This window comes from Synchiropus splendidus, chromosome 4, assembly GCF_027744825.2.
Source record: "Synchiropus splendidus isolate RoL2022-P1 chromosome 4, RoL_Sspl_1.0, whole genome shotgun sequence".
NCBI lineage: Eukaryota > Metazoa > Chordata > Actinopteri > Syngnathiformes > Callionymidae > Synchiropus > Synchiropus splendidus.
Genome location: NC_071337.1, coordinates 30185274 through 30257362, shown reverse-complemented (window position 1 = coordinate 30257362; position 72089 = coordinate 30185274). Strand labels below are relative to the sequence as shown.

Genomic DNA, 72089 nt, shown 5'->3' with positions numbered 1-72089 from the left:
GACACGCATTTGGAACACAGTTGGAAATAAAAAAGAAGAAAAATGTAGTCACTAAAAGAAGTAACACTACTGTATTTACTGCTGTAGGCCTTGGTTTGAGTATTTCATAAACTGCCGATCTTACTGGGATTTTCAGTCGCTCATAGATTTGAAAGAGAATAGAAGAGAAGAGAATGAAGCTGCGCTGCAGTTGTGTGGACAGAAATGCAAACCTTGTGTCATGTCCGCTTGACTGTTCATTTTTGTATTCTTCCGTGATTTGTCTCATGCTTTTATTTTGGTGCTCCTCGGTTGTTCTCCTTTCCTGTTCTTTCCTTCCCTCCAGCTTCACGGGCGACACAGCTGGCGTTCATGTCTTGATTAAGCCTCCCAAGGATATGAACCGTCTACGCCAGCTCTTGTTGCCCGATGGTTGCTTCGCACTCTGTGACGGTAAACTCTTCCAAGATCTCTTGTTCCATTCCCTGACTTTTCTAAATCCTGTGCGCGTTCAAATTCCAATTCAGCTGCTTCCTTCGTTCCTCGTTTTTCCTTGCTCTTTTTCTGTTCCTCCCCTTCGCTATTCAGCCTGCGTGTGAGCAGTTTTCCAGTCTGACTTTTCATTTCTCTTCAACGTAGTTATTTCCTTGTGTGTCTGTGTGTTTTTCCACCACCGAGTGCTTTCCATTTATTGACCCTCATGAGCTTAACTCGGAGTGTGTTTTGTGTTCTCCTAGTTATTCAGGCTTGAATTCTAATTTGCCTCTCTTGTGTTCCAGATTCTTCCCAAGTCCCTGCGTGTAGTTCCCGGTGCGCATTCTGGTTCCGGCGCTTTTTTTCTCTCGTTATTTGTCTGATTTATCTTTCTATCTTTGACCAGCAGCTAGAGATGATAGAAGACTACTGCTTCATATAACCAAGGTACAGGTGCTACGTCTGTCACCACAGAATGGCTCATGACAATTGGAGAATAGAAGATTGGTCTGATGAATCTCAATTTCCTCTCTGGCGTTCAGATGGGAGGGTGAGAGTCCCAAAGGATCTGTCCTGCCTTGTTGCTATAGTTTGGGCTGGTGTAACGGTGTGAGGATGTGTTCTTTCTGGGCCAGATGCTGAAGGCAGTCTTCAGCACTGCATGTTGACACATGTTCCAAACATCACCCCTCTGCCTGGAAGGCTACACAGGAAGGAAAACATTTAGTGTCGCTGAAGGCTGCCTTTGTCGTCAGCATAGGAAGTTAAAGTCAGCTTTCCCAACGTCAATATTAAACACCACGAGAGTGCAGATGTGTTGCTGTATTCTGCCAGCATACATTTTTATGTGGTCCCAGATCTTTACGACATTGGAGATTTCCATTTTCAAGAACTTGGCAACAGAACCACACACTTCACCCTTTCAGATCCTGAACATCCTTTTAAGATGTGTAAGATTCTTTCCGATTGCCCCCCCAAGATTTGCAACACTTGTTATGAAGTGGTGTTTAGTGGCATAGCCAGGCCACCCACGAACTGGTAAGTCACCATGAAGAACAGTCAAACTCATGAGCAAAAAGTCCAGGACTGAACAAAGGAATTTGTCTCCAGGACTACTGAGCTTGAGTGTGATGCAGTCAGGCGTGAAACGTGAATCCCTCTTCACGCAGTTATGAAAAGACACTCTGCATTGTACCGTGAACATTTCCCGCTGGCATTGTGCCATGAGTGATGGCTACACGATCAAAATGTTTAGTTGTTTATAGACTCATTTCCGTTTGACATGGTGTTCCATTAAATTTGCCACACGGCAGTCTTGGTCAAGACTGTGCGACGGGTGCGCGCACTCATCAGGCCACGTGTGACGATGATTTGTTCCCTTCCCCAGCCGCAATTACAGGTTGTCAGCCATGCTTTTACTTAAACTGATTGCTAATTTCACTCTTTGCCATGGTTTACAGCCGACAGCGGCAAACGCACACGTCCAGGCCTCGCAGAAATGCACACATCCTCCAGGACACCCTGGGGTACAGCGTGTCCTCACACACATTGGCTGAGACAAACACGTCAAGTGGCATGAAACTGGCCTCATCAACGAGGCTCGCATGTTCTGTCACAACTCACATAAGGACATTATGGATAATTTGTGTCTATAGCCTTGCATCCAATTACTCCCGCATACATTCCTGGGTGCACAGCGTTTAATGGGCCCAGCTAATTAAATATGGAAATTAATGAGATACAAAGGAAACAGGAAAAGCCCAGTTGCAATGCATTTGAAGGAGCTGCTAAAAGGCTCTTATTACATTAGGGAGTAAGTGGGAAGCTGCCTTTTCTCCGAGGACACCATTAACCAACAGCGCGTAACTCCCCTGCCAAACGTCAACTATTAAACCTGCCACTCTGAGAACAGTCTCGTGCAAAATATAGAAATATAGAAATTGCTTGTTCAAATTTCATTGACAGAGGTGAGATTCCTCCAGTTGTACATGAGCAACACACGTCTCACCACCGTGCTGTTGTCAAGTGATCATTTGTCTCCAGTACTGACATGGAACTCAGCCTTCTGTGTTGCATGGTCAGTTGAAGTAGGCATTTCAATTGATCTAAATGTTTGCAATAGTTGAGGTTTGTATGAGGAGGCAGGAGGTGAAGCTTGCAACCTCATTGTTCCCTTGCTTGTGATGTAACCTACTATATACTACCAGATTCAACACTATGAGTGAACACATATGGAATTATGTAGTAAACCAACTGTGTGAAATAAAATTTTTGATTGTTCAAAATAGCCACGCTTCACTTTGCTAACTGTTTTGCGCAGTTTTGGCAGGGCCTCCGCCAAAACTGCAACACACTACTCACTGACACCTCAGAGACTACTGACAGAGCATCATAATAAAAAAGATGTACCATATTATCACTTTTTATTTAACATGTACATGTATTTAATTATTTGTTTGTGTGTGTTCTTTGCGCTTGAATTACTCACAGCTATTTCCAAATATTTTGCAAAGCATAATTTGCCAAAATCTATACAGCCTGGTGCTTTTTTTAGCGTAAACCCTGTGTTGTGCTCATGTGTTGCTCATGTACAACTGGAGGAATCTCACCTCTGTCTATGAAATTTTCAACAATAAATATATATATTTCCCATAGCTCGAGTGCTGTTGCTGAATGAGTATTGAAGGTTGTCACTTCATTTATGTGAGGTGACAACCATTGGGCCTGAGAAAGACATCATCGATCCACTCTGGTAGTAGTCTATCCACTCTTTTACAGTATTGCATCGAGAGTGTCTGTGGTTAGTTGCTGATTTATCTTCGCCTCACAACAAACAAGACAAGACAACAATGCTACCATCTCGATATGTTCTGCAGGTGATCTTGTTGGTTTGCTTTAAAATAGGATTGAATTTATACTTCAAGCTCTCACTGGCCGCATAAAGTGACATAGCTGGCTGGAATTGGCTCCTGGAGTTTGACACAATCAAAACTTGGAGATCTAGATCTAAATACCACTTGATAAACATTTCCAATTCTATGCTGGCATGAATATACCCTATGCACGGGAGATTTGATGGCTAAAGAAAAGGGTTATTGTCGTTTTGAACATTGAAATGATGCACAGTTGTGTTTTGATTTGAGTCAAAGTTGAACCTTTTGTTAATGAAGCTTGAACACGCTGGACAGCTGACATGAATCACTTTAATTGCGCTGTTTTCCCGCATGTATGACTGCTGCATCCCGCAAATGCATTGGCAATTGCGGAGTGTATCAAAAGCCCATGTGATGTGAATTACTATGATACTCTGTGCTCTTCCTCGCACACGCATATGAATCGAGTTTTTTATGAGCTGAGGGGAAACGTCTAAGTTTCAAAGAGGCTTTTCACTGGCAACGAGCGATGATATCATGCTGGACGCGGCATGTGGCCCACTCAAAGAGACATTGTGAGAGAGGAGGATGGCAACATGAAATGTGGAGAAGAGTCTGCCGGGTCAGACACAGTTTACAGACTTGCCACCGCAGAGACCATACATATAAGAGAGAGGGGAGAATAAACACTTTTCAAAACAATCATGCTGCTCCCACACAGTTCTTAAAAATTCTGAAAATTGATGGCAAAATAAATATGTTTCATCGACTTAGTCTTAGTTCTAAACAGCCCAGTAAAAAGATCAGAAGTGTTTCACTTTTCATGTGGTATGTTTCCTGCTTTTGATTGGCTTTTTTGTATTTTTTAATGTTTCTTTAATTATCATTCAAATGCTTAATCTGTCTGTCTGTCTGTCTGTCTATCTATGCGCAGAGTTATTGAGTTACATTTGTGATGGCTAGATGCCAGTGGAACATTTCTTTTTCTGCAAGCATTTAAATGAGGTGTAGTACCCCAAAACTAAGAACATGAAGCGTAAAAGATTTTTTTCATCCTATTGTGAAGCAGAGGTCAGCCCTTTGCACTGCAGGTGACATGTTGGGCCTAAGACTCAAGTGAGTCAACATCACTATAATAGTAGTTTAGCAGTTATCGTCACCTCCACATTCAAACACCAGTTGCCTTTTTTGACAGCCACAAAATAATGCACTTGAAAAGCAGAACAAGTCAACATGCAATAGGGAAGCCTGATGAAATTGGACAAAAAAGTGCACTTGGCACGCTTCAGTATGCGACGCCTTGGGAGTGAGAATGCGTTGTTACATCAACAGCAAACATGAATGACCAGAGAAACTCTGATGATAATGAGAGGATAGTGTACATTGTTTTATTTAGTATTGTCCATTGTAAAGAACATGGTTATTTAATTCATACTGTTTACTGATTGAGTTTTGGTCAGTAGCTAAATCTGAAAACAGTCAACAAGAATATTATTTTGAAAAAATAAATATAGTAATTAATTGCAACAATGCGTAACAATTGGACATAAATTGATTATTTTCATATTTCCTGATGAATGGTCTCAGTATGAACAGTGAAAAATCCCATTTTCAATGAATTGCTTGCCAGCGAAAATGACTTGTTCCTGTTCTAACACAGTTATGGATGCAGTTTGTCGTATTGCACTGTTGAAGCGTTCAGTGAATTCATAGCTGGCCAATCCGATTAGCCACCATGCTAATGACTGCGCTAGTAACGTTAGTCAATATATTGTCGTGAAAAATTTTTTGTTGGCAATTGTTCTGGACTTTATTGAAGATGAATAGTTTCTAACTCTGCCGTCTGTGTCCACAGTCAATTTGAAATAAACGTGTGAACGGATGTTTTGATGCTCACGCTGTGATCGCTGTTTGTCTGCTCCTTATTGAAACACACTGAGTCATGATGTAATAAAGCCAGAGAGGAAAAACGCTGCACCTTCGTCTTTATTATTCTACAGTGCTGTAAATGATGTTGGTGCATTACGGCTTAAATGAGAGCTTAAGTATGAGATGAACATGTTTTTCGCAAAGGTCCCATAACAAACATCACAATGACTGATGTCTGTTGCTGTAGTGCTTTCCATAGTGCAATCCAGCCGGACATGTGAAGGAGACGGACCCGTGATGACATCTGACAGATTTATTTCTCATATCTAAAAGATAGCGGTTTGCTGTCACCAATACAGAAAATCGTCAAACTTTCCCCTTTGCTTCATTCTGAAGCCCAGCAGTCAAAATAAAGTTTTATTATCTGGGCCCGTCTGTCTTGCAGCTGCTTCCACCTCACGCTGGATCCTGCCTCTCCTCACTGGCTGCATGACGGAGTTCCGTCTCTGATGTTGAATGATCGACGCTTTTAGAGTTGCCTTTGCAGGTATGGATAGTGTATATTGCCATCTGTGATAACATGTTTTGCTGTTTCGCCACAGTCTTTCCTCAAAAACATACAAACGTGGGATGGGGATCAGGACCGGAGACCCATTTTTACGACAGCTTGCAATTGCACTCATTTACCAGCGGCGCCGACTAAAAGCAAATATTCTTAAACTACACATAGCCGCTTTAATTTAAAAAAGAAAGTGAGAGAACAGATCAGCAAAGGATCCTTCTTTTGCATGTGACATCACATTGTGGAGCCTTTGGAACTAAGGTTTGTATCCCTTTGTCAGTTACTTAGCAAAATAATTGACTGTACTGAAAAGGACGAGTTAATAATGGAAGAAGGAATGGGTGATTTCATTTTGGTGGTGTTCTGCATTTCCTTCTCCTTCTACCTCTCGGTGCTACAATCTGAATCATTTCAATCCAAAAAAAAAAGGAGAACTTGACTTTACAAATTACAGCATGCATCAACTCAATAAAACAATATCCATGTAGCTGTGGGAAAAAGACATGTTGCTCTTTCAATGTCATTTTTGGGTCACAAAAGAAGGTTGCTTGAGGCTTGCTTGAGAGAATTCTGATGTTTTAACATGGCTTGCATGCAGACTTGCCTGATATCATTACATAGCGTATGCGATGGGTAACAAAAGGGTCAGCTGTCTTCAGTCTGACTTTGCCCTCTTACTTACAGTATGTCAAGCCTGATGTGAACAAAAGTTAAGCGTCTCAGTTCAGTCAGGGCTGGCCTCTCCCTTCACTCTTACCTCATCCTTCTTTCCGTTCCCATACCACCCACTTCTTTCCCTCTATCTTTGTATTTATCCTCCACATCTTTCCCACCCCACTGCCTCTCCAGTATCTGCTGCCCTTTGGCCGGAGCAGAAAGTTGTGCTGCTTCATTGACGGACAGAAGCAGTTAAAGCGGTCATTAAAAATAAAAAAAAGATCCTCCACATTTACAAGGATCAGAATGCTCAACAGCCACAAAGGCATAAGTAAATCAATAATGGGAGGTCATTTGTACTTCTCTCTCCCATGTTGACATGATTTAGAAGTTGTTAGCTGGGTTTATGGCGGACTCCTGGGTGACACTAATAACAAACCGTTGTGAGGAAAAGCTCTGCTCGGGTAACTTTAGCTGCGGTTGCACTTCTCCGAGGAGCTTCATTATCAGTCTTCAAAGAAAATGTCAACAAAAAAGGCATCATTAGTCTCTTTTTCTTGGTGGTGAAAACAACATAATCATTAGTGTGATTCACTGTCTCCTTGTTTTTCCAACACACTTACTGTCCTCAGCTGCAACTGCATAAGGCGGCGTCAGAATCTTCTCCGGACTTCCCAGGAAACGTGCACACGAAACAAAAACAGGGGAAAAAAATATTGAAAGTTAGTGTGGCCATGGCTTTCAGCCTGACAAAACACTGAGCGCTACAGCGCTAATTATCCATTTAAAATGAGGCTCTACTTAATGCTATGCAAATAAGAGAGCACAGTTATTGAACCCGCTTGGTATGGCGAAGGATGCGGCATTAAAGAACCCAACGGAAAACAGACCTGCGATGCTGCTGCTGCTCAATGCACACGAGAAATCAAATTGGTTAATTGTCAAATATGCAAACATGTAAATTAAAGTCATTCATTTCCACAGTAGCAACACCTCTCCTCGGTCTCCGGAGCATCAGCCTGTGAGGCCATGGACGCCATCGCACAGGCACTCTTATCTCTTCAGCCCTTTTAATGCCGCTGGTATTCAGTGGTCTGTCCTCTGACACTGTGTGTGCCACTAACTATCAATTCCCCTGATAAGTGGTGTGGCTGTTGAATGCATAATGGGAGATGAGAGGTTTGCTTGCTGCGCCGCCACAACCAAGAGTGTCATGAAGAACTTCGTCAACTGGCTTTCTGTCAACACACTGAGCGCCGCTTCCTTTGGTGTCTTTCCAAAATGTCCTCTGTCACAGCTGGCGCCTCATCTACATGGAATGCAGCAGCCTTCACAATGAATGGTGCTCGGTTTGGACAAGAGATGAGCGGCTCAAATTTTGGATCTGTTTTTATGAGGTTACCTTGAGGTTATGAGGTTACCTACTGAAATGACCGCATCACCACATGCCATTTAGACGAGTTATGTTCTGTTTTGCGTGGGCTCACATCCACTGGAGACGCAAATGTTTTTGGGGCACTCTAATTTGCCCTTAACCTCTCAAACTATTTTGTTCCGTCGTAATGAACAAAGAGTCAACTTGGCATGAGTTTCATTTTTAAGGACCTAAACATCGGTCTGACTGAATGTTCTCACCAAACATGACTTAACCAAGGGTGATGAACGCGGATCATCTTACCTCTGACAAGATTATCCTTTAAGATAATCCTGTGTTCTGAGGTAATAGTTCTGATTCCCAACTCTGTGCTGACAATAGTACATGTTAAACATGTTCAATGAACACGACCACAAACCTTCATGTGTGTGAAGAATGCTGATCGCTCCTGACCTGAACTGTGACATTGACATTTTTAAACTGGGAGAAACACCAACTGAGTTCGGAAAGTTAGGATACTGGGTCTATCTGAAGCCTCAATAGCTCATCACTGAGTTCTCCAAGCAACAGCCCTGTTCCTTCCATTCAGTTAACATCAAGCTCCTTTCATTCTTCTGTCAAAGACACACATCATGTGATGCACTTTGAAGTTGCAAGTTGCATTTCACTCATTGTGACCTACCCACTTTGTTTGATCACGTGTGCTCAATGTGAGATTTCTAGCTTGGAGGATGAGCTTCTGGATCAGTGCTGGGACAGTCCTCATGTGCATGTTACTCTCGGTTGTAGTGAGATAGTCAGGTGCACCACAGACATAAAAGTCAACACCAGACTTGTTTTCTTCATGTTTCTGGTGACATCCATCTCAGCTAAAGCCAAAGTTGAAAAAGCTGAACGGTGCATCAACCAGAGCCCAGACTTTGAAGCCAACTCCCATTGTGACCTGCTTTCTGTAATGTATCTTGAGTGGTGGGACAATATTGCTTTTGTGGCTGGAGCCAGTGGCTTCTGGGGTCGATCGAGTGGTCTCTCAATTTCATTTCAAATGTTGTCACTGGCTGTTGCAACCCATCCTCACTCCCATGACGTAACATTACGTGAGGAAAGTGTCCTTTTGAGTCTTTTGGTGACGGAAAAGTCATCCTTCAGTGTTACTTGGTGGCACATTAGGCTTTTCAATGGGGTGCATGTTCCACCGTCAACGGCATATCCACATTCCAAATTCTCACCATGGGTTCTTAATCTCCCCCTCTGGAACGTGTTTACTTTGAAACAGTTATGCATTAACATACAAACAGTTGGGTGACTTTGGCGTCACCACAGGATGCAAAAACGCACTTTCCCAACGTCAATATACTGTACTGTACATAGCCATAGGCATGAGACCACATTCCACTGGCTCATATGACTTTCTCCCCTATTGTAAGACACGCAACTTGCAGTTTCTTTTTCCCGCCCAGCAAAGTGGTGAAATGTAATGTACAGTGTAGTTTCAAGCATTTAATCTTTTGCTGTTCCCAGAAATTCACAAGAAAGCAATATAACGATTGACTAGACAATTAATTGTTTATTTCTCATCAACAATCAAAATAATGGACAGTCGCAGCGCTAAAACAGCTCATTAATCATCTGGGAAAAGACTGGAGCTCAGAAAGTCTCTCCAAAATTATCTACAGGTCACAGCTTTAGAGATAAAAATGCTGAAAAAGAGGACGTCAGACAAAAGATTTGTTTTTTGTTTGGCTGTCTTTTGCGGTTGGAGTTAATTGAATTTGTATGTAAATGTGCGCTTCGCATGGCTGATGAGCGCAGTGTGCGACCCATTAACACGTTGAATGATTGTCGTGCCTCAGGCAGGAATCACCTATAGAAGCTCAAAACACAAAGAGCCAATCCTAATGGATTCATTTGCATGTTCATCTATATTGCATAGGGTTGTGCTGGTTTCCCCTCCAACATGCAATCTTCTGAGGCAGTGGAGTTTGGGAGAGGATAAAGGTGAGAAAGGAAGAGGAGGGGCAAACTCTGTGATCGTGTGACAAGCCTGACTTAAATTTAAGGTGTGTTCCCTCAACTGTGTGTTTCCTCAACTTGAGTTTACTCATTTGGTTCTTAAACTCCTGTGTGCTGGCGTGTGTGTACAGGTTTTATTTTTTCATTCTGTATCATCACTGTATCATCCCACGTGTTATTTCTAGATTATAAAGTGAAGCTGAAGAATCAAACATAACCAACCCGCATTTTACACCAGAATTTACACAAACTGTGTTTTTCTCTACATATTAACTATAGATGAATTTTGTGTTCAACCCAGAAACTCACCAAGGGAGACATAAAAAATAGCTCCTCCGCTTTTCCTCTTACAATCTTCACCCGCAGTTTTTCTATGAGTGGAATGTAGTGCGCCGTGTTACACGTCCTTAAGATGAGAGAACATTGACTGGCCTCCTTCAATCAGCTGCAGACAGAGGAAAAGCAAAGTGATCCAGTAAAACTGCCGACTATACCCAGTACTGCTATTTCCCCAACAATGTTTTTATTGTTTTATCATCTGAAATATTTACTGTACCAGGCTAAGAGCACCACACTGCCTCCCCATTTCCTCATACGGAACCCTTCTTTTAATCTTATTCAAAATCTTTTTCTTTCATCTGCTCAACTCCCCTCATCGTGTGCAGTTCCACTTCCTCATTGAGTTATTTATCTCTAGAACCAGACCTAATCACCTTGCTTGAGTTGAGATAATGGGTGTGATTCACATAGACACACACATGACACCATAACAATGTGTGAAGAACAGTGTGATCTCTGCTGTCATGAAGTCACAAGCAGACTTCCTTAAATAACTCCACACTGCAGATATGAGGGAAAACAAGGCATGTCTCTGGTGTAGCAGAACTCCACGCCCCGACTGAGGTTGTGCACAGAACTCATGATCAAAACAGATTTAGGAGCGTCTCAAAATAATACACTGTTTGCCTCACGACAAAGATGAATACACAAACACACTAACTGTAAGGGGTTAATTCAATGGAGGTTTGCACACGCTAAAACTTCAAATCATGAAATGATCAAGTAAACAAGTGAAGGGAACCATTTACATGACTGTCTCCAACATTATTTACTTTTATTTGATGCTGTCTCCATTATTAATACATTTTTTAAATCGTCATTGGGCTGCTTCAGAGGAGCCGTCCCAGTTGTTGTGTCGTGCACCGAGCAAGAGTCCAGCGCAGATCTCCTGTTGGGATTACTCACATCAAACTTGTGACTTAGATCAGCCTTATATAACGCTTAGATTCTTTGTCAGTGTTGATGAGGACTTGATCGTGCCCTCCGGACGACTTCTTCAGTCATCTTGCAGACTGAATATGATCCTCTTTGCAGAAGATAATAAGGCTCCTCTCTGAGTAAGTCTAGACGTCCTCGCACCCCTGGGGTTTCATTCATGCGCTGAGACGTTGACAGGCTAATCACCACAGGGCATCCGAATGCACACATTCACTGCACATCAAACGGAATGCAGTACATGAAAAGTTTGGATCAACCTGCATGTATCATTCATTCCTCTCTCGCGCTCACACTCCGCCTGCTGTCAGCTCTTATATAAATGTACGGCACATCCCTCAGACTGGCCTCCCTCCCTCCTCTTTCATTCCTTGCTTTCCCCAGTTAATAGCCAAGTGTGTATGTATTGACACAGACTTGCTAAGCTACACTGAAGAATGAAGGTGCTGGTGTCCAGCTGGGGGTCAGCTCCAGGATGGGGTTAATGACGGTGGCTGAGACTCAAGCATGAAGCCAGGGCTGTTACACTGGGAGAGAGAAATGTGGTGGACAAAAAAAATGCTTTTCTGTTCTGATCTTTGGTCGTCTGTAAAGCCACTTTCTGTGACTTTATAGACGACCAGAGATCTCTTTCACTCGCCAGCCATTCGAAGCAGAAATGCCTCAGTGTGTTGTGTCGCCAATGCACAGATGGGTTCTGTACGTAGCCTTCACAAATTGTGCCGGGCAAATTAGCACTAACAAGTCAGCAGATGAGATTGACTAACACCTGCATTGAACCTTCCGCCATGGATGACAGTAAGTGAGGACTAAAAAGTGATGTGAAATCTTTTGTTTTCACGTGTCAGATGCAAACAAAAAAATTTCAGAAAGCTGAGCCTGTCAGTACCAGATGGATCACCTCAAGACCAACGAGCTGGCTATGGACCTCCCCATGTTAATGGTTAACATGATGGAGCCAGAGCCTTACTCAGGTTTTGAAGTCAACAAAAAATGGACAGCATAGACATGGTTGACTCTTTTTGTCTCCTGTGAAGAAGAGGGGGAGGGCATCCAGAGGACAGCTGCCATTTTCAGGGTGGTCTGCTGATGAAGCAACATTCTAGCAGCTGAAAGAAATAAACTTAATATGGTTCTAGTTCTGTTCTGAGACTGGAGCCAGCGGTCACAGAGAAGAGGTTGTTAGCTACGCTATAGTTCACGATGTAGAACCTGTCTCACCTGCAACAGGTGGACATGGCCGAATGAATATGCCCGTGGTGTTAAAGAAGGACTCACGTCTGGAGTCAATTCCTGTATTCCTGAGACCTTGCTATCAGTCTAATTCCCAATGCCCCTATGGTGGGTCGTGTGCCTTCATGTTTTTTCCATTTGACCGTTTTATGATCTTATTTAACTCGTACTTCAATGCATTAAGCAGGATGACATTTTTTAACGGTCTGATGATACTCTGGACCACTCCATTAGTCAGGAACAGATCCAATATCTCAATATGGCATTCAATTGTATCAAAATAAGAGTTGTTTGAGTTATTGCATCGTTCTTGTTCTAGAAATTCTGGGTTTTGTCCAGTATACAAGTAACATCCGACTTATGACCGATGTCCAATCTGACTTACGACCAACCGATTGTAAGTCGGTTTGGACGTAAGTTGAATGCCGTTCAAAATAGCCGACGCGAGGATTATAGGTACAACTGTAGTGGTAGATCCCCGTGTGAGGGTGAGATATTGGGATACTGTGGTGCCCTAAATGTTGTACACTTTGCCGGGCTGCTACGTGCTGCGGTGCCAGACAATGAATAAAAAAAATAAGCATCTGCTGGCCGTGGTTGTAAGTACGGGTGGACGTCAGTCGAGCAGGTCGTAAGTCAGACGTTACTTGTACTGTGAAACGAGTGGCATTTTTTAAGCTGACAATGAACTACCGAATGACTGTTTATTTTTGCCTAAACCGATTATGAAACTGGGGACCAAGAAGAGGTGGATGGTCCGGATAATAATAAAGTTCTAGGGTGTGGTTGTGTAATCGGCGATCTATTTATTCACTTTTGTTTTTTTTACCCACCTTCCTTTGACAGTGCAGCAGTCAAGAGATGCATCCTCAGCTTGTCAAAGAGTTAAACTGACTTGTCTGAAATACTCCTTCATCACCAATGTGCTTCAATTGAAAATTGAAATTTGACAGTATCCAACACTGAAGGCTGCTTTTGGTGTCAGTATTGGACGCAGACGTCACCTTCACAACGTCAATATCTTACACCACGGGAGAGAGGATGGGGTGCAAAAGTGGACCATAATCTGCGATACAATAGTCACCAACAGGTTTGTTGACAAGTTGTCTTTGTTCTCCTAACTCAACCTGCAGTGAGAGGAGAAATAACTGAAGTTCCGTGAAGTATGGGACCATTTCACATCACACCAGGGCACATGAAAGGAAACATCATACCTTTCATACCACATTGGGAGAAATAAAAATGAGAATATACTCTTAAAACAGCATTTAACACTATCCTGATTTTGACAACAATTTATATGTATTTTTTTTTATATGTATTTATATATATTCTATGCACAACACTACAATAAGGTTGGTGTGTTTGTCAACCTGTAGTTGCAGCCCTAGATATAGAGGGATTCTTTAAACAGCAAGGTCCATGACACATTGTGTGTTGTGTTATGCACGTGCGACAAAGCGCATACCAAGCCAGTTATGAGTGAAAAAGTCACACGATTGGAAGATATTGCGATGGTAAATCAGAAACAGAGGATCAACCCCCTCCATCTCCTCTCATACGTGTCTCCCTGTTGTGCGCTTGCGGCTAGTTTTACTGGAGAGACAATAGAAGCAACTTAATGAGCATGTGTCACTTCATCATCAGCCTGGCTGCTGGTAAAACAGCGGTCATGCTTCCAGCAAATCGCTCGCACTTGACCGGCAAGCACAAGCACACGCACACAAACACTTATTTGTTCATATACTTCATGAAGACAGCTCCTCTCCGTTCACACACCACCCCTAACCACACACAGATTTGATGTGTCTAGGCAAGATGAGCCAATTCCCTTGTATGGTTTGGGAAAAAAAAACTGAATCAGCTTTAGAATACTGCTGATGTTCCTCACTTGTAACTTAATCTGCTTAAGGATTCTATCTGAGTGTTTGTGAGTGTCACAGATTAACCCTGAGGTGTGTGCTTCAACTTTTTTTTAAAAAAGTATTACATACCAGCCTGGAGAAGAGATCAGCGCAATACACTTTGGGGATTTTCCTGCTTTTCCTCAATAAATCTCTGCTGTTGAAGAATGGAAAACAACTGAAATCTATTGAAGAATGATTACCGAAGGCTGTGCCACTAAATACACAAGCAAGACCGTAAGCATGATGCAGACTGGTCACGCCGATTTCTTTTCATGACAAACTTGAACACCGATGATGTGTTGACAGGGCCAGCAAGGTAGATGCTGCTCATGGTTTAAAATGATGCGAAGTTTCATTTAAATGATCAAATTCAAATGTTTTAGAGCAGAGAGTGCCATCTAGTGGCCTCTAAAAAGAGTACAGTGTTTCATTAAGTCTTGATAGCCTATCACGACCCGAGGCCTTCGGAATCAACTGAGACGGTGCCCATATGCTCAGTCAGTCATTTTTGATAACCAGTCAGTGCTCCACTCAGACTTGAAGGTCTTTGTACTAATCTTGACTTTTGCGCATCCTGCACAGTATATCCTGCAAGTGCACACACACACACACACACACACATATATATATATATATAGTGCGTATATAGTGTAAAGAAGATGGGAAATTTGAATGATGATCATTAATTAAATAATGATGGATAAATATCAATCACACTGTATTTGATTATTGCCCTCTTAGGAATGAAACATATTCAACTTGACCAAGTTGTTCATGTCATTCTCTATCGCTGCATGCCTTGGGAGCCAGGCGGAAGTCATAGTCATAGGAAGGGATAGTGGGTGAGAAGCTGGCTTGTTTTGGGGTTTTGCTCATGATATGGATGGCACCATGTCAACGGTTTCTTCCCCATCTTCCTTTTTATTTATTTATTTGTTTAATTTTGCCAGGAAAATGTCCTCCAAGATTGGAATGATCCACTACAATGAGCCAGTCTTTGATCTGCTCGAGCTGGGAAAACAAGTGTGCCAGTCATTACGGCATCACACGCTCTCTCTCACCCTCAGACACAACCCACTGACAGTCAGATCAATTCATTTTGTTGCATCAGTTTCTGTTTATATTGCTTTCATAAGTGTTGCACCACCATAGAGCAACTACAACAGAAAAGGCGTGGTCAGGTCAAGACCTCAAAATTTCGCCAGTGTCAAAGCATTACAGCTCCTGACCCTACCATGCTATTTTTTTTAGCACTGTTTGATAATTAGAGCAGGAGTCAGCATCCGATACTATGATGCAATGTGCTAGTTATTAAATGTACCATGATAAAATGTCTTTTTTTTTAAATCCCGAATGAATAGAATTGGGCTTCATGATATAACAATTTATGGAATTACCTTTTAAAAAGCTGGTAAGAAAACAGCTTCCTTTTTTTCTGTCTCTCACGAATAGTAAACAACACCGTAAAAAAAACAAAAGAAAAACTGATCAAAGTTAGTGCCAGCGTTTTTCAAATTGTACTTTTGAGATATTGGCCACGCACAACCCGAATCATTCATTGTGCCGCAGCATGAAATCAGAGAGTAAAGTCAGAGATTATTTCATGCATCCTGTTTAGCTCGGACGCAGCTGTTCGCCTCTGACTGTCAGCAAGAGGAAATGACAACATGAACCTGTTGAAACCTCTGATCCCACCTTGCTGCGCCGCTGCCCAGCAGATGACTGAGCTGGATAAATATTTATGACTCTCTGCCTTGCTCACAGGGAAGAGTCTCATTCAGGGGGACTTAAAAGTGAAAACAATTAGTCTAAATTAAGGACAATGTCTGTAATAGATGCGTCTGAGAGCAGGTGAATCAGTCAATGCTGGGAGCAGACATCTCAAGACAAAGCAAGAAAAATAACAACACTGCAAAAATAATCCAAATACTGAAAGAGAGATAGATGAGTGGAGACCAGGCTAAGGGGAGTAGGAGGTGATGAATGGTGCTGTTTTTCCTCAGCAGGGAGGATAACTGTATCCTCCTCTGGGACCAGCGGAGCTGGAGAATGTCGGGGAGCGCTCTGCCTGTGTCTCAGAGGCAGCCAATAGAAATGAGGGGATTTGGTTCATATGCAAGTTTCCTAGGTCAGAGTCAAAGCAGCAGAAGAGGCAACAGCCAATCGCAACGTGTGGCTGTGTCTGGAGGATAAGCCAATAAGCTGCAAGTCTGGTGTCTGCTACCAGTTGATGTCTGACAGTTAGACAGACTGTATCTAATTACCACCGGCTCAGCATGGGGTTGTGTGTGTGTGAGTTTGTGTGTGTGTGTGTGTGTATGGCTCAGGAAAGAGAGTGAAATTGTGTTAGGAAGGAGGAAGGTGGTTTTGGCAGAAAATGGAAAAAGACATTGAATCTGAAAGGCTGCCAGATAAAAGAAGAGTATTTTTGGCTCTGTAAATGAGTAAGTCATTACATTCAGATGGGAATATTAGGATTAAAACAAATTGTTGTTGAAAAAAAATAGAATAATCATGTAACTTGTTGGTGGAGTGTGTTTATGTGGGTGTAGGCACTGTGTTGTGCTTGACCGTTGCTGTGCCTGCAATCGAGCCGGTGTTGTTCATGCTTGTTTTAACTTCACCATCTTGAAGGACAAATGAATGGCCTCAGAACATTTCCTTTCGAGACACTGTGTCAGACGACTGACTGGGGATTGGATAGCAGATGAATACTGAGATGTTTGAACTTCCCACCGCCTTCCATCATTGGTTTGGAATCATTGTTGTACTTCAGAATCAATTCTTTTCATACATTAGATTTGTCAACATTTACTCTTTCTCTGGATATTACAACATATTTCCCATTGTCTCATGCAGTCCTTTGGAGGCATACACTTCCTTACGCTTGTCATAGTTTTCAATCATCTTGCTCATGCAGACTTTGAGTCAACCCTCCGTGTTTGTTTGCACAATTGTCCATTTCCTTTATGATCATTGTCGACTCAGGGAAATGAGTGCGGTTTCTCACGTTGTCATGGTCTCATTGTTTCAAAAACAATGTCCTTCTGGCAACTCACAGTTTCACTGCATTCAATCTTCAATGACTAGTCAACACACACTGCAGAGGCACAGTCAACACATGTGCACACAAATGTAGGCACAAGTGGGGCTCAAGCGCCTGACCTCTGCACAGACAGGAGGTGACAGACGAGGGCAGCTCAGTTTGGCTTTTTTCCTGTTTTGACTACTTGTGTCTGGACACAACACAAATACACACACAGACGCACACAAAAACATTCACAGACCAAGGCACTAATACTTCACACACGCACCACACAATGACTTCACACGGGAGTCACATTTCCGTTCTTTGGCATGAGGTGGCAGAATGATAGAGAAGACATTATGTATATATATATATGTTGTTAAATTCAGAGGTCAAAAATAAATATACTTTATATATCATATGTGAATGAGTTATTCATGAACATTCAGGAATTGTTCTGCCAGAGCAATGGTACATTTGAAAGATGTTTTGTGTCTATACTTTCACATTTATTAAACATTAAAACACATGAATGAATGAATATAAGAAGAGTAAAATATCCGGAATGATTGGGCAACTTATGAGTAGCAATGGACTGTTGAGCTTTCACTAAACAGTGTCTTAATTTTCAGGGCTCAGTAGGTGGCACTTGAGTAGAGTGCCATCTAGTGGCCTCTGTAAAGGAGAACACTGTTTCATGAAGTCTCATAAACTCATCACTACCTACGGTTCATTTCACATTTTAAAACATGGAGTTACATGCAGCGCATTTCTTTATGCATCGACCATCAGTAACATCAATCAAACAGAAACTGAATGGTGCCAATATTACGGTTTTCCTAAAAAAAAAAAAAAAGTTTTCATACAGTGGAAAAAAGGCATTGACTCCCAAATTAATATTCAGCTTTGCTAAAAATATAATTCAGAGTTGTACATTAAGTCGGAACTGCCATCATGTTGGAGCGCCGGCGAGGGCCGTTGTTGTTGTTATTCTTTGATCAAACCACAGAAATAATAATCTATAATTCATAATGCTCAGTCTAGTCTTGGAAAATTCAGCAGCGGCGCTTTAATTATTGATCAAACAGAACAGATTTAATACCAATCACTGCAGCCTGGGTCGAAGAGAGTGAAGAAGAAGGAATCTCTCAGAGGCCGCTACACAACACTGATGAAACAGTGCACTTTGCCTCTGCGGTGGGCAAACAGGAACCTGCTATCACATAAAGTGAGACTGGACCATTCTGATCTGTGAGCTCTGCAAGGACATCTACTGATGATCATAGTGAGAATACTGTCACATTTGAAATTTGTCAACATTTCGTAATGTAGCCAAAACAACCTTATCAGGTGTCGATAGCAAATTGGTGCCAAACTCGCCACGATTGTATAATAATAAATCCTACTGTAAGATATTTGGCTCCTTGTATGAGGAATCAATGCTACAAACTTTGGCCCAGATATACTCTCTTTCGACAGGACCCTGAGATGCACATGCCATATGCTTGACTATTGGCCTCAGCCAAACAAGACTTTCACCCCTTCAGCGTATTCAAAACCCCTTTATTAACACATCATCCCCATGCTAGCAACACTTCACTGGCACCCACCTGGTTTGAGGATTGATTTTAAATTCTTAATGTTTGTTTTTTTCACGACATGCATGGCCTAGCTCCTCGAATCTTTCTGAGATATTTCAAGATTGAAAAGTTACAAGGTGATGTGAGGTGCAGATACTAACGGTGAGATGAGTGTTTCTGCTCCCATTTCGCAGTTGCTCTGCTGTTTATTCGGGAGTTTTTAAGTGTATTGGATTAATGGATTAAATGGAAAATTGTTGTCCACCAAGGACAAAGTGGTGACAAGCCACCTGCCCGACCAATGTGACAGGTTGCATGAGGCAAGTTCCAAATTAGATCTCACTTCAAATAATATTGCAACTGGCTTTTGCACATCAGCAGATTGAAGTTTCCCCATTGGTGCAGCACCTATTTAGATGACTCAGATTTGCCAGTCTGATTGTCAGATTGTCAGACACCAGCTGTCCACTGGAATCGGACCAATCTGGGCGCTGGCAAACACGGGGCGACCCACTCTCTCTTCCAGAGTCGGTGGCACAACACTATTCCAAATGTGGTGCCATTTGAATGAATATGAGATTCATTCTGGCGTGGCTGCAAAACAAAAAGTAAGAAGAGTATAAGTAGCCAACATAAACTGTATTAACAAGTAACATTACTCATAAAAATATCCAGTAACTCTAACATGTGTTTGGCATATTCTCGGGAGCAGTGTACCACTAACACACTTAAACATGTCCAAGAAAGCAGCGTGAGATATAACTGCACATTGCACTTGCACTCGTTCACACCAGCCATGTACAAAGAAGAATATGTGCAGACTCAAGGGGGCCCCTGACTCAGCACAGGAATGCAAGCAGAACAATTTCAATGAGTGAATGACTGGGACTTTCCCCAGGATCTTAAAGAAGGGAAAAAAAACGAGGGAGAAAGGAAGCAGACAGTGGGAGAAACGGAGGACAGGAACAAATACAGGAGGAGGGAAAGACGCATGGCTTGTCTTGTGTATGGACTTGTTCCTTGTTCCCACAGTCCAAATGACCCAGTTAGCACGACCCGCTGAGCAAGGGACGACCTGTGAAAGAAAGAAACTCACAAGATTACATTTAAGGCAAACAATGTTTGTTTTGTTTTTTGGTTTTGTTTTTTTTAACATCCATGTCGCAGTAGTTGGAGGTTGATGAGTTGGAACATGCCCCCTCCCTCTATGTGTGCGTGTCTGAGTGTGATAGGCATCCGCTTTGGTTGTGGGTCAGCTTGTGTGTGGTCTTAACCAGCCAGCTGTTCGCCTTTAGATCTCATCGTATGTGTGTGCTCGCTTGTGTGTGAATAAGTTGATGAAAACTTCTCTGACATGACTGACATTAGCAAACTTGCCAAGTCATCCCCAGCTTAGGAGGCCCTGATGTGATAAAATGAACAAGGAATCCTTTCACACTGCACGCAGAAGTCCAGGCGTGTGTGTGTGTGTTGGAGTCGGAGGGGCACAGGGTTCAGCATCAACCATCCATCATCTGTGTCAGATGTGTGACCTCGTACTTCTGAGTCAGTGTATATGGGAGAAGGTTTATCTACCTATACCTTTGTGCCTGTATCAGTGTGTGCGTTCACAGAGGGTGGTCTCAGTCTGGGGACTGCAGTTCATCAGCCTTCAGTTTCACAAGAGAAACTCTTCCATAGTCTATAACTTTAGTGGTGATGTTTCTTTGGCCTGCAAGCATGAATTACAGTTTGCCAATCGATTTGAACACTGCTCTGGAAGCATTAGGGATTCACTCACCACACTCTCTAACCTGCTTACTTTGCAGTGTTGCACTGATTTACAGAACTGCTTCCATTCTTGCTTATTTTCCTCGTATGGTGATTTCATGTTAAGTTTCATAGACTGAGTGAGGATCCATTCAAAAACAAAGCGGTTTTAGTTTAATTAGAAACAAGCATTTATGCTGAGGTCGACCCCAGTATTTGACATTGAGGTATCATGTTTCTGTGTGGGAACGTAGAGAAGGACTGCAAATCCCATCTTGTATCTGCCAAAAGTCACATTTCCCCTCGACGCTAAAGCTGGTTTACATTAACTCTCACACACGCATGGCAAAGTCCACCCACTTGGCATTTCATGACCAAAGAACCATCGAACCTGATGATGCAAACCCTAATGCAATTCCTGCAGAATTTGGGTTTAGGAAAGAACTGTAAAGTTGTGGTTTGTGGTGTTGGCGTGCATTCAAGGCAGAAACGCTCTTCCTCTCGGAGTGGAAGTGAAGGAAACAGGAGAATCTGGTGTTGTTTTCTTATCCTTTTTCCTTGACTGATATATAAGTGGTGGTATTTAGAACATGTCCTGGTGCTCATGAGCACAAAAGTAGTTCAATCTAACTTATTTTCATAAACAAAAATAAATAAATAATGACTTCATGAGTAGAGCCTTACTATAGCAAAAGAGTTCTTGTTGGACAAGCCAACATAAGAGGAGTGACACAAGGATATACCGCAATGACTTCCGCAATGATAATTATTACTTATCATTAAATCATTATTTTTAAATAAATATTATTTTCTTTATGTTGTGTGCTCCTGCAACATGCTAATGTCCCCAGTATGGGATAAATAAAGAATTTATAATCTGCACTACTTTACAACTAGAAGACGAACAACTGCCTGACTTGAAAATATCAATATAATCTTAAATCTGCTTCACAACTCTCACTCAAGGTTAGTAGACACATACTGTAAAGGGTTCCTGAAGCTCTCAAGGTGTTTCACTCTCTCTGAAATGATATTATGATTAGGTAAGATTACATTGATCACAGTGGGGAAATTCAATGTGTCACAGCAGCAACACTCAATGACAACAAAGACACAAGAAGCCCAAGACATTAAAGATACACAAAAACACCAACGACGTTCACAAAGTACCAGTATGCATAAAAACACAAACTACACAAAAAAACACACTCTAGACATCAGACGACACAAGACAATAAATAAATAAACAACCATAACAAATAATCAAATGAATAAATAGTAAGTAACTGAGTCTGGGACTCATAACTCATCGTGGCCCTGCAAAATTTAACAAAGACTTGAAGAGGAAAATGTGACCTTTGAAACAACTTAGTCAACAATGGTAAGAAAAATGTGACCTAACAAAGAAAAGCATGTTCATGATATCTGTTAGCAACATTTCTAATATTTTGAAATCACCAACTGCTTTGATCGCATTCTTATGCTAACAATGCAAACTCAGTTGCCTACGGAGTGAGTACAGGCCGGGTCATTCACACATAATGTACAATAGACAACGTGGTTCTACATTTTGAAATAATATTTCTTTTGTAATGGTGTACAAGAAAACACACCCTCCACAAACACATGGATCCGTTTTAACGCATTGTGGTTTGGCCAACTTTCACTGTGTCACAGGGCATTTATCTTTATTCCCTTCTTCCTTCGTGAGCCTTATAGAGAAATGACTTTTACAGATGTCTTGCTGCAAAGTGAACACCGCCCCCCCTTTTTTCTCCCCCTGTATCACTTGCTTGCATTTTACTCACATAGTTTTCTGGCTGGGACTTAACTCGGTGTGTACGTAACCTTCCATCTGGAAATAAATCCTTCCCCCATCCAAGTCATACAAACACAATATTCTTTTTGTTTCGTGTGGTTTTCAGTCAGTATTTAAGTTGAATATCGTAGATACAAAAATAGAATTAAAATGTACCGATCCATTTGATTTTCTTGTCGTGGTTTGTTTTGTATATTTGCTTAAAAATAATAATAACATTCTAAACCAAGCAAAAAGATTTTCAGATATTTACTGTTGTATATGGTGTAATAACTATATGACAAGAAGAAGTAAATATGCATATTATATTATGTATTTATTTTTACAGTTTTTACAAAAAGCGCTCGAACACATGTCAGTATTCCAGCGCCTCTACCGTACACTAAACATAATGTGCATGTTGATATTATAAACCACAACGATTACAATGTTCAATTTTTGCCATTGGAGTCTGTTTTCTTTTTGGCAGCAAGCGATTAATCCGGAATCCTTTTTAAATGTGGTTGCAAATGGTGAATACAGTCGTATGCAAAGGTTTGGCCACCCCGGATCATTTTCAAGATTTTCCTTTCTAAATCATTGGTTGTTCGGATCAGCAATTTCAGTTAAATATGTCATATAACAGACAAACACAGTGATATTTGAGAGGTGAAGTGAAGTTTATAGGATTTACAGAAAGTGTGCAATAATTACTAAAAAAAAGTAGGTAGGTGCATATGTTTGGGCACCCTTGTGGTTTTATTGATTTGAATACCTTTAGCACTATTTATTGGAACACAAAATGTGTTTGGTAAGCTCATTGACCCTTGACCTACATACAAAGGTGAAGCCAATCATGAGAAAGGGTGTTTAAGGTGGCCAGTTGCAAGTTGTTCTCCTCTTTGCATCTTCTCTGAAGAGTGGCAACATGGGAGCCTCAAAACAACTGTCAAATAACAAAGATTGTTCAACATCATGGTTTAGAGGAAGGATACAAAAAGCTAGCTCAGAGATTTCAGCTGTCAGTTTCCACTGTGAGAAACATAGTGAGGAACTGGAAGACCACAGGCACAGTTCTAGTTAAGGCTCGGAGTGGCAGGCCAAGAAAGATCTCAGATAAGCAGAGGCCAAGGATGGTGAGAACAGTCAAACTCAACCCACAGACCACCTCCAAAGACCTACAACATGATCTTGCTGCAGATGGTGTCACTGTGAATCATTCAACTATTCAGCGCACTTTGCACAAGGAGATGCTGTTTGGGAGAGTAATGCGGCAGAAGCCTTTTGTGCGCAGATGACACAAACAGAGTCACTTGAGGTATGCTGAAGGAATAATAGGAGGAATAAAGTGCTGTGAACTGATGACACTGTGTGTATGACATTCCAAGACAAACACTTGCTACCCACAGTAAAATTTGGTGGTGGTTCCATCATGCTGTGGGACTGTGTGACCAGTGCAGGTACTGACAATCTTGATAAAGTTGAAGGTCGCATGGATTTCAGTCAGTATCAGCAGATACTTATGAACAATGCTCAAGAATCAGTGACAAAGTTGGAGTTGCGCCGGGGCTGGATACTTCAACAAGACAGTGACCAAAAACACTGCTCCAATTCTACTAAGGCATTCATGCAGAGGAACAAGTACAACGTTCTGGAATGGACGTTTTGTATATGGTCAAAAATACCTGCATCCAGTATCCAGACCCTCATTGGAAGCAATAAGAAGCGTTTAGAGGCTGTTATTTCTGCAAAAGGAGGATCTGCTAAATATTGATGTAATTTTTCTGTTGGGGTGCCCAAACTTATGCACCTACCTACTTTTGTTTAAGTAATTATCGCACACTTTCTGTAAATCCTATAAACTTCATTTCACCTCTCAAACATCACTGTGTTTGTCTGCTATATGACATATTGAACTGAAATTGCTGATCCGAACAACCCATGATTTATAAAGGAAAATCTTGAAAATGATCCGGGGTGCCCAAACTTTTGCATACGACTGTATATGTTAATATATGGGTCAATGTTCCCAAGTATATGATAAATTGTGGTACAATCCCTCTTTGTGATTAGCAATCCTCCAAAATGCCAACAGCATTGTCAGACTACTGAAGTTTTCTACGACCACTCAAGGCATCTTTTGCCATGTGACATGTTTTCAGAGTGTCTTGTATTTTAATGAGGTGAAATCGAGTCCAGTTAAAATTGTGATTGTTTTATGCTGACATTAGATTATATGGCCATTATTAGTCCCACAGTGGTGAAATTCAACAACTAAACATCTGACATCACAGTATATACCGTAGACTCGTGCTTCCTGTTCAAATAAGTGCCAACCATCAACTGAAATTGAAATTTGGATCAGTCTGTAACTTGAACTAATATTTTCCCCTGTGGAGTTGTTGAGTTTCACACCCCTGTTTTAACCTGATGGTGTTTGCCATTTCAGCATTCAGCTGTAATGTTTGTCTGGGACACTCACTGCCAAGAACTGAATCAAGTGGCACAGCATTTTTTTTTTTTTTTTGGAATAAAGAGGTGGATAAAACTTGCTTTGGCAAACGCTGATGTGAAAGCGTTGATTGAAGAGGAGACAGTTTTGTTCAGTGCAAACACACTTTCGATATTTCACTCAGCTCAGTGTCTAGACAGGTTAGCTAAAAAAGCCAATCCAAAGTCCTTTTTTTCACTCTCCGCCTCAGATGTAATGACTCGGCCTGCAGTCCACTTACATAAGAAACGATTACACAAGCAAAAGCAGCACATGGATCAGACCGATATAGAATAGCGAGTGATCAAACATGGTGTTTGTGTGTGTTGGATGGAAAAGGATGTGCATCAGTCTACAGAAGCAGGTGGAGTGAAGGAAAGGGTGCTAGAGGTTGGTCCTTTTTTTGCCTTTTGTGGAAAAAAAAAAGACAGCAATTCATCTCCTCGAGTTTGGCTGAATAGTTTCAAATGAGAGAACAAAACAGGAGATAGAAAAGAACACATTCAAGGAGTAGGAGGGGGAGGAGGAGGAGGAGGGTGAATGTTACAACGGCTACTGGAGCTGCTTCAAGACTTATAAGAGCTTTTGTGATAGGGAGGCTGCTCTTTTCAGCAGTGTCAGCACTTTTGCTTCTTGCATGTCTGTGTGTGTGTGTGTGTGTGTGTGTGAAGGAGGGGTCGGGGCGTAGGGTGGAAGCGTGTGCTTTCCATTGGGAATAGAGAGCTCCCTGTGCTGTTGTACCAAGGGCACTTTGCTCAGTCGCTGCAAAGGACACTCATATGTAGTGCTACACTGATCCATGAGCTCACACTGGCCTCCATTTCTCTTATGATATGATCTCATATTTAACACAAAACCAGAGGCCCAAGATTATGTAGAGGTCATTTTTCCTTGAAACCGCTGCTGGCTCTGGTCTAGGGCAGACTAGACTAGAAACCTACTGAATTATCAGGACGGTCCAAACTGGTGAAAAGTTTATTCTGGTGCTTGCTTGTTTGAGAGGAGCCTGAGCACTAGGTTCTCAACTGGTCCTGGATCTGCAGGAACCAATGGCTTGTGATCTAAACTGTGAAAATAAACAGAGAAAAGTAAGAGACTGTAGTGAATTAAATGACGTCCCCCTCAAACAGATGGGATTATATTAAATATCATCCAAAACAATAGGTTTAATTTAGAAATGAACTCAAGTTAGAATGTGCTGAACAAATGAAGTTTGATCTTCTACTGAACCAGGAGTGTGGCACCGTGGCACCCAGCGACGGACTGGAACGTCCCTGCTCAGCACACAGGCCGCTCCGCGACAGGATGTCACACCACATGATTTATGATGGGTAATTATGGTTATTGAGGTGACATCATATCCTGCTCACTGACTCCCTCATGTTCGCCTGGTGTGTAGATGTGTGTGTGTGTCTATGTGTGTTGGTGACTAATTAGTTATGCTGTCTGGATCCAGAAGCGACTGTCTTTTTTTTTTTTTTTTCTTCTACAAAACGGAAGACAAGCTTGTCACAACAACGTATCTCACAGTACCGCCAGACGTGAAGCAACACACACTTTGGTGAGCACACACACACAGTGTTTTGACCGAGCTTTGCTGTCCTCACTCAACACTTTCTGCCCATAACTGACTCCTTTTCACATCTGGTGAGTTTTTGGATCAAGACTTTCAATATGCAACAGTGTCATGTTGCTAAAAGGCTTGAACAAGTCTGGATCCTGTTGCCACAATTTGATATATTCAGTTGGAGCACGTCCCATTCCATATTACAGTCGGTTCAGGGGGAGCACTAGAATGGTTAACTTAACTAAGTAGGGGAGAAACTTGTCATTTCTGTCAGCAACTCTAATTTAGCTCTATAAAAGGTTCATTGTGATTGGTCAAGGGCAGCACTTCCCACAGCCCAGCGGAAATTTCAATGGGCTGTTAGCCATAATGAGTCAAATCCATGAAAACTTGCCCATTCAATTGGCAAAGAACAGCTGTTGTGACAACAGTATTTTGTCATTGATCTCTATATTGGGGAATCTCTACTCCACACTATTGTGTAGAACATGGCAACACAAGTGAATAAATTCCTAAATAGTTGCTATATTGCGTCATTTGGAAACTAAAATACATCTTAATAGAAAGATGGCAGTCTAGAAAGAAACTGCAACTGCTCAATGTTCATGCAGCACACTCTCCTTCTTGAGGCATCAGATATATTGACTATTGTCTGGTGGACTTAGACGTCTCAAAGTGATGCAGAAGTCCACCCTCTGCCTTGCATGTTGACGCTTTAGGCTTTCAATTGAATCACATGTTTAAAATAAGGCTTGTGTGAAGAGGCTTATGGGATCATGGTAAGAAAATATTTGACTTTGTATATTGGGAAACCAGTTACATAATACCTAAAAGTGGGAGCATTGCCCTAAAAATGTCACCAATGGAATAAAATGGTGGAGATTGTTCACAGTATTAACCAGATTAAGAATATCTGACTCATTAGCTCTTTTCTGTTTCGTTTGAAATTCCTTTGAAGTGTATGATGAATTGCATTATGGCGTGTTCTGGATCCTGAGGCCTTGATTGACATAAAGATTTGTGGGGACATCAGTATTCAGTATAAAGTACTGTTCCAAGCGACTGAGCCATCATTGTGAATATTCATCCTTTAATGTTTTCAAACAGAATAAGTTAGCAATCCAAATGGATTGCTTCTAGTTGAAGTGCTCCCCTGAGTAGAAAGACTTCTTGGCCTCCTGACCCGAAAATACTTCAACAGATATGACCTTTCGCCACTTTCCGCTGCAGACCTGAATGAGAATGAAGGCCTCAGTAACCAAGTCTCCTTCTCCCAGGGAGGGGAAAAGATGGTCCTCTGGCTGGAATGCAAAGTTACAACAAGCCAATGAATGTTTGCTCTGCCTTTCAAAAGCGAATGGAGAAAAATCCCTCATTTATATTTGTTGCAATATTCATCTCAGCGCAATTGTTGGAGTCAGTCTTAAAGGTAGAAGGTTGACCACAATAATGGCAAATGCAGTGAAAGAAAAACAATAAATATATGCTTTCAGGTGGTGATATACATCCTCAAAAAAACAGAAGTTTTGGATACAAGGGTCTCTTCTCTTCATGAATCTCTTTACTAGCGCTATCTGTTTTATCTACAGTAAAACACATCATTCAAATAACTGATGTACTCATGGTAGTTTACTCAAGAATACAGGGTTAAACAGCATACACATATAATGACACTAGTCAACATGAAGGAACACTGAGGTATGCAGAGCAAACGTCAATGTTGTTGGCATATTCACTGTTGTCACAACTGACATCATATTCATTTACAGCTTTGCCGTCTATATGGACAGATCATTGGTTATTGATATATTTGTCCATGACAAATGTCACAAATCTTTGCTATTTACGTAACAGCTACTGGTAGTCATTAAATGACAAGCAACGGATATCTTGAGTTGACTGCAACCGATTTGCAACTATAATTTTTTATCAGATGAATCTCTGGGTTCCTGTGGATTAAATTAGATTCATCACAACATGGTGGTTGTTTGAAGGTTGATCAGTTGTCGGAAAGAGTTGGATCTGTCCTGAAATGACACTGAAGTACGACTGTGCAAAGTTGACCAAAATTCTGATTCACATCATCAGGTTTATCATATAAGATGTTATCCTCATGGGCCTTTTGTTGAATAGAAAATGCATTCTTGTCACTGGTCTCCGTGATGTTCTGCTCAAATTAGTTACACAAGTTCTAATGAAGTTTTTTCTAAAGGTAATGTTTATGTAGATGTCTGTTGGCTGTAATACATTCTTTAATACACCAGCTGCATATAGGTCATGGAACACTTCGAAGAGGCCAGGAAGCAAGGCATGGCATGATGTAATAGATGTACAGTAAGTGAGACTCAAAAGTGTTATGTTTTGTTGCTGGCTGGCTTGACAAAAGCTGATTCAAATATGAGTGAAATGATTTGGAAGTGGGTCATGTTGTTATGAGTGTTGATGGCACGTAATAGTGGTAATTCACTCCACTAACCTAAATCCTGGAAATCTGACACCAGAACAGGTGACGCAACATTGGCTGAGTCACAATCACAGCCTAATTTAAGAAATTGAATTCTGGCTACATGTAGGTCAGCGTCCTTCCTGCTTGGGATTCAGCTATATGTCCATGGTCCAATTGATCTGGTTCACAAGACGGGTATGCAGGAGCTGTGCCCTGCCAGAGGAGACTTTTCCATACCAAACATTGCGCAGGGGTCGACTTCTGTACTGTCCTGTCTGCAAACACAGCCACAAAAGTTTTGCTTTTAGACTGTTTATCCAAGAGCTTGTCTCGAAGCACAGAACAATCTAACACCTACCAGCATGACTCACTATTCTTCTGTCGTGATAAACTGTCAGCAAACAATGAGTTCTCTCTTGGTAGCACTGTCTGTCCGGATGTATGGAAGCTGGGGCCTTAGACTCCACGGAGGTGGAGCACTGTTTTTCCAGACAACCCAAATCAACTCTATGTTATGGACCTAATGTTGTTTTTAGCTGCCCAGCATTTGAAGGGAGCAGGCCACCTCCACAGTCCATTGTAGTCTTCAAATGTTTTTGCTTCCAGACAGGCTCCATTAAGCAGGGATTGTTGATTGAATTGCAGTATGTAAAATAGAGGAAAAAAATCAGGTATTAGGGTAAATTCTTGGACTAGACTCGATGGTCAGTTGTGATGGAGCACTAGTGCATTAGATGTTCCTGTCAATAAATATAAATGGCTGCATTGACACCATTGCAAAAATAAACAAAACACATTATCAGATTTGAAGAACCAAGACAAATAAACAAGAACATTTTACAAATAATCTATTACTAAAAAACAAGTTACATGAAACAGTGGGCTTCCTTGGTTTGCTCTCACCTGTGGTTGAACCGACATCATCCTGGAGCAGGAACAAGTCTCACTTGTTCTCCACCATCATCAAAAGTATTCACAACTTATATTCAAAAACTATTCAAGTTAGAAATACTCTTCTATGTTGTTGACAGGATGTTGACTGCTCGAAATTCATTGATTTTGAGTGCATCATTTCCAGTCGTAGCACATTGTACAATCTGATGCCTGACCCAAACATCCATAATGAGGGAGATGAGCTTGTGCTGGATGCATACTGCAATATAAGTTTGAAAGAAAGAGTTTTACTCATGACCGGAGCGCTTCCACCCCGATGTTTGAGCTCATATGAACACATTCAAGTTTATTTTGATCATTCTTGTATCCAATATTAAAATTTGATCAACTGTGGTTAATTTATTTTAACATATCAAATCATTAGATTTGTTTTCTGTTGAGTCCCACACCTGATGAAATATTTACATCATACAGAATGCTGTGACTGATCATTTAAAAAAAGTGAGCCATCTTTGTGAGGTCTGTTCATTGCTATAATGCAACGGTGGCCCACCAGTCAGAGGCCAAGAGCCACATTGTTTTACTGTGTTGCTGAAAAGAGCCACATCCTACAAATATGTCAGGCTGTGAGGCTCACCTCACACACCTGATCACGTGACTTTGCGGCAGTATAGTGGTCAAAGCACACCCCTGTGTGTCACAAGTCTACTGGCTCTCCTATGTTTCTGTGCATGTATTTTTAAAATTCATACATTTGAGCGTGATCCTCCTCGTAATCTCAACCATTGTGCCAATGTGCCATTTATTGTACCTATAGTGGCTCATGGCAATAATAACGTCGCCCCAGTCTGCGTGTGTGAGCGACGCTGCTGACTGGAGCGTCTCATCTTCACTCCACTGAATTAAAGAGACTTTACAAGTTGAAACTCATGACAAAGTGAAACGTGCAACTAAGTACTCTTATGTAAATTGTGTTGATGGTAGATCTGCTGACGGTCCAAGTCCAAAGACTGTGACTCACATCGGCATTGAGCGTGCTCCAAGCACCCCCACTCAAGGGTCATCTCAATAGCAACTTGACCAAAATCGCATCCAGTTCGGTGGCTCATTTGGTGAAGAGCCACATGAAACTAGGGAAAAAGCTGCATGCGGCTCGGGAGCCATGGGTTGGTCAGGCCTGCCATAATCCTTTCCCCAGCCGCTCCCCCTAAACCTAACCATCCAAAACAAATGGCTAACCTTCACCAGGACTCTGAACCAAACTTAAACCTAATTATAACCCACTTATTTTGAAGTCTTCACCCTCAAATTGAGGCTTAACCTTGTGGGGTCCAGCAAAGATGTCCCGATAAAACAAAACATCCCCACAAGGTGATATGTTTCCAAAATTGGTCCTCACATACACAGTTAAACCATGTGCCCACACACACACAATTTGTCGCACCATCTTTGTGGGGTCCGCTCATTGCCTAATGCTTTGCCCAGCCTCTCACACTAACCATCCAAAACAAATGGCTAACCTTCACCAGGACTCCTCACCAAACTTTAGCCTAATAATAATGACATAGTTAAGTTGAAGCCCTCATCCTCAAATTGAGACTTAACCTTGTGGGGTCCAGCAAAAGGGCCCAAGAAACTCCTAAGGGCCCCGTAAGGAGGTGTTTACCCCAAAATTGAACCTCACAAGGACAGATATCTTGGAACACACACACTCAAATAACTGTGGTATTTTTTTTATCAGTCTTTATGGTGACGTGCTGAATTGGAATTCAGCATTCTTTATAGAACAAGGTGAAATATTTGAGGCTAAGGAAGAAAAGAACGCATTGTTCATTGTGCACAGCTTTAAAGCTATAATGTGAAATGAACTGAGAAAAAACAAATTGAAAATGATGGTCTTAAGTTACCAATATATAAGAAGATGCATATTGCCCGGCTCATCAAATAAGATGGTTTCGATTAGTCCTGGATGAATGTCTGGTGTGCTCCAATTAGGCGGCAGACGTAAGCAGCTGTTAGCTGTGGCAAATGGAAGAATGCAAATTTCAGGAGGCAGACTGGGTATGGTGCCCCGGCTGACCCCCTTACATTTCTGACAGCTCCAGTGATTTGCATATTTGAATGGAGGAGCAAATTAGGAATGCAGCCTTGTCTAATGAATCACATAAAGTTGTACAACGCAGCAGGAGGAAGCTGACTCATAATGTGATCTGAATATCCCACATTCGTACAATCATGGAAAAGCGGACGTATTTTTGGTTTCAGGAAAAGGACTTTTCTCTTTATTAGCTCACAGAGTGGATGAATACTTCCATTAGGATCATGAGGAACGTCTTTATTGTCCGGGTGCCGCTGAGTACGCAGAGTAAGGGAAACCCTGAGAACAATATGAGCAACGTGTCTGCTGTGTAGGTCTGTGTAGTGAGTCAGACTCGCACAGAGGACTTTGATTCTGAGTTGTCAGCCAAGTCCATGGGAGGTAGCAGCCTTTCATCGAGTCATCGGTATGAGGGATTTTGCAATCCGTGCCGGGGGTACAGTGCTAGCGTCAGAGGTTCATCCAGGACCATTTGGTGAGCCTTCAAATTTCCAGCTGGGCGCAAGCTTTCATCGCTCATCAAGTTTACTGTGACCATGCTTCACCTATCATGGTAGTGGAATTATGGGAAGTCCACACTCAAGCATGACTCTTTTTGTGTCATCCATTTAGCTCCACGTGGAGGGTGAGTGCCTTGACGGCAGCCGATTGTCCTCATTACCCGGCCGTCCACGTCAGGCGCAGAGGGTATCTGCCCGTCCCGCGAAGGAGAACGATGGAAATAATTACCGACGTCTCCTGTGGAATTGGCTGTAAATTGATACACACTAAGCACTGCACCTCAGGGGTCTCTCCCCCTTTTCCCTTTCTCATCAAATGCAGGAGACAAATGAATGCATCCAGAATTAATTGGATTTGGGCACAGTCTACCGCAAGATCCACCAGGACAAAAAACACAGCCTCGCCTCCCTCCGCTGGGTAAACAGGCTCGCAAGACGCACACCTCCTCTCCCGTATTCCAGTCATGCCTCGCAGAGACGTCTGACGCCCCGCCCCCACCCCACCACCAGCGATGAGATCAGTCTGTGTCCCTTATTCCACACACACATTCAGACACACGTGGGATGGCACACTGGCCTCCCTGGAGGATCGCAGCCTCTCTTGGATACAGTGTTTCCATGGCAGCCACGTTCTCTGCACGTGGAGAGCCGGGCGGAGGACGCGGCGCGGCCATTGCTATTGATTTACAGGCCGCCTATTGATTCTAAGTCTGCAACGTCTGGGTTCATACATGCAGCCAACATGCATACACAATTACACACGCATTAATAGACTTTTGTCAATTGATTTAACAATTAATCGAGTTGATCACAATTACACGCTGTGATTAATGATGATTAAAACAGCCTCGCTGTTTACTGAAGCGGATACATCAGAGCTCAGTGAAAAAAGAATGAGTGAAAATGGTTTGTCAGTGAATTTGGAAGCAAAAACAGTGTTTAACATTAATTGCATTGTTGTACGTGTCTCTTAGAAGCAGTAAATAAAGCGAGATGAACAAGACACAATTAGCAGTGAGACAATGTCATATTTCCAAGAGACTGTTTAGATTTGTCACTTTTTTTTTATGCAAGCATATGTCCAGTTCTCACATCTTTGTCATAAAGAACTCGAAAATATTCAGCTGTGACTGAAGTCACCACTATCCAGAAACATTCTCTTAAAGACTTGCTTCTTTAAAATGAAACAAAATAGTTGATTTTTGAAGTTCATTTCAATCTCAACTTAAATACACATCTCCTCAGTTTCACTGAGGTTTCATTGTTGAAAAGGAGAAAAATGAAAATTCTTCATTCTAATTCTTAAAATATTCGCCACCCCCTCTTTATGGTGTTCAGTCATAAGCGTGAATCATGATTGATCTGCAATTGGCACATTCTATTCCTCCAAAGTTCTGTTGGATGTAACTGTCATGTCAAAACGTATTGCCACTATGTGAAGTACATGAACAAGTAATGATAAGTCATTGTTAGGTACATTCTCCCCAAAATAGTGTGTAATAGTACAATTAATTTTGTGGTTAGCAAAGAGCACTTTGTGAGTGGGATCTGAAAAGTGAAAATACAGTACTGCAGTGCTGTTAGACACAAAACATTACATACCGAGTATGACTTTGAACTGAAATACTAGTAGTCGATCCTCCTGGAGCAACAGTTGCAAGTGAGCATTTCAATGCTGCAGTGAGCATGACTGGGTTTGTTTTCACTTTTCTCACTCAGTACTAAGTCAAATGTAAGGAGGAAGAAATGCATGAGATTACAAGTGTTAATTGTAGTGATATATTCAAACAAGTTAGACTTATCAGGTACATATACTACTTGATTCAAATATTCTTGACTAAAGTCAACTTCAATTAAAACGTGGCTGAATGAAACCACATTGTGTGTGTTGAAATTACTGTAGCTTTGTTGGACTTTTTTTTATTTTCACGTTAAAGAAAGCACTACATGTGTTTCAATTTTTAAAGCAAGTCTGGGTTCTTATGTAATGTTGACTGAATTTGGAGTGAAAATCAGGTCAAAGTTGTGAAAGTGAAACCAGCATGCTTTGTGTGTCAGTGTGCCACTGTTGATATTTAATGGGATCTGTGCATAATAGAATCAGTTTAATGCCTGTGTGAGTGAGTGAATGAATGATATTATTGCACCATTTGATTTTTTTTAATGAAGTGTACTGTTGTAATACCTGTTCTCCCCACTATCGTATGATCATGTGACTGATGTATTATCCTCAAAATCTTTTTGCCTTCAGTGTTTTTTTTTCCTTCATCAGAGTTGAATGTGTGCATTTAATTCCAGTATAATACAGTAAAAACAGCATTAAAAGTTCAGTTCCAGCTGATTTTATTTCCTCCTTTTGGGAAAAAAGGAAATGAAAATAATAATAACAAAAAGGGTACAGAGGTCTGAGAGGCAGTGATTGACCCAAACATTGGCTGGTTTAGAAGTCTGAAACATCAAATGATATTGGCATGGTTCAAAAAGATATTGCACAAATGAAAAGAAAAGGAACAAAAAAATGGACAAAATATGTCTCAAAGTAAAAACTTCTCAACCACAATCATCTTCAACATCAGGATGTCCAAAGATGGCTGTCCTAGTGCCTGTCGTTGATCATCATCCTACATAAAAAAAAAAAACAAAAAAAAAAAACGCACAAACATTTCTGGACATAAATATCTTCATTTTCTTTTAAAAATCTTAAACACCACAGCTATAGCTACATAATACCTGAATCTGAAATACAAATGCTATTTGCCATGCCATAATATAGGAAAACGATTAGCCTGCTAGTCAACAGGTACAGAAAAGGTTAAATACTATTTTTGATGCAATTTGCGCAAAAGAACTGATGAAGCACTTCGTACGTATTCCTCCCTCCAAAGTCTAGGCAAAGTGGAATGAGAGTGTTATTCCATCCAGTGGTTTAAATAAAACTTATTTTGATTAAAAAAGAAGCACATGGAGGTATTAGCTCTATCCAAACAGTGACTTTCTGGGGGTCTGTAGGTCTATGAGTACTGAAGGAACACAGTCACTGCTCGGACTGGGAGCCTTTTGTTTCATTGGCTGGTGAAACTGGAGTCACTGTGCCGTTAAGAAGCATGTGGGTAAATACTGTAAACACTCTGTGAGGTCAGATTGTGCCAAACAAACCCCTTTATGCACATCCAAACACTAATATCAATACAAACATCAACGTTGTAGGCTCACCTCAAACGCCCCTTCCTATAGATTTTGTACAAAAATACAAGTAAAAAAATCATGACACACTCAAATCTCAAAAGTGAGAGAAGTCGGACATTGTTTTTAAATAAGATACACTTCTAGCCCTTCCGCGCCGGATACAGACAGGTGTATGTGCACGAACTCAAACAAAACCTGTACGAGAACATCTATGTATCAAAAAGTTTGGCCGGTATAAATACATCAATATAAAAATCTGACACACAGGAACTACAAAGTTGAAGCACTAGACGGATAAAAGGATGCGCGTCAGGGAACATTGGTCCTGAATTGTGCACTGAGTGTTTACATCGCTTCAGAAAAGGTGTTTCTGAAGGTTTTAAATCAGTCTTTATTCATGTCCTGCCGTTAAAAGAGAAGCTGGTGATCGTGAATTGTGTCCGATGGTCACACCGAGTGCGTCATTACGCAGCAATAAACATTTTACGCATTGACAACAACAACATCCTCCACATCCCGGAGAGCATGCGCATTGATATCGAACTTAATCGTTTTGAGACAATAAAACTACACCTGAATCAGATCGATGGTCGAGGGTAAGAGGTTAAACCGACGTATAGAGAAGCGTCTCTTTTCCCGCGCCAGAACTGATTCAAACTTTCAGTCTTTGTGTGTCACGGCTCTCTGTTTACATTCACTCCTCCTCTGTCTAAATGCAAACTAAGCATTTTCTCCGTCCGCGCGCGCCTGCCCTGCGCCCCGCGCGCTGTCCAAGTGGATGGGCGGCGCGCGCCCGCCGCGCTCACAGGTTCTGTTCTCACTCTTCCTGGTGAAACATGTGGTCGGGGAGCACACGCGCCCGTCTCGGGGGGGATAAACAGTCCGAAAACGCGAGGGAGGGGGAAAGTCTCACTCGGCGCCCACCCCTTGGGTCCGTTCAGTATGTGAAGACCAAGTTGGAGATGGTGGACTCCAGCCAGTCCCCTGAGATCATCTCGCTGACCTCCGGGGTGCAGTAGTCTGGAAAGTCAAAGTGCGATCCCACCCCGCACTCGCCGAAGTTCCAGTCCAAGTCGCGGTCCAGCTCCGTGTCGGAGAAGCCCATCCCACCTAGAGACATGCTCTCGTAGCTCGGGCTCGGGTTCGGCTCGAGCCGCTCGTCCTCAAACTCTTCATCCGATGATGACGATGACACGGACGAGGAGGAGTGGGAGGCGGACGGGGTCGGAGAGGAAGCGCGGGTGTACCTGAGGCGAGCCGTGGCCGCAGACGTCTGGTCCTCGTACAGGCTGAGTGGGTCGCCGGAATCCGGGGAGCTGCTGAGCGTTGGGCTCCCCGGGACTCCCACGGAGGGAGGTCCGCTCTCCAGACTGTCTGCTCCACCGAGCATGTGGCCGCGCCTTGTCTCCCCAGCGCGCTTCTCAGGAATGAGTCTGGCTCCAGACACTGACCTAGATTTGAAGAGCGCCTGATGATCACCCGTGGAGTCAGACTTCGCGCCGGTCTGCTTGTGCGCCCGGCTCGCCCCCTTAGACGCGGGGCTTCTCTTCACTCCACCTTTGCGCTCCGCGCCGCGCTCCGCCTGCTTGCCGGCGCCGCTGCTCGACTTGACCTTCTTCCTCGGCCGGTACTTGTAGTCCGGATAGTCGGCCATGTGCTTCAGTCTGAGCCGCTCCGCCTCCCGGATGAAAGGGATCTTGTCTGTGTCTTTCAGCAGCTTCCAGCGTTTCCCCAGACGCTTGGAGATCTCTGCGTTATGCATGTCCGGACTCTGCTCCATGATCTTCCTGCGCTCGATCTGCGACCACACCATGAACGCGTTCATGGGTCTCTTGATGTGACCCGACGGCGTCTTGCACCACGCCAGGTCACTGCGCTCTCCGAAGGATGGAGACTCAGGGGTCGGAGACAGATCCATGTCCAAGTCCGTGTCTGTGGAGTCTCCAGCTGGGGAGTGCGCCACTGCGCTCTCTGTCATGTGCTGAACCATCCTGCCCCGCACACTTTCTTTACACGGCAAACGGAAGAACTTTCTCTCACTTCAGTTAGTCGCTCTCCTTAAAATCAAACTTCAACTGCCTGTGCGGCTGAAAACTCTCCCTGCGAGAATGGAAAGACGCTGCTTGGGGCAGCAGCAGCAAGTTAAGTCCCTCAAGTGAACCTGGCTGTGAGCTGCGCAGCAGGAACCATGTGGATTAATGGAGCAGTTGCGTTTTCTCATAGTCTCCCTGTTTCCAGAGCGCTCTGTTATATTACTGTAAACACTACTACCGCCGTCTCATCCATATATACCCTCAGCTCAGCGTATAGAAGCCAATCACCATCTGTTTCCATCTGCGTTTTTTCAGCCGAGGCACGCCCACCCCGCCGTCCCATTGGCTGACAAACACGGGTAATAATAATAATAGTGTGCAATGAGGATCTGAGTGTCTGACCTCATTCCTGTCAGGCTGCGCTGTAGGTGCGCGTGCGTGCCTCCGTGGGCGTGTGCGCTGGAAGGGACACCTTGTCCTTAACACGGTTTCATGTGGGAGCTTTGAAGAGTGATGCACTATTGAGAAGGGATGGGTCACCCAAGATGCTCCAGGTGATTCATCAAAAACAGCCAACTGTTATGTACAATGCAAGTATTACACTTTGATTCCAACAACCTCACAAACCATGAGATCATCAGTCATACAGCGTCTTGTATTCCGTACACGCCTCCTTCTCGGTCTCATCTGGCTCTGTATGTTATATAGATTCCTCCACCGTCTCAGAACACCACATCCACAGTAGTGCAGATACTTACAGTGCCGCTAGATGGCAGGCTAGAGTCAAAGGCAAATGACCTCCCCGACACTGTGCATCTATTATGGCAGTATGTGTGCGTGTGGTGTCTGGAATCAAACAGTGAAGTGAGAGGCGCCTCCACAGCTTAATTGTTGATGCTGCTACGCATTTGCAAGTGGACATATTGTGACTAATGTTTCATCAAAATCCCCCCCCCAAAAAAAAAACAAAAAAAAAACAATACAGACGACTCACCACAAAAAGACCACGCCATACCCACAGAAGTTATACCTTCAGACACATGACCAACACATAAATGGACCCTTAAATACATGCTAATAGATAATCACACTTACACACAAACTGTGACAAGGCCACGCCACGATACAGAGGTACACAAAACATACACCAACAGCTACAAACACAAACGCACACACACCTCGACACACACACCAGACAGCACCCAAACCTATACTTACGACTACTGTAGTACGCACCCTTTGGAATCACCACAAAAATGGTTGAGAAACACATGAAAACACGCCAAGAAATTTAAACACTCCCTGATATGTGACTGTACCAAAACTAATTATCACATACTTTGACATAAATGAGCCGCTAAACATAGTCATATGCGCAAGCACAACAAATAACTCTACAATCACACATATTCACACACATACACACACTCTTATTCACAGCTACTGACACAGATTTGCAACAACAAAATGGCACAAACACATCATTGCAGAGAAAGTAATACAGACTTCCTCATATATTACCTCACTAAACAATAACACAAGTAACCGAATCATGGGAAAAACCACACACATCCACACATTTATAAAAAACAAACACGCCAAATTACGCACGGCCACAATCTGTTTCACTTGAGCACTACTACAAATTCACTGTAAAGGTCACACCGTTATATCACCCTTCTGTCCCATGTTCTCATGCGCCTATACAATACTGCCTCAAAAATAGGAGTATATCGGAAGGGTGACTAATAGTTGTTGGCTCCTCTGAAACTGGAAGTGTTGGGGAAACAGGTATTGCAGGTGTACCTGTAATCTTAACTCGTGTGAGCGGCAGCTGTCAGCCACTTTTCCAGAATGCAGCCACAATGCTTCATTTTCTCACACTAGCCTCATGCTTCGTCATCCCATGAGCTGAAGGCGCCGAATGTTTACCCCAGATCCACCGGCGTTTTGTCTCGACTCTGTTGATGCCTGAAGGGGAAGTGTCATTGTGAGAGAGTGCTGTGGGAGAATGGGACTCCTCAGTGACTTCTGAAAAGCATGCTGCGATCACACTAGTCAGTCTGATGAAGAGGCTTTCTGACAGATTTTTGTCTTCATGTTTTGAATTTCCAAGAGGCTGTAGTGACTCTTTCAAATATTCTATAGGCATATTGGTTTAAATCCTATCACACAGACCTCAAACAGGAGAAACTGGTACTGTTACTGTCATTGCCCCATTTCTCTACATTTTGAAATGCTATTTCTTTTTTGCACGTCTCCTGATCCTCAACCTTAAACCAGATCGAATGGGGAACAGTATCAAAAAAGGCTGATGAAAGACATTTTGAATTATATTTTGTGTATAAAACTTTATTGCATATCCATGAACCTTTGTTCATATCAAAGAGCGACATAGTGTATGGATCGAACATTGTCTAATAATGTGCTGAACATCAAACTGCAATTTTCTGTTGTATCCCATTTGAAAGTTATGGGGAATTTTGTTAAAAGAAACACATTGACACAAATCAGGTCCAGCATCATTGTAATGGAGTTGGGTTTGGTCCAACAGAACATACGAAGATGAACCATAATCTACTTACAGTATTAAAATGAATAAATATGAATTAAATATAAACAAGCAAGGATGAATCAAAGTACTCCCCAGGAATAGTACTGGGTCACTAGTGAAGGGATGTTGAAGCTTCTTCATACACTGTCCTAATTTTCAGAGCACAGGAGGTTTTTGAGCTGAGAGTGCCATCTAGAGGCGTCTGAAAAGGAGGACACTGTTTCACGAAGCCTCATAAACCCATCACTGGTGTTCACCACCAACTCAGGGATGACTTGAGCCGAACTACACAATAACTTTCTTACTACGAGGCAACATTAGCTCAACATTGTGTTTGTGACATGGTCCCACAGTCATTCACTCCTGAATCACCTCTGCTTTTGTCTTGACACGACAAAACTGACCAGGTTAATTGGTAGTTGCTTGATCATGATTTTAATCTGTTGGTTGTATACATCATAAACCTGAAGGTCATGATTGCGTGTTCCGTGTGACGAACGACTCATCCCTCAACTAACTTACAGTTACACAACAAAAGCAAATACACCACGGAGTGAAACTAAACGATGCCCAGTCAGCCATTATTTCTCCATGGTGTCATGTGACTTGTTTGCGTCGCAAGGTCTCAGGTGTGAATGGGCAGCAGTTATGTAAGATTTGGTGTCACTGCTCTCACACTGGCTCATTCTGGTCTGTATGCTGCTCTATATAAAGAGGCCTTGGCTATAAGAAGATGGACACCCTGAAACCGAACCAAGACTTGTCAAGTAACTGGACTTCACTCAGAACAGACCTCACTATCGAGAAGTTGTCTCCTGAAAATACACATATAAGTGCTGCCACAATTGCTGCAGAGCTTGGAGGCAGTTGAGGATACAGCCTGCACCGTCCTGAAGACACCAAGAAATGCATGTTTGGTGCAGATGGTAGCTAATAGATGGTGAGGAGTACAAAGACAAATATGTCTTCCAATCATCCCACAGACCTGAAAAAGATGACAGCTGCCTTGCTAGAGAAGATGAAGCTGATGTACTAGTGAACAACCTCACATAGAAGGTGGTAGAGCACAAGGCTTCTAACATCCACTATCTCTGTGATGTCTTCATGGATTCCACTCACAAAGAATGATGCCTATGAGAGCCAAGGCAGCGCTGGAAAATAGTGACACTTTCAGACTCAATACTTTTACCTAGTACTCCCTTTTTGTCAGATGCCAGTATGTTGTTATTTCATGCAAATTCATAGAACTTCCTAAAAGTACTAGTGATTACACATACTACGTACGTATGTGTAATCACTAGTACTTGCATAATGTATAATCACACTTGCGGAGTGTAGTATACACGTTTGTGAACTGCTGAACATGTTATGTTAAGGTAGCATACAGCATAATCCAATAGTCTGGTTCAAGAATTCTACATAAGTCTACTGGTCACGTACACGGTTTTCAACTTTCGACTCAGTCTCTGCTTTTCTACTTCTGAGAATGAAGGTTTTGTCGTTTTATTTAGTGCTTGGAGTGACATGCCTCTTTGACCTGTCCACTCATCATCCATGGTCAGACATAATGAGGCCTTTGTGAGTCTCTGCATGCCAGTGTCCAACCTTGGCTGAACTCCATGTATTCTTGTGAGTGAGTTTGAAAGACGGATGGAAGTCCCTTTCACCCTGCAGTCAAACAGCCACACTGAAGACTAAGCAGGAGATTTGCATACTCGTCCCCTCTCTGCTGTTCTCGGGTGACTCATCGGTTTGTTCCCTCAGTGTTTTGTGTGGATGTGGTAGACAGTGCAGGTGGCTGTCTCACCATTTCACCCACATACTGCTGTCGGGCCTTATGCAACAATACAGATATAAATAGCTGTTATGAAATGAGGAGTAACCGATATTTCCTAAATCCTTGGTTTGCTTTATTTCTTCATTTGAAAGTATTTTGAAATAAGCAATACATGTGTTTGGTTTGAAACAAACTTTTACCAGACTGGGATCTGCATGTGGTGAATGAACTGCATTGGCATGGAGGCGAGCCGCTGTGTCACTGCTCACGTGTAATGAAAGTCTAGGTTGCTTTGATAGCAAATGCATTTCTGAGTCTGCTGTCTTCAGTACTTCAGTACTATAACAGTGTGGCCATTGAACCACAAGCCATGTTGCTTCAAGTTCATTATGACGTTTCTACAGTCAGTGATGATTTGGGCTTCTGGTCCACCATGTTTTGAAAACTCCATGGTAATCATTCTATATAATATGATAGTAAAAACAAATGATAATAACAAAAAAGATATGTGGGGCTTATATGCATAGTTTTATTCACTTTGGTTGAACAACTGTTGTTGAATCGGAATCCTTTTTTGTCCGATCTTATGTTGTACATCTCTTTGACTTCTTTAGTATTGAGTTGTTTGTTCAGTACTTAAAATAACCCTTTCTTTGGTTTGTCAAAGAGTCATTTTCAGCTCTTTTACATGATTTTAAACAGCAGAATCCCACATTAAATCATGCATCGTGTCAACTTGATGCATGAAATTCCAGAAGCAATAGATGACGGAATGTCTCGGATCAGACCACTCTATTTCGGTCACGGGCTGCTTTCAAACACATGCCAAATATCAAAACATATTCCAACTGAAGGAATGTTTGTCTGACTTAGGGGGGTGATCTAGTTTATTTCTGACCACAACATTTTAGAAGGGTCATCTAAGTTCAGCGTCATCTTTCACTATCGGTATTCCTCTAAATGCTCCAAATTTGGGACTCTGGTCTGAGCTGAGCAGACACTCAGCAGTGTAGTTCCTGTTTCTGCAGCTATTTTAGAGTAAACATGTCTCTCATTGCCCTGAGACAGTGCAATTTCACTGGAAGTAGCTTCTGTATAGTTGACAAATGTTCAAAATGACATTGTAATTGTCGGTCATAATTGACTTCGTGAGCATATTTGGTCATACTAGCATCCTTTACTTAGAAAGGACCATGCTGTCGTGAGATGCACAGCAGGCTTCCTCTCATCAGCTGCCGAAAATCCAAGTCTCTCCTTGTGAAGGAAAAAAAATAAAGAGGCTGATAAGGACACGCCCCGAAACTCCAAAGAGTCCTACTTTGTATTGTGACATGGCAGAAGAGTGCTGTGTCACAGTGATGTGGACCAACACTGGCAGCCACAAACACTGACCACTAACAAATTCAAACGCACACTTGAGTCAGAGGCAGCAAGGAGCGGAACAGCTGTAGGACCCAGACGTGCTGCAGTCAAAATCCAGACACACACTCCAAAATCGCACACTCTGCCACTCTCACAGCTGCACTCCACTAGACTCTGATACAACGATCTTTTTTTTTTTTTTTTTTTTTTTTGGAGGGGGGGCATTGTCTAAAAGCCAGAGGAGTGAAAAGAGCAGAGGATGAGAGCAGAAGCGAAGCACAGAAAATATAGAGAGCATTATCGGAAGTGGAGCGACAGTGCCTTCGCTGGAAAACTTTGTCGTCGCTGTGGCGTCAGAAGACTTTTGACTTTCGACAGATGCAAGGCGAGCACATTTGATCTCAAGTGTTGCTTCGGAGACCTGGATTCCTTTGAAGCGATGATTGGAGCTGCACATTAATGGATTTACTGCATCCAGCAACTATCGTTTCCATCTTTTTTAGAAGTTTGGAGTTTGCACAATCCGTCGGCTGCGGAAGAAGAAAGAGACAGAAAGGGACATGAAGTTTAACAGAACAAGAAGATGGAGTGTTGCAAAGAGAATCCTGGATGTTTGAGAAGTTCCTCTAGAAGGACAGCAGAGGAAATTGTGGAGGAAAAGTCAGACCATCGCTCAACTCTGTCCGTCTCTGTGGTTTTGCCAGTCTTTTTCTTTTACACATTACATGCCAAGGACTCACAACATGACAGTAATGCAATCTGAATCCTTCAGCACCAGCTTCGCTGCTTCTCCTTCTCCACTGCAGGGACATATCCTCCAGCAGGCAGGTCAGATCAGGAGAGCCGGCTCTGTCCTCACGTAGCCCTGGGTAGCGTGTCCTCAGCCGGGGCATCCAGAGCGCTGCTGCAGGGGTCGATGAGGACCAGGCGTGGTGCTTGGATGCTCTGTGCAGCTCCAGACAGGCTCCAGACGCAATGACCTACATCAGCCTCAGTGAGACGAGAAGAGAGGGAGACAGCAAGAGAGAGAGAGTGGAGAGGTGGAGAGGGAGAGAGGACGAGATAGGGGTGCCAAGAGAGAGAGTGAGATGAATGGAAATGGCAAGCATGTAAGTGATGAAAACTAAATGACTTGCTTGCGTTTATCTCATCAAGTGTGATAGATAATTTAACAAACTGCAAATATATTGCTCCCCTTCCTTTCATCCAGCACCAGGATTTACCACGTCTCCCCACTGACTCCTTTCCTGCTTCCTGTTTGACAAGAACTGCCTGAGATTGTCTCTAAATGTGGGAGGATTAATCATTTCTGGCTTTCGGCTAATCTGTCTGCTCCTGCTGCAGCGAGAGTCTGTGAAGAGCGTGTGTTTGAGGACGCTGGCACTCAAGCTTTCGCTTGTCGCAGCTGTATCTGCAAGGCTCAGCTTAATGTGCAGAGCAGCCGAGGCGAGGCTCTGCAGTGCGGCGTGAGCAGAAAGAACATTCTGTACTACTGCACTAATGTGTATCAGCGGTCAAATGAGGATGATGCGGGTTTCTACAAATGTGTGTGCAAGAGTTTCAATGAAGGTGTTACCTAAGAGGAATGATCCATAGTAAACTCATGGTTTGCCTTTTTCTGAGCTTGTTCTTTTGTATCTGACCTGCATGCAAAATGCAAATGAAAAAAAGAAAAGAAATAAAGGAGCTACGGATGAGATTCTTGTAAAACACAAAATAAATTTCAGTGGTTTGTGTCTTTCAAGTGTGCTCAATTGCTTGAGCAAACCATTGCATAGAAATCATGTCTTTCTTTAGTAGTTATAAAAGAATATGCAGACAGGACTAAATCAATACCAGGCTGGGGGGCGGGGACATATGAACAAGCCCTTCTTACCCAGAATACAACAATCTAAATTACACCACAGTAAGGCTTACTGAGTGAAACAAGCAGTACAAGTATTTATTCAATATTTGAAGAATAACAAATGAAATGATGATGAGAAAAAATGCCATGTAGTTGCAGTGTATGTACAGAATGTGTCATAGTTGTGACATTGCATCTTGCAGTTGCAATTGGCTTTATTAAAAACTCCAAATGAAGGATTCTAGTGTGCTTCCACATGAGAAACCTTCATAACAGCAAAAGACAACGTTTGTCAAGCAAGTCGACTGAAGTATATGTCCGTTCCACTTCCTACCAGTCATCGTGATTGGCCCATGTACGGGTTACTGCTTTCAATTGCCATTTGCCAAAAAAACTTCAGCTCATAAGAAAAAGTAGTTTATTCATTTACACAAAGCAGTAGCAATGGTGGGAACATTTTGTTTTGTTTTGTGTGTTTGCATAATTAGCATGAATCCTTTGTCCCAGTGATAAATGCTATAGTGAGGATGGATACCATCAGGGTGACCACACGTCCAGAAATATGTTGTAAACCCTGCATTATTGAATGATATCAATCAGTAGTAAGCACTGTAGCAGCAACTGCAGCAGCTGAAGGTTTCTTATTAATAACTTTCTGTTGGCTTTAGATCAGTCATTTTCATGACTCAAGTACCATTAACTTTGTCCTGTGCTGCAGCTGAAAGCATTATGCAGTTGAGTCTCTCTTAACTAGACCAGCTGCAAAACATGAAAGAAACACATGGTCCTCCATATGATGGGATATGTATATGGTCACAAAAAGGAGCGTTTTAAATGTGTCTCTTATGGGGAAATTGCACAAGAGATAAGGTCAAGTTTTACTAATTATCTGAACTCATAAATTCACTTTGTTTGCACATTCATCCTGTGTTTGTTATTGCCACCTTGATAGAGAACAAAAAAGGGTTTGGTTTGTCAGTAAGGTGTTGTTAAGTCCTTCAAATATTTATTAGGGAAGAGTAATCCATGTTCAGAATCAGAATGTAAACTGGCCTCTATTGTTTAAATATCTGAAATGAAATACATTCAATGTTGCTCAATGTCACATTCGAACTTGCATGCAAATTTAGCAATGTTTCATCTCGTGCAAGCGAGGTAAAGCTTGACTTCACTCAAGCAAGCAAGTGACAGAACATCAAATTCATGACTTAGGTGTCAGAAAAAGCCCTTTATTGGCCCTTGAAGGAAACAGTGGTACATTTGGATGGTAACTCCCTGGATGGATCTGTGGGAATTATTAGGCAAAAAGTTAAAGGCTGTTCAGCTTTGTGTCTTTAGACACTGTCAATGTTTTGTTGTTTAGCGTGTGTTTTTGTGCCTGCAGACAACTACAACAAGCGTTCAATGAGACAGTTTCATGTGTCAATTTGAGGGCAAAACACAGTGGACATATTCATAGTTATTTTTGGAACACAACTTCATCAACATCCAACACAGTGCCTCCATTTTCTGTTTAACCAGCTCCCGCACTACGTGAAATTCATAAACAAAATATCTGCACAGTTCTTATTCAGCTAACCCAAGTCTGCCTAGTATGTACAAGACAATTGAACAATTGAAGGGATCATGAGGCCATAAGCCGTAGGAAACCATAGTTATTATTTTTAATGTTTGGTAGCAGCATTAGTTGGGAAGCATGCAAACTCATTTAGTGCTTTGAGTGCACTAAATCACCAGGGGATGCTGTGACAATTTAGGGTGCAACTTCTCCCTGCCAGCGCTTGCTCTCTATTCCCTAAGTGGTTGTGGCACTTTTGGGTCGGACGTCTGACAGACTGGGTGGCATACAATTTTGGTCGCCCTGATGCCTTTTGTGAGCATGGAACTACCTGCACCCTTGGTGTCCGCCAATGGGGGAATGTCTCCCTCTCGCACAGCTTCTGGTGTCCTGTACAGTATGAACCCAAAAATAAATACTGAGATAATAATGATACATGGAACACTCGTCTCTGCCATCAACTGAGTATATCTTACCAACGGCACTGAGTGTGGCCACCTGAAACATGCCAGTTCAGACGTGTGCTGCCCGACACCAGAACACTCAAACTGTTGAAGCCCCGTAAGCACATCACTAGTCACAGCATCCACTCACTGATCATGATGATTCCAAGACACTTAGCGTATAACTGCTTCAGCGTCTATTCATGCTGCAACATTCAGGTAAAACTTGGACTCAAATACCTGTGTTTTTGGCTTTGGTTTGAACTGCCCTCTGTGTGTGTGTGTGTGTGAGATCATCTGTCCCCAGCGCCAGCGATGACACTAAACATGAATCGATAGCAGCAGGGCAGCAGATAGATCAGGCGAGCGCTTGCGTTTTCCCCTGTGACTCAGTGTGGTAGTAGAAGTCGTCGGCGCTCAGGGACGTATGTCAGTCACACCAACACCATCTTTACCTGTATGCCTCGAATCTCACGGGATCACCACAAGCGAGTGGCAGGTCCAGTAAAACCTCTGAGGTCGAGGACGTACAGAGAGATTTACAAATAACAGGCACTGAAAAGGTTATTTCATTTTTTTTTCTTGCGATTTATTGAAGGCAGGTTTACTTGGGTTTACTAACCCTTGTACTGTAGCTGTGGACGAACATGATATTGCGATTCAAGAGATCACTGGCAGTAAATATACAGCACTGTTCCATTCCAACCAAGAGAGCTGTTTCATAGATGGTGAGCAGCAGCAGATCTAGAAAGAAGTGGAGTAGAACAGATGGCAGTATAAAAAGCATTATTTTTAAATTAATTATTATTTTTTTTTTTTTTTTTGCTGTCACATACGGTAGACAATAGTCATTTCAGATCTTAACTATTTTCCAATGTATCACAGGATGAATGTAGAGCAATATATTATCTTTATATTATGTAGTGATTTTGCAACTACAGGAAAAAGAGCTTCAACAAATTGAAAATGTATTATTTTATATTTCAAGGATTTCAAGCATTTGATTATAACTCGAGGTCCTGGACCATCGCTCACAGTATTTCAATTCTGCAAATTCAGTGGTGTCAAAAAATGAGTGGGCCAGAGGCCACCGCTATACAAACTATAATACAATTCCAATAACTAATGCAGTGGGACCAGGAGCACTCCGAAAGTTAGAATGTAAATTCAAGAAAACGTTGCCCCTCAACTCAAGCTAAATACCTTTTTGAACATGCCTGCAAGGAAATATTACATACCAGTGAGAGGTTCAGGGAACTGCAATTGATTTTGTTTATTGTAGTTTTGTCATGTCTTGTTGCTGTAAATAAAGGACACTTTGTGCCTGAAAACATGGAGTGCTTGTTTTGATGGAGTCCCTTCAGTAGTCAAGATGAGTTTGATTTTCAGTGCTACACATCACAATGTGTCATTGTCATCATGGCACTTTTTAATGAATATTGGCGGAACGCGTAAGTTCAGGTGCATTCTGATCTGGTGTCAGTAATGGTTTGCTAAAGTTCGCCATAAAATAAATATGTATCCAGAATTACACCCCAGCCATACAATCTGCATCAACAAATGCATCAACAAGAAATGATAAAACAAACAATAAATGCAAAGTGGGCTGTAAAGGGCATGTGATTTAGCAATGCATCGTGGGCTGCATTTGCCATGTTAACAGTCAGTAGGCTTTGTTTCCATTCACCTTTGATTCCAGCGTTGTGAGAGGAATATATGAGTGAAATGGGGAAAATAAATAATACAGTCGACAAACTGGACCCATATGAGAAGACTAGGTCCCTTGAAAAATGTGAGAAATTGGCTGCTCTGATCTGAATGACATGAAATACGTTGTAAACTGTAAGTGAATAGATGTGGCCGACTCTGCCTTTGATTGCTGTTGCTTATGGAACAGAACAACTTTCTTGCTTTTTAAAATGTTTCACACATACGGTACACACATACTACTTCCTGTCTGTTGCCTTGGTCTGCATATACTAATTTGAGTAATAACACATGTTTTGAGCCATTGTTCATCATTCATTGATTCAATATGTCATGAACTAGACATGTAAAAAATAATAATAATAAATGAACCCAGAATTGAGTGACTGGATATGGGCTACATAGCTACGGTGAGTGGAATTACAGTACTTATGAAACAGCAACACACACGCCTTTACTGTCAAGTCTGAAAATGCCATGAACTCACAAACTTGTCGAGTGATTGTGTGAAACACCAGATGTGTGAATATTGTGCATGAATCTTTGTATTATTATCATTTCTGACTTGCCTTTGAACGCACCACAGTCCTGCCATCTGAATCTGGAGCAAACCTGGCCTGATGAAGCCAAGTGTCGGAGTCAGATGGGGACCTTCAGCCATGCTGCTGAAGAGATTTTGTTCCGCACTGGGAAATGATCAGGTCCAGATGCAAAGAAAAGTGGGTCACCGCACTGAACATGTGCCAAACCCTATATTTTCCCTTATGTACAAGGCCCCACTGCTTTCTGTCGCGCACATAGTTGCCAAGGCTGACCATTCTCAATCGGCATATCCTAAAATAGAACAAATGGAACTTTCTGAGTGTTTACGTGACTGTGTCTACAGTCATCTTTTAGCCTTTATGTTTTTTTTGTTCGGCAGCCAAATGAGTAGCTGCCGTGAAACCTTCAGACCCTATCGTGTGGAACTCCTGCCATCACAAACAACACACTGATGCCTGATCTGGACCACAGATTGTTTTAATTACTAGCTCACAGGCAAGCAAACAGGTACTCTGGTCTTCGAAAAGCAGCAGAGGTAGAGTTTCTGGTCTCCGGAGGTCATACGCAATCTGTTGAGCTTTATCCCAGACACATAAAGCATGCAAACTTTAGCTTTGTTGGGAAAGCTGAGGCCGTTTGTAGAAGCTTTGTTAGGATTCAGTGAGATAGCCCAAGGCAGAGTGACATTCATGAGTAGGGCTGCAGGTCGAGAATATGCTGGGAAAGCATTCAAGTTTATCCCTGTTGTAGCACTTTTCGATGAGCCACTGGTTATCCAGTTTTGCAAAGAGGCTCTCAAAACACTCTCTTTGAATGTTGCAATCCTGCAGTTTGGGCAGTCACACTCAAGACCTTTCCAATCCAGGTGGTTTCCTCCTGGGAATGCGCAGGCGACACATCTGCACAGACAAAGCTGCACTCTGTCCTTTTTTGGCCCTCATTTAATCACCCAGAATAACCCTTGGAATCCTTGGAATTAAGACTTAAAATAACTCTCCCCTATACAGTAGAGTACAGTGGAAACCAGGGGCCTACTGAGCTGGAATGAAACTCAAGATGTATACACTTACAACACTTACACTTACTTGGAAGTGAATGAAGTAAAGACGTTTGCTGTTAAAGGTTGATTCATTCAGAAATATGCAGTAACATTTGAGTGACTTCATTCCTCAATATAAAGGATGTTTATTTTGATGTAAAATTATGAAAAAAGTTCAGGAATAACTATTTTCAGGTGGATTTTTACATCCCAATGTGATCCAGGAATCAAGGAATGGGCTGGCAATAGTTGTGTCACTTGCTATATGTAGGTATACAAGAGTCGGATAATGCACTTTAGTCACAGTGCCTACTTGGACTAAACTGCCAGGTGACATCTAAGTCAAAGTAGTAATGAGAGCGAACCCCAATCTCACCTTGTGGAACGTCATGCAGGAGGACAAACATTTGACTCAGCATGCGATGCAGAAGGCTGACGTCAACACGACGCAATAGTCCATTTGCAAACAGTTACTATTTGATGCCTTAATAGAGACAATATGTTGTGTTATCAATAATCATTAACATTCGCTATTTCGTTATTTGTTGAGAATGCAGATCCAAAAGAAAAGAAAAAAGAAATGATAGTGGTCAAAACTGTATCCAATACTGCCTCATGCGCAAAACTTGGTTCACTATGGGTATTTCAGAGGAACAATAAACCGTCTGTGTGGGAATAGCACAAAACGTCCAACAGCTCAGGTATCACAATAATACTTCAGAGTACATTGTGATTTCAAATTCTGCCTACTGTTTTACTTTGAAAATTTACCATATGCACATTACACCAGATAAGCGCGGACGACAGTTCTTTGACTCCTTGTGCTCTGGTGGAGACACACCCATTCACAAGAATTGAAGTGGATCAGCCATTGCAGATGTTCAGAAAGCCACTGTCTCAGACTCCTCGAAATGGCAGGGACCCAGCAGGGCTGATGCAGGTGCTAATAACCCCGAGGGTCATACCATCAGTACCACACACAGCTGCTTCTAAATTCCTCCCGGCCTAAACAAACGGAACAAATGCTCTACTGAAAAATAAAATTCTAAATATCTTGTGTGAGCTCTACATTTCTCTAGTTTGCTGAGGAGCGACTTTATCTTCAAGCTAGCAGAAGTCAGAATCGGTCGAGTAGATCCCATCTCATCTTACTGTAAACTCACTGGTTCAAGAAAGTCAGAAGGCAAGCACTGTCCTTTTCAACCATTTCTCCATTTCACTTCAAATGAAGTGTCAGCCCTAGCTACGGTCGTGTGGGTAGTGAGTGTCTGTTACACAAGTCTGAGTCATTAGCATTAGAGCTGCATGTACTGTACAGTAAAGCAGACTGGTAGCTCACAGACCGACTGTGTGGCCAATTAACACGTGGGAATGTCTCACTGGAAACAGACAAAGTGCATATCTCCTTTGACTGGTGACGACATAATAATGAAGATGACATCCCACAGGTCTCATCGGGCAGGAGAGAGAAGAGGCAGGGACAAGCAGGATCAGACAGAAGAGAAAATGGCCAGTGTGTGTGTCAGCCACATACGAGCGTGTCTGTGTACTCATTGCCTCAGAATAGTACATTCTGTTTTTTTCTCGCCATGTACTTTACACTTGTTGAGTGTTGGTGCGTGTCAGACTCACCTCCCCAGGCTCCTGGTTGCCTTTTCAGTCCAGCCAGACTTATCTAACAGGGTCTCCCGAGACAGCCGAGGAACGACAAGGATAGAAGGGGCTGCAGACTGCTGAATGGAAGCAGTGGAAGTTAGATAAAATGCTGACACTTACTGTCGGCAGCGCAGCATCACTAACCAATCATGAAACCTTGTTTGCAGAATTTATCCCGATTCTGCTTTGACCAGTGATTTAAAAATGATGAAAATTATTATTCCCCCAATTAATATGCTGTAAAATCTCATAGGGTCACAATCACTGTGGCCTGAAGAGGATGTCGATGCAGCCTTCTGCAGGCTGCATGAATAGAAAGCTACCTCTGTTTGCAGGACTATGATATACATACTAGAATTAGGCGTTCAACATCCCTTAATACTACCACAAGTAAGGAGCTTTGTTACTAAGTTGGAGGGGTAAGGGCCAGTGGGCATTTGGGGGATTGGGCAGTCTGGTGGATAGATGAAGTATCACGCAACTGTATCGCAGAGTTGACGAAACAGTGTCCTAATTTTCAGCAGTCACTAGATGGCGCTCTTGGTTTAAAAATGATTTAATTAGTTGTCCAAACATTTTACAGCGGACAGTGCCATCTGGTGGCCTCTGAAAATCAGGACACTGTTTCATGAAACCTCATCTTCCCATCACTAAGCGCTAGTTCCAGTACACATCTTATCATCGGATGTGTTCCTTGAGTTCAGTTCAGCTCTCAACCATTTACTACAATACACCCTCCCCCTGGGAAGGCTGCTCAGACCTGGGTGTGTGTCGCACTAGTGGCTCCTTGACCAGCCTACATGGTGTCCTCCTGTTTCGTCCACACCTAATGGCTGCTATTCGCTGCAGTCTCCGCAAGTTCTTTGACCATCTTCTTCTATGGCATCTGCCTTACAGATGAAGGAGGTACAACGCCTCTACAGTCCAGATGCACCAGTCTAGTTGCCATCTGCTTCCGCTGCCAGGCCAGCACATACTAGTTCTTTTCCTTTTGAAAGCTTCATTGACACCCTCTTGCCATGGAACTCCACTATAAAAAACTTGTCTGTAGGATTTTGGCCAAAGGACCAGGACCAGTGTTCAACATTATGCATGCACGATGTACCTCCCCAGCATTTTGTTGCACAATGCACATCCCAGAACAGTGCAGTCCTCTGCAGTCACAACCACAATAAACATTATTGAACAATTTGAAACACAAACATGGACCTCATGCTACGTCAAATAAAAAGTATAATTGTGTGCCGTTGACTCAATGTATCACTTGCCATATATTGCCTGGTGTCTGCATGAACTCAACACAAGCATTGATACTTGAGGCCCCAGCTCAGGGACACGGGTTTGTAGCTGTGATTTCAGTTGGAAGGTAACTTTGACTAACTTGCATTTCCACATCCCTGGCTGCATTTTAGTGGGCATGACTCTGGAGATGCTTGTTTGGCCTTCTGTTTCTCATTCTCCCAGACAAGGGCTGTTGGTAGAAAGCCAGGCGTTTTGGTTTCTAGCTCCACTGTGTTTGTTGTTATACTCTTGCAATTATAATGCTGCTGCCCAACATTTCAGTTCTTGGTTGTGGTGCCAAGTGTATCTGCCCTGCGTAAGATCGTTCTTGCAACCCACCACAATGTGTATGAGGGTCACGGGGTTAGCACTTAGGGGATAGGCAGCTCCTCTCCCAGCCAGAGATGAAAGTTGGTTGGAGACGGCTCTTATTGTAAAGCTTAGTGTCTTCCAATATAGTTCACGTTCCACAGATCACAGTACCTGATTTTCCTTCTCTCCACGCCATTATACTTCATCTGTGGCTTGGGCCACAGCTCTTGCACACCTGTCTGCCTCATCTTGGTTGCATAGCTATCCAAGTTGAGACCCACTTTTACACAAAGTCTTTGTGTTGACTGCTCATGTGCAGTGTACATACTTTTCTTGAGAGGCACAGATGGATAGAGATTGAGTCTTCAATACCCATGTAACGCTTCTTCATGGGTTTGTTGGCTGGAATTCTGAAATCCTATGAAGAGAGCTTTGCCTCCAAGAAGGCTGTGCAGTTGTCAGCATTTATCTGTTTGTCCGTCTGTTTGCAAAATAACTAAAAAAAAAAAAAAAAAAAATCGGAGAAAGATGTCAATATGGAGCAGATGACTGTATACTGGCGTTTATTTTTTTTCACCTTACCACCTGCATTTACAAATCTTTTAAAGGAACTTCCGATCTTCTATCCTCCTGTCCCATTGACAGCTATAAATTTGAGTATTGATGATATGAACGACAGTTCCGATGCTAAAAAAATATATCTAATTATATGGATTAAAAAAAAAACTGTATGGCTAATAAAAAGCAACATGAGTTGAAATGAGCTGCTCGGAAGAGGTCAGTGGTCTCTAAGTGCTGGTCTACTTCAGGCTTTTGGTCAAAGTCATTCAAATATCAGAAGGTCTTGTGTGTTTAATGTTTTGAAATATTGTACTGTTACAAAAATACAGTTGACACATGTATTCAATAATGCTACGCACTACGCAATTCTTTAGGAAAATCAATAAATTAATTTATAAATAAAGAAACTCAATAAAATCCAAAGAAACCGGTCTTGTGGGGTCATAATAATAAAGGGAGGTATTCATCAAAGTTGCTTCAAAAAGTTAGATTATTCATCCACTACGGTGTGAGACATGACACTGAGGGCACCCAGATGCCGTGATTATAAACCCATCTGGAGTGTGAGTGTGTGTCGGGAGGACATCAGGATTCATCAGAGGGCACAGAATCACAGGAACTCTTCATTTCCCACATGTTCTTGCCCCCCTTGCTGACACGCACTGCTCAGTTAATGTCACAACCGTACCGCGGTGTTGCCTCAGCATCACATTACTGGAGCGTGATGTTCCTGGCTCCAGGGCCAAACTCTGCCACTCTCCATGTGAGTGTGTGTATGCGCTCGGTGGAACTGTTTGCATTGGGGAGCGGAATCCATAGTGGGATCACAGAGGATTAGCTCTGAGTCGGCTAAACACTAGATAAACCAGATAACGGCGCTGGTGTCTGCGTGTGTGTGTGTGTGTGTTGGAAGAAAGTTGGAGCTGCTGATATCAGAGTGACAGAGTGGAGAAAACACTGATAACACTTTGTCAAAACATGCTTCTCTAACGTCATAACGGTTTCGTTCTCTCAGGTGTTTACTGTGCAAACTGTGCATTTGTGTTTACACACAAGAGGTGAAGCTCAGCTTGTAACGGTCTCAGTATTCTTAACCTTTGTGAACTTTAAATGTAGTCAATAGTTTTATTGCAAGTTGGAAAATATAAAGCAATGTGTAAGGTCTTCAACCTGTAAAGAGCGAGAATAAATCCCAAATCACACGCAATAAGGCAACAGTTGAAATGGTTTCAGTTGGAATGCATTTCTTTTCATTCATGTTATTCACCACCATACTTTAAATATTCAAGGATTTTCAACACACTTTTGATGCATATGTATACATTTAATACAGTGAAGGCTAATGTAAAAAATAATACCATGTTTGAGTAATATTTTAGTCACACATTCATCCTCGCATTTAAAATCATGATGTATTCAAATTATTATTATGCATAATATGCATTGATATTTTTATTAGATATTAAATAAATGACCTTGCTGACGGTATGAATGATTTCTGTACAGGAGGAAATGATCATTTAGCATTTCAGAATTCAACCATTCAACCACCAACATTTTTGTTTTGTTTTTATATGTATATATCAAAAGACTGAATATGCAGTCCAGACTCCTGCTATGATCAATGTTCTCTGCGCTATAATCTAATGGTTTTCTGGTGGTGTCTGAAGTGCCTAGTCCATGAGGGCTTTTCACACGTAAGTACATGTAAATGCTTTGTTCTTCACGCAGGTCCTGTGATCTTTGTGCTTTGTTGTAATCTGTGAAAACATTGTGTTGCATTTATGCAATTGATTCCAAACATGGCTCTTCATTTGGGACCACAAAAGCCAGCGATGATATACATTATTCTAGCAGGGGCAGACTTTGTTAGTTCTGCTCATGATCATTCATTTTTCTTCACAAAACGATGGCGCTCTTCTTGTAATCAGCTCTGTCTTCCTCTATCTGACGTCTGACACCACCGCTCATCCGAGCTACAACAATCATCAAAGCACATAGTTCCTTTGATTCCCCTCCATCCTCTAAAGATCCACAATCACCTCACCATTCTTCGACAACTCCAAGGTCATGCAGTACACAGTACATTTGTAACGTAACATCAAAGTGACAAGGCAAGGGGAGCTATGGTTTCATCCTCAGAAGAATGAATGATGGTCGACGAAGGTCTGCGCCTCACTCTTGGTGAGAATCTTTTGAAATAGTGCTAAATAACAGTGAAATAAATCAGATATTAATTCAACATCCATTTATCTAGGTCATACAAAACACACGGGGCAGCACACACTTGCAAACTACTTAAAGAGTGATCATCTAACCTCTGTATGGTTTGTAGTGTGGGAGGTGAAAACCCTACAAGCACAGGCAGAACATACAAACTCCACTCACAAAGAACCCTGGTTCTCTCCAAACTCACAGTTGCCTCAAGCTGGAGTTGAACCTGTGACCTTCTTGCTGTCAGGCTGCTGTGTTAGCCACTACTGCTCGGTGCTGCCCCCATACTAATCAATATCATTTTATAGTGGTTTGGATTGCACTTTAAGTATTGAAAGTTGTGGCTGGAATCCTGCTACTGTATCTATACAGGGGATGACGTTCCCTGAAAGTATTTTAACTTGCACTCTGAGTCACCTTCAAAACCACACATGCACACACTCCAGGGAGTCATCTTTATGTGCACGAGTGTTGAGAGAGACGGCTTGGGTCTTCAACAAATCCCCAAAAGCTGTCATTGACTTCAAACAGTGTGGATTTTTCACAGCTTGCGCCTCTGCCGGGCGACGGAGCTGCCACTCTTTATTTTTCTATAGGATCCTTTTGATATGGCCTCTGTAGCCTAGATTCTTCACGCCATAAAAGGAAACCAAAGTCTGACTTTCAAATGATTTGAAGTGAGTCAAAATGTTCTCACATCAAGAGCCAACCATCCTCCTCCAAAGCGAGGACAGCAGAAACTTCTTGAATTAAACTGATGAGGCAGTACAGTTTACATCATTCAGATCCAAAGGTTCAGACGCGTGTATGGATCCCCCTCCTCGTGCAGATGCATTCAAAGTGAGCTTGATGTGCACGAGAACAGAGTGTAAACAAGACATACAGTATTTGAGGCTGAATGGAGTCCTAGATTTCACCACAGCATGTTTTAAAATAACTTCTGCTTTCACTCTTGACAACCACATGCTGACAGAGGCTGGTTTGTCCTGTTTCCAAGAGCAGGGAGAAACAAAGAAAACAACAGAATATCTTAGGTTACTTTTCTTTTTTTTAAAGATTAGATTAGATACCCTTCATTAAAAGCAGGAAAACCGAATCTTAGCCTTTTCCTAACAATAAAGAGCAAAGAAAATCCCCCCAAATGTTGCCTTGTTTTTCTCCATGTTCAGTGGTTGCCTTTGTTTTGTGCTTAAAATCCAGCTAAAGACCATGAAACCAGGTGGTGCAAGTTAAAATGAAACTGGTGACTTGTCTGCTGTCTTGTTAGTCACTGCACCAAATGATTGAAGTCGTGTCTTGTCAAACTGGCAGCACAACCAAACAGATCCTGGACAGCGCTTTCCAAAATGTACGTGTGAGCAACAGCTTCGTAGACATGGGCTTGTAGGGAAAGTCTGTCTGTGTCGGTGCTCATTGTGAAAGTAAATCACGTTAACAGTTTGGTCCACGCCTGCTAAAAATATTTGCTCTAAATTAATCGTACTGCCAATTAGTTCACGAATTTAGTTCGACCTGCCAGTTGGACTGTTTTGGTCATGAAATCTGTCCTAATGGAAGTCCGGCGATTTGCTCAATGCAACTGAAATTCTGAGAGACTCATGCTGCATCTGCAGCAGGATATTCTGTGTCAGTCAGCCTGACTCAGAAACTAGCTGATTAAATCCCTATATCTTCTTTCCTGTTGTTCATAGCTTTACAGTGGTAGCTAAATGACACAAATGCAAACTCGGATTCCCAAAGCTCTCAGGATTGTTGCACATTTACAGGAATTCTCAGGAGTGGGCACCAGTGACTCCACATAGACGAAAGATAGACACCTGAAATAAAATGAGTCAGTGGCAATAAGAATTAGTGACTCTGAGGTTAGAGCAAGGGTCGGAAACCCATGGCTCACGAGCCAGATGTCGGTCTTTGACATCAGAGGTCGATATACTGTCACAACTAAGCGTAGTTTCCATGACTTCAGTCCAATTTATTCATCCTATAATAAATGAAGTAGCATGTGAGGTGCCATCACCCTCAACAGCAATCTCAGTAGTGGTGACTTCCCGTGATGGTCTGCAGCCCAGTCAAACAATCCCAGTCATTGATGCGTAGAATATGGAATTTTGCAGGTAAACAAGCTTCATACTACCAAGATTGAGCCACGTCACATCAGACAAATGAAATTGCAGGCATTTTATTGACATTAAAAAGCTTCCTCGCTTCCCTCCCTCCCGAATCCTGACCTTAACCAATTTCAAATTGAGTTATTTTGCTGAAGAAGTGCCCACTTCTCTTATAGCATTTTGAAGAGTTTCAACAGTTTGAAACATTTTTCATCTCAGATCTCCCTTCATTCCTGGTGTAAGGGAACTTTCACACAGCGGTCATTTACATATTTAACTTCTTTTGAGTGAAGCCTGTGCAATTTATCAGTGGTGCGGGATTGCTTCCATCTGTCAGAGTCAAAGCGACATGTATGGGACGATAATCTATTCCGTGACCCAAATTTTTGTGTTTCAAGGCTACATCACCAGTCTACATCCCTCCTGTCTGATTTCATAGCACTTCACTGTCAGCATGAGAAGAAGAGCACTTGATGAAAGGAATGTGTTATCCCTCTTATTCAGACTTTTTGTGTGTGTGTTATTAATAAATGCATGAGAGCCAACAGTAACAGGAACATTGTGCGGTTTTGCAAAAATAATACAGTGAGAAAAAGAGAAATCAGTCCTTGTTAGCGTCTGCGTAGACATCGCATGCGCTAGAAGCTACGTCCTCGATGAGAAACACGTTATATCTAGTCAGCTCTCCTATCTATAATTCACAGCTTTGACAGAAAAACCAGTGGCGAGATCAACAGCAGTCACTTAGAATATATCCCGCAGCCAACATGCTCTATTCATGTGCCAAAGAAAAGCTTTAATAATCGCAGCTGAAGATAGTGGAGAAGCAGCAAAGTTTGGTTGTGCTTGGGGAAGCGCAGGGCTTTGATTTAATAGCATTATTCAAAAGAAATTGAATTGGGTGGCGGCCGGCTTGATGTATAATTTAATAGCAGGTAACAGAAAATACTCCAGTGATGTTCAATAAAATGTGTTTACCCCTTTGGGGAGAATGTTGTCATGTCTTTTTATTGTCTATTTTAATCCACAACACATAAATACACACATGATATGGGTGTTCACAGATGTCTGAAATATTAATACATTCAAGAGGAAATTGCTTTGTGTTTATCTTTCATACAACAAAACAGGGAGACTGATTCTTGACAGGGTATATGCTTGGAAACGCACAAAAGGCTTTTTTGAGCAGCTAATTCTGTGGCAGACATGGGTTATCAGTAGTTTAGTACGGGCTTCTCGTGCTGATGGTAAAATGTTTTGACAAACTCATCTTTTTGTCAGAAACAACATAGCTGTTTTCAACATAAGGGGTCATTTTGTGTTGGATACTATGACTTTTAACTTGATATTCTCCAGTCTTGATAATGTCTTGGTTACTGCAGTAAGTAACTGGAAGGTACATTGAGCTACATTTTACATGCACAATGGCAGAAGACAGCACCCTCCCTATGGTGGTGGTTTCACTGACTGCAGTAACATGCAGAGAGCAGCCCAACTAATAGCTACATTAAGCCGCCGAGTCCAATCGCGTCATGTTCTCCCGGTTTTTATGCAGTGGATATAAGTCAAATATCCACTCCGTGCTGAGGGGTGGCGCCGTGAGCTCTTCAGTCCTTCCGGTTCCTACTTTCAGCATAACTTTTTTATAACCTGCTTATAACTTTTACAAACTTTCAAGTTTCTGATATTCCCGAGATTGTACTGTCCACGTATTCAAGAATGACAAATGTGGAGTATCATCTGAAGTACAGAGTCGCGCCATTGTGAGCCTCGCCTAACTTAGCAACCATGCTAACGGTTGCCACAAAACATTTCCTCAGTCGATGGAGGAACCGAGCTTACCGTTCTATATATGTTGAGTGCAGAACATGGCATGGCAAGTCTTTTTTTTCTTGTTTTCCATTCACTTTGTTACGGAAAAGAGCACTTCATATGTGTGTTAGCGTGTGAAAACATAGCTATATTTACGATCATTGCAGTTTGGTACTGATTTTATTCACCGTTAATTAGGCACACAACGTGATGGAAGCAAGCAAACCCCATTTCATATTCAGCTCTGCTCCTTCGGAGAAAAAAAGCGTGAAAATCCTGGAATGTTGTCCTTGCAGGCAAATTAAACAAGCCAAATAGCCATACTTTTTTTCCCCTTTTTGGAGGTACTGACTGTTGCTATGCAACCACATCCTCCAAACTGTCAAGTCCATGGCCACATTTTCACTATCTGCCTTCTTTAAGAACCTGCATACATGGCGAAAGGATTGAAAAGCATCAGCACAGCTCTACTGGTTATTCTTCACATGAATATACTTGTTAAAGCACTTTTCAACAAACTGATCAACAGGATTTAAGTCTAAAGCTGTTTTTTTCCCCTCTCTCTCTTTTGCTTAGCGCTCATTTTATTCACTCGCTCTTCCTTGCTCAGCCATTTTTCCGCTGTGTTCCTTTCATCAAAAATCACTCTGGGACCTTTCTTTGTGTGCGCTCTCTTTGAGCACGCACATGTCAAACACGCACACACACGCTCACTTTCTAGCAACGTACATACTGTACTCCATATCGTTGCGGCAGACTGTCGCTATAATTGGGTTATTGTCCTCTTCACTGGTCTGATGCACTAAGACACACATGAATTGGATTGTGCCCACATACACACGCATGCATACACAGTCCAGACAATTTTGTACAGAATCTTGCTGAGGTAGGTGGAAGGCCACTCATGCATGACTTCTATTTTGTTCCACACGCGTTTGTAAACTAGGAGTTTGATTGGATACATAGCATCGCTTGAGAGCCGGCCCTGTCAACCGAAGCCGCTATTTGCGAACACAGTTAGCAGTTCAGGACCTTTGTTTAAAGGTACATTTTGGTTGAGATGACAAATTGATCTTCATCTCATATGCTCATTTTGAGAGCGCACATTCTCAGCAAGATCAGTTGAGTTCACGTATTAAACGGGGACTGTTACAAAGATTCCTGCTGTCTCGCCGTGACCAATGTGTCACGAGAGACTACTGCACTCGCGTGGTATGGGCGCGGCCATTTTACTTCTCGGTGCTGACGGACCCATCGCGGTGGATCGTTTGAGCTCCGGTTGACACAACTGGGAATGTTCGATGAACTGTTTCATTTTGAATGAGTGTACTGTTATTATTATTGTGTCTGCTGTATTGTGGGTTTTAATATTGATATTATTATATTAAAGCAACAATGGGTAAGATTTAGACATAAATAGATTATTTTCATATTTCCTGAGATGACAGTTTTCATTTTGAACAGCTTTGTTTGTACTGTATATAGGTGTAGTCTATATGTTTGCTACCAAGCTGCGGTGCTGAAACGGGATATATTTACTTTGTGTATGACGAAAATAGTTTTTCAATGAAAACGAAATGACTTGTTCATGTTCTAACACAGTTATGGATGTCTGCTGTTTGTTGTATTGCACTGTCAAAGTGTACAGTGAACATATTGCTTGGCCAGACCGATTAGCCACAATGCTAATAACCGCGGTAGTCATGTTAGTCAACTCATTGTAGTGAAAAACAATGCTAGTACCAGACTTGTAAGGCATTCTTTGTGTTTGCCGGTGGTCTTAGGTGTGTTTATCACAGTATAGTGTAGACATAGCCAGCAAAACGTATGAGCTCCGATATTACCACCTAGCGGCTAGTGTCTGTGGCTAACGTGCACTAACATTTGTCAAACGGAAACAATCGTCGATTCACTGTCATTTGCAGTGGTCCATCTGGTTTGGACAAGTGTAACAAGTTATAGCTCATGTTTTATCTGTAGCTGCTGCCGTTGAGTCCCCTGATCTGCAGACCTGCTCGGAGCTGCTAAGAGATGCGTCTGGTTGTTCTGGAAATGACTGAAGAAGAATAGTTTCTAACTCTGACATCTGTGTCCACAGTCAACTCGAAATAAACGTGTGAACAGACGTTGAGAGCTGCAAGACCATCAGAAAAAAGATTTCTTATTGGAGATGTACTCTCACACGATCGAACGTATTTAAACATGGTGAACATCGAAACAGACAGATTGCTCATAACACGTCATGCAGGTGAAGATAAACATGGCTGTTGTTGGCAGCATGTTTTTCACTGCAGGATCCCGTAAGACACATCACAATGACTGATGTCCATTGCTCGCAGAACTCAAGCAGTGCATTCCAGCCGGACATGTGAAGGAGACGGACCCGTAATGACATCTGCATCTTACAGACAGATTTATCTCAAATCACTAAAAGATAGCTGGCTGACAGTCTTGCAAATACTTCAGCCTCTCACTGGATCCATGCTCTCCTCATGAGCTGAATCACAGAGTTCAATTTCTGAAGTTGAATGATAGATGCTTCTAGAGTTGCCTTTGCAAGTATAAGCTGGGCAGTGCTGTGTATATTGCCATCTGCGATTACAAATTTGCAGTTTTGCCACAAACAAACAACAAAATGTGGGGTGGACAGAGAGCCAGCTTTATGACAGCTTGCTATTACACTCATTTACCAGTAGGGCCGCCAAAAGCAAACATTCTTAAACTACACATTGCCACTTTAATATTGGGGTTCGCATCTTGTAAGGCACAATCTATTGTCTGAGCATATGCATATTCATTATTTATTTTGTTTGTTTAGTTCCATGGTGGCAATAAACACCACTAAAATATGCTGATGGTACTGTTCATTCAATTGATGACATATTGGCGGAGGAAGGCTTGGCGAATCTTCACATAACCCTTATATTCAGGGAACTGACTTCACCATCTCAATATTATATATTATCAACGACGAAGTTGCTGGTGGAGTTCTACACGGCCATCATCCAGTCCATCCTCACCTCCTCTATCACCGTCTGGTACAGCAGCGCCACCTCCAGGGACAAGAGCAGACTGCAGCGCATCGTACGTTCTGCTGAGAAGGTGATCGGTTGCAGGCTGCCACCTCTTCAGGACCTGTATGCCTCTAGGACCCAGAGACGTGCAGGTCGGATCAGAGCCGACCCTTCTCACCCTGGACATGGACTGTTTGTTCCTCTTCCCTCTGGCAGGAGGCTACGGTCCATCCAGACCAGAACCTCCCATCACAGGAACAGCTTCTTTCCCTCGGCCGTCAGACTGTTAAATTCGTGAACAGCCTTGTTGTTATGTTATTCTATTTATTTTATTTTATTTTATTTGTTTTTTGTTGCACTTTATTCCAAGGCACTTTCCTAGTCAGTGGGCTCCCCACTGACCATGGCAATAAATTAGATTCTGATTCTGATTCTGATTCTCTTGTGCATCATGAAGGTGCTGATGCCTATATGTTATGTGTTGTGTACAGACTAAAGCGCGCCATGCCGCCTAACTCAAACCAATGAAATGACAGGCATTTTATTTACCTAAAAGCACTCTAAATGCACTGTTTCAGCTTGTGTGTCCGCAGCACAATCAACAGAGCTGAGCTTGTGGCGGACCGGACACGAGATGCAGCTGAGACTGGCTGCGATGTCGGAACGGAGCAGCCGGAAACAGTACATTTTTAACGTTTTGCTAACGCATTTTTCAGCCAGGTCGCATCAATCTATAAGTGCCTTATAGACTGATGTGACTTATATATGAAAAAGATCGATTTTCCTTCTTGAATTTAGTGGGTGCGGCTAATATTCTTGTGCGCTCTATAGTCCGGAATTTACAGCATATGCTTCATGGTTTACAGACAAGTTTAAATTTTTCACTCTCTCATCATGTTACATTTTTTTGGTTTTCTTCACTTTTCTTGCCTGTAGTGTGAATCATTCTTCATTCAATCATTCTTCATTATTGACTAATGCTGCAACGGTTGAAAAAACCCTCGAAATGAACCAGTTCGTTCCAAATCGGGCACCAGCTCCTGTCGTTCACTTCAGAGAGCTATGGGTTCACGGATGACCATCTATAGCACTTCAACAACCCACTTGTCTTCATGCAGCAAGTCAAAGTGATGCAGAGTGAATACAGTCTGTCTGGGGGCTGAAACTTTGAGAAGAAGACAAGGAAGCACCAACCATCCCAAGGTCTAATGCTCACATTGTCATTTTTGTCTTACTCAATTCAAGTTCCATTTTATTCCTAAAATTGATATACTGAGCACTGCCTTGTGGCCCTTTTCTCTCTCAATCTATTGCTTTTGTGGGAAACGTGCTAACATCCTCTCTGGCTCCCCACTCACGGGGAAATCTATCTAGCTTTATACAAGCATGTCTCAGATCAGATCAGGAAAACTTTTCAGCAAACCAACAGGACACTAACAAAGTCTCATGCTCATCTGGCCCCTAACCCCCATCAACTTTTGATGCAGGCACTGGAGGAATTAAACCACACTTTATATATATATATCTATATATGTTGTCTTTATGAATGTTATTGATGCGGTGGCTCTTGGAGACCTTCCCAAAGAAATGGGGACAATTCACGGTAAATGCGTATTCTCTAGCGGGTCAATGTTAACGCATGTGGACAGCTGCACACAGGGATACAGTCGTGACGAAAGGGCACATTCCAAGAGACATAGCGACCAGGACGTTGGTGTGCAAACCTGACCTCCACGTGAGCTTTATGACTGACCCTCTTCTGCAGTTGAACTGGGGTATCAGTGAGAGGACCCTGCTTTAATGTATGTTGAAAAGGTCGCTCTTGTGCTGTCCACTGCTTCACAAAGAGCCTCCCAGGCCTGTATCCATGGCCACGCTTCAGCGCAATTCCTGCAGTCGCACAGAGACACCACTGTTCCAGCCCCGACACCCTCGCGCAGGAGCTACACTCACACATGCAATCAAAGATCAGATCTACAGTTGGCTGAACTATATATAACTGAGGAAACTGAGTCAGAGCTCATTAATTCACATCTGTCTTTTACAGTTTTTTCATTAGGAAAGTTAGAGGAAAATCTAAAACACATTCTAAAGAGCTAAACGTGGTGACTTGTGGTATAATAATTGTGTGGAGCTGTGCGGCTGATCTCTCCCCTGCCGACAATCGGCATGTGAATCTGTAACAGCAGAGGGGGATCTGTTTTTTTGGATGAAGAGTTTAGCTCACTACATGAAGAGGAAGACTGCCCAGAACAATGGCTAGAATAGCCCAGGAATGTATTTTGTGCAGCGGCTCTCTGGAAACTACGATGGACCTGATGAAGACTTCAAGACCGAATCAGGTTTAGCACTGATGTTCTCTGCTCAAACTGATGCTGACCAAGACAATACAGCAGGGAAACACACAGGTTCATGAAGTCCAATTTTGATTTCACCACACCTGTTTGATAAACATGTTTAAATAAGTGGTGTAAATCCAGTTTTTAGTTTGTCGTTTTATATCCAATCACTAGTAATTAATCACATTTTAATATCTGACACTACAATAATCAAATTCAAGTGAGATAAGCAGAAGCTGAATCAGGGTGCAAGTGCACCCGTGACAGGCAAATTCTTTGCTGGATGAAGTGCACAGAACTACTGTGCTTTGTGTTTCAGTCCTTCAATTTTCTGTCCATCCGCAAAATTTTTCTTTCAGTCTCCCTCATCTTGGTCATTTTGTTGTTGTTGTCCTCGCTCAGGGGCCAAAACCCATTGTTCAAAACTGCAGTAATATCGATTGTACCATTGTGAAGGCTGAATTTGAGTTGGCATGTTTATTAGAAGTAAATCACTCTCTATAAATGATTTGTCTTTTTTTTTTAAAGTTCATCTTTAAATGTATTGTGTCAGATTTCACACTTATTCACACAACATATTTGGGATCAAAAGTCTGCTTGTCACTTTTCTGAGTCCCCGGTGTCCAGTGAAATCTCCGGTCTCGTGGCAGTGAAAGTACTGGTGCAGTGTAGTGAGCACATTAGTATGTATTAGCCAGCAGATGGGCACCGGTGCTCCCCTGGTGCTCGCTGTAATGATGAGACATGCTCTTGTTGATCAGACAGGACACACTTAACACTCTGCTCATCTGCTTTTGTCTCTATCACACAGCCTTCATTTTTCTTTGTCCAGCACCACTTTTTTTTTCTCATATTACAAGTAAACTGCTTTCATCATACCATCAAACACAATCGACTATGTGAATAGTAAGACTGAATTTGCGGTGTAAAAGCCATGCAAGACTCCTGGGGAGCCACTAGCAACATGGTGCGCTGCATTAATTATCACCTTGTTATGCTGTGTTGTACCTGTGTCTTGCCTAAAGGTACTTGTAAGTGTGATTCAGATGATTGACTGGCCCGGAGAAACACAAGACAGACAGCTGTGCCAAGGTGTAGCATGCAGACTTTTTCTATCAACCTGTTTTACACAAATGTGATTTTTAAATGTGTCTAAATCTGGGTTATGTAGCATCTTCATCTAGAAATGCCATCCACCTCATTGGCAAAGCGCTTCAAAATGCAGAACAGCATCATTAAATAGACAGGCCTTCGGCTACACCACAGATATCGCAAGGGATGAGGCAGCGTGCAGTGAGCTTGGTAGACTGGAAGAATGTTCACAAGAGTTGTTTCCAAAGGTGTTTCACAAAACTATGCAGCAACAATCAGTTTGCAAAACCAAACAATGTCTGCACAGAACAGCGTATGCAACAACATTTTCCTGTTCCAGCCATATGCAGCAACTTGACCATTCACAGCCACAATGAACCACCAGACTGACTCTACCCGAAGGACATGTGCTACTCATGTTCACCTCAGACCCCTCAACACAGCTATGTTTACATCCGACTTACATGTATTTACATAGAGGCTCTATTACGTGCGATAAATTGTTACGCTCAACATGAAAAATCTGAACTTTGGCAATGAGCGGTAGCTCATGTGTTCTGTTTTATTTTGTTTTTCCACTTCCTGTTTTTTGCTTATTTTTAAGAGGTTGGAGTGAACGGCTGGAGGTGACTGGTGATCAGCCGGAGCAGCATCCCTGAACGCATCGGCAAGTGAACACGTCTCATGACCTGGAACTAGCCGTTTATTCCTCCGTGTCATTGATCTGCTTCTTGGATTCTGCACTGTGAATTCTCCTGACGTTGCCTGTGTTTTTGGTTGAGTAAGTGACTCTGTTTTCCTGTTGTTTAGTGCCTCCAGTATACGAGCCTCCAGTCGCTCCCCACCTCCCGAGTTCTTTTGTTTCTCCGTATCAGTGGATTCCTGTGTTTGCTGTATTGGATCTTTGTACGTTTGTTAGTTTTTCCACTTTTCCCGTCAACCGACACCATCGTGCATTTCTTTTTGATTACTCTGAAGTATTGGTTGTGAAAATAAACTGTCTGTGACTGCTAAAAGACTGTTCCGCTCCTCTGAACACAACAACGTATTTCAATCAGAGCCCAGATTTACTGTGACATATGCAGAGAGGGAAAATACATCAACAAAAAGAAGATGCAAAATGAAAGAGAACCTGAGAAAATGGCAGCGATTCTTGCCAATTCACCCGTTGTAGTGCCACAACACCATAAGTGACATTGCTTCAGAAAAAGAGCAACGATCTGGCAACTTGAGAAAAGGGGGACGTCGTTGTTGTCGCAGTAAATCTATGACCAACCAGATGTGAGCAGCACAAGTGCTGCCACATCGTGTTTGCTGCGAACATTCCTTGAGGCACACCTGTGCAATATTAGTCTAATCAGCATCCTGATACGCTTCACCTCGGGTGGACGATGGGTTTGATCTTGAGTTGTACACAATCAACTCAGCTCATGTTCATCCTTGTTTTTCCCAGAATATTGCTACTTACAAAGCAAAGCAGCATTGTTCATACTCCAATCCTTTATAAGAAAGAGCCATGATTTATAAGATCTCTGGCTAAATACACAGAGATCTTATATATATATATATATATATATATATATATATAGGGTGAACAGTGTTTTGTTTCCTGGGTGACACATTGATGAATGATGAATATGTAGGTATGCATACTATTGAAGTATATTATCTGTTTATTGATTATCTATTTACTTATATCATTTGTGTACATATACAATGTGGGAGAGCTTTGTGTTTTATGATTGCTAATGCTCTGTGTGTATCTTTGTTGTTTGCTGAGTGGATGGTCACCCTGAGCACTAATTGTTGTATGTGAATGTGTTTCGGTGATCTGGTCTATGGGTGCCAGATGAAAGTCTGAGTGCTGCCTGCCTCTGAAGTTCTCAGGCCCTCACAAGATCTCAGGAGGCAGGTGGCTGATGGCTTCAGGCCAAGTTGGTACAATCTTGGGCAAACTGACTTATCTGAATCTATCGATCAGTGTCTGCATCATCTGTGTCAGTCACACACGACGAGCACTACCATTATTGTGTCAAAATACATTTGTTTTATTTCTCTTTGTTTGCCCAGAGAAAAATGGCTATATAAATAAAGTGATGCATAGCTCAAGCAAAACAATATCCCTGTGGTGGCGTGCGTTAGAAATAAGATGTCTGGCGATAATGTAATAACACAGTCTTTATGTCCCTATCATTACTATGTAACTATTTTATGAACATCATCGTAATCATCATGGTTAGCCTCAAAGACTTACCAGCAATTTTCAACTTTGATGTCTTCATGTTATCATCACCCTCTTTGAAAATATTTGGATCTTTGTTGTCCTTTTTTTTAAGTGCTTTACATATTTTAAGTGATGCTACTGAGGCTATTCTGACATGCTGCCACAGGCGAGGCTTATGTCAAGCCATGGAGCTTGTGAACCAGAATACATTTTCGATCTAAAGACACACACAAACGCACAAACCACCCTGTGGGCAGTTACTTTTCACCAGCAGCGCCGCTTACAGGAGCCAGGAAGTGGCTCGCTAACAAATGCCGCTGCTGCAATTTCCATCAACAAAGCAGTGGAGTGAAGGCAGTCGGGGAATACACAGACAGGAGGATTATGACAGGAGAGCTAAATTAGCATCATACAAGAACAGATGGTGAATGTTGCTGCGGGTTTCCAACATATGGACATGGGAAAGCGCTGGGATTGGCCATCAATTCAAAGACAACCTGCGTCTTGCTTCAAGCACGTCCACAAAGACCTCCATGCTCTGATGCACTTACTCTTGAGCAGCACTCTGTCACACTCAGAAGCACATAGAGGGTTAAAAAATATATTGGATGGAAGGCTGGTGACTGTTACTATAGCCAATGTAGGACGACCTGGGTAGCCATGAGTGATTATATGTGAGATATACTGTATGGAACTCGTGCAGCACACTATTGAAAACTTTGTGTACATCATTCTTTTTGTCATTGTTGAAACGTTTTGGACAATTTTGCCTGCCAAATTGCTCTTGCATAGTACTGAAGTGGATTATCTGTTTATTGATTATCTACTTACTTTTATAATTTGTGTACATATACAATGTGGAACAGCTTAGTGTTTTACGGTTGCTGTTGCTCTGCATGCATCTTTGTTGTTTGGTGAGTGTCTTTGATGTGTTTGTTCTCCCTCTTGATGCCTTTGTGTCTTTGCTTGTTGCTGATTTGACACATTGAATTTCCCCACTGTGGAGCAAATAAAGAACATCTCACCATCTGAACAACTGAACAGTCATGACGTTCTTTTTCATTCGTGGTCTTCTACATCCCATAGACTCACACAGCCTACAGGCAAGTGCTGCTTACTTGTGTCTAAACACACAAGCATTTTTTTGTGGGGACTTTTTAGCCTTTATCTGAATGTAGGTTTGGCTGCCTGTTTTGTTTTTGAGTTTGTCGTGTAAATAAAGAGTGACTCCTGTGCTCCTATTCAAGTCATAAATGTTGATGATTGCTTAAATAATAACTCATAAATATGTTTCTTTTTTTTGCACAACAGTTATCTTGAATGCACCCAGTCTCCTGGGCCGTACACACCTCTCCTTCTTCCAGTTGACTTCAGTCCTCTCCCTCCCACACCTGCTGCCTCACTTCAAACTCTGCATATTCATGCATTCAGCACAGCACAGCACAGCATTTCACTTTCAGGTCCACTGATGTCCACCAGCTTTGCAACAACCCTTCCACTTCTTGTTGATTCAAATTTGAAGAAACTTCAAGATTTACATTTTACATTTTTATTACATTTACTAAATGTAATGATGTGCAAGTTGTATTAGTTGAACATGTGCTATTATTACCAGTGTTTTTAGTATCATCTGCATCATCTTTGCAGTCGCTGCTGTAATTGTCATCATCTTTATACAAATATTGCTGTAGTTACCATCACTGCAGTTGTTAATGTCCTGACGCAGCTCAGTGTAACTGTCATGTTGAACCATTTTTGTTCACTGTTATCTTGAGCATCCACATCAACACGAGTGTGAAACTTAATTCATTAGTAACCTCTTCATCTTCATTACTTGGCTCAGGTAATAGCCTCATGATCTTATTCATTACTTGAGGCCAGGCATAAGGTGCGTTTTTAAAAGGTTTCAATTCAAGCGTAAATTAGCATCAATTAGGAGTAGGAGTCAAGGAGATAGGAACAAAACAAAAATTTTCTTGCTGGATGATCTGAAACATTTATTGGCCACACGGTTGATCATGAAAATATTCATCATGTCCATTCATTCTTTATGACACATGCTCCAGAAAACTTGGAACACAATCCTGGGAACTGTACTAGTAGATTTGAAAAAATGAAAAAAAGTTTATATGTATTATTTACAGTACATATTCATGTATATTTTGCAGCTAATCATCAGTGTTCAGAAAGGATGTTGTTGTGATCATTTTCTATATAGTTGCCTTGTTTACTTTTAATATCTTGGCCATCATTGTTACTCCTGGATTTTTTTGTGAAATGGTTCAAATGCATTTTCAGCTCGCAGAAAATAAGAGTGCCATTTTGAAATCAACAATCAAGCCTTCCACTCTCTCCACTCCTTTGTCATTCTTCCTCAATTTTCTACTTCTCCTTTTTGTAAAGCGTAATTGAGGGGAAGTGATCGTAATCTATGTGTCACTGTGATTGACACAAACGCGTCTTCTATCCTTACTCTCAGGCCTATAAGGTTTCCTTCTACACACACACACACCCACACACCATTAAACACATAGGACCTATATATGTCAAAACGATTGAGCACTCTCTCCACACCTTCAACATATACGGGGGAAAAGTAGAGGAATCTAAAGCGTGGCAGTTGTCAAGAGGGGGTGTGATGTGTTTGGCATCTATATGTGGTGCAGCGAAATGGCAGCCATGCTGAAGATTGCCTTGCACTTCATCCGTGGACTTCTGGCTTGAGAACTGGAGATGATGTCTTGGCCTGAGGCCTGCGAGATGGAGAGGTGCTTCGCCATCACCGTCTCATCACACACTTTCACCCAGCTTTCAGACTCCTCACTTTTCCCTCAGCATCGCAGGTATCTGAAGCGTGACATGACATGAGAGGAGTGGTGTGTGCTGAATGGTGAAAGAATGGGAACAGTGGAGCCATAAACTGCTTTTTTTACTCATCCCCTTTTTTCACCAACTATGAGGTTCAGTCAGAGTCAAAGTTGAAGAACTTTTGACGTCTGGTGGGTATTTATGACTATTGTAAGACCAAACCTTTCAGAAGTTGTCACAATACCATCTTAT

The 72089-nt window shown here is 42.1% G+C and overlaps 1 protein-coding gene and 1 long non-coding RNA gene across 2 annotated transcripts; both read right to left on the bottom strand.

The window, feature by feature from the left end:
• Positions 1-5457: 5457 nt before the first annotated feature.
• LOC128757912 (uncharacterized) lies at positions 5458-8348 on the bottom strand. The gene is made up of 3 exons (XR_008414410.1): positions 8208-8348; positions 7038-7084; positions 5458-6925 (listed from the first exon to the last, which is right to left on the bottom strand). It is a non-coding gene; the product is annotated as an uncharacterized LOC128757912 (long non-coding RNA).
• Positions 8349-34694: 26346 nt separating this feature from the next.
• On the bottom strand, positions 34695-37836 carry sox4a (SRY-box transcription factor 4a). The gene has a single exon (XM_053862133.1). It carries the CDS (start codon positions 37542-37544, stop codon positions 36492-36494), a length of 1053 nt encoding a protein of 350 aa, XP_053718108.1. The 5' UTR covers positions 37545-37836; the 3' UTR covers positions 34695-36491.
• Between the last annotated feature and the right edge of the window lie 34253 nt (positions 37837-72089).

Coding starts and splice junctions, on each gene's coding strand:
- sox4a (XM_053862133.1), bottom strand. CDS start 37,544: ATGGTTCAGCACATGACAGAGAGCGCAGTGGCGCACTCCCCAGCTGGA.